Consider the following 72089-nt stretch of genomic DNA (forward strand, 5'->3'; position numbering starts at 1 on the left):
TTCAAGAGCTTAGCTTGCCAAAGTCTATACTGAGGCAAAAAAAAAAACTAGAATGTATAATATCCTAGGAACCCAGACCACGTTATTCACACAAAGAGTATGTGTCAGCAGAGGATGAGAATAAATAATTATAAATCAATCTAAAACTCTTTTGTTGTCTTCTAGGTAAACCACTCCTTATCTTGTGAAAATTGTTTCTTCATCTCTGAATCCTGACTCTAGACTTGCTTCCATGTCCTAAATGCAGGACAGTTCCCACCCTTACCTGATGCATTGTAAAATGACGAGCTTGTTCTATACAGGAGAGAAATAATAAGAACCTAATTTTTTTTTTTTAAAAAAGCACATTTTGAATAATTGTGGTCAGGTCATTTACTATCATAATAGGAAGGTAAATCAAAATGTCACATAAAATGCTTTCATTTTCAAATGTTCCCTGACTATTTTTTTTATATCACATAGTCTTTGCTATAACTCTTTTTACAAAAGTTCTACTGGTGGCGAAGGGCTGCAATGTACACCTTTGATTAATTACAGTCTACCCCCTAATAGTATTAAATTGCTTCACATGTTACGTAACAACCTTACAACTATGCTATTTTTGTCATACGTTTTACTTGTACATATGCTATAAACCCATGATACATTCCTCCTCTTTAATTTTGGTAGTCAACTAGCTTTTAAAGTCATTAAAAGTAGTCTTTCATACTTACTCTCATTTTAACCATTTCTGGAGGTTCCTGACCAATACTGGAGCAACAGCTTTGTGAGCAGATCACGCTGCATTGAAATCTGGTGACTCGAATCCATGCTATTCAAATTTCGTCTTATAAATGCTGGTTTTTCTTGAACACATTTCTATTCTGGTACGTCTCTTGCAAAGAAACTGTAATGCCTTGCTCTGTCCAGCACACTCAGTGGCTAAACCTTTACACTCAGGAGTCTCCATTTTCAGACCCATCCATGTTCCCAACTGGTGACCCCAGCACTGCACCTCCATGCTGGTCAGACTGTCTCCCCATAGTCCTCATTCCCCACCCAACACACACAGATGGACTGTGGGCAAGTCTCATTATGGTGTGTGTTTGTTTGTTTGTTTAATTAATTAATTTTTATTTATTTACTTATTTTTTGTGGGGTTAATTAGATTTACTTATTTATTTAGAGGAGATATTGGGGATTGAACCCAGGACCTTGTGATGCCAGGCATGTGCTCCACCACTTGAGTGATACCCTCCCCCTCATTATGGTTTTAATCTTTGGTCCAAAGTCTGCTCTGCTACTGAGCGTAAGTGGGTCACATTCCTGTCCTCACACCAGTACCATCTGACCCCCAGGGGAACCCTTTTGGACCATGCTGACTCCCGTTACTTTTCTTTTTTGTTTAGAAATACAATTTATTTCGACAAGATATATGTGTATATATATATATATATAATTGAAGTACAGTTGATAAACAACAAGGCCTACTACATAGCACAGGGAACCTACTGCCTGCAATGGCTGTAGCTGATACTTCCATCTCCCATCTTGATTTCCTCTTTGCTCCTCAATCCAGGTTTATATGTGATTTTTAGTGTCCACGTGTTCTTGAGGGCTTGGTCTGTGCCAATGTTCTTCAGGACTTTAAGTGAATTCACTCATTTAGTTCCAGCAGTCACCCTGAAGGTATATAGCTGTTTCCATCTTATAGGGCAACCACTGGAACCTAGAGATGCTGAGGAACTTTTCCAACAGCACACACATGGAAATGTGGGAGGCAGGTCATCAGTGACAGCAGCGGGGTTCCCGAGCCCCCGTCCTCATGAGCCATCACCGCCACTGAGATATGGTGGTGGAGGTATGCCAAGTGTTCCTGAACCAAACGTGGGTCCGCTCATCCGGGTGTAGTCAAGCCAATCAACCGACCTCTGGTCGTGGTGAAGGCAAGTGTGGTGTTTACTGCAGGCACCAAGCAAGGAGCCCAGGTAGCTAGTGCTCAAAAGACCTGAATTCTCTGAAGGCTTTCAAGGAAAGGTTTTTAAAGACAAGGGCATGTGATCAGCTTGTGGACATGCTTCTGATTGGTTGGTGGGGAGGTCATTGGGAGTCAACAGCGTCAACCCTCTGGTTCCAACCAGTCTAGGGGTCTGTGAGCTTATGCACAGCACACACTTAACTTCTTCCACCTGCTGGGTGTTTCAGTATCTGCAAAACAGCTCAAAGGACGTGGCTCAGAATATTATCTATAGCCCCCGTGGAGGAACTAAGGGTCCTTGACTTTGTTTCATGGCTAAACTATTATTATTTTGCCTTGTTTGACAGCTTTCCTTTCTTTTTTGCATTTTCACTTCTCTGATCAAATGTACTCTTTGGAGCCCAGGGAAGCCGAGGAGAGTAAAGTTTTTCTACAGACAAGAGGCAGGTAGAGGACATGGTGGGGGTGGGGGGTGGCTCTGTTCTCTGTTTGGTGACAAAAGCTGTCCTGATTATTTCACCGCCTTTCTGCCCCCGCCCCAGACATGCTCTCCCTCCCGGGCTTTGTTCTTTCCCTTAATGATCTCATTCATACCTAGTTCTCCAAACCAAAAGACACGGAGTCCCCTTAACTCCCCCATCACCTTCCCACCTCCTTTCACCTCTGTCTCATCAACATCAACTCACTGTCTCTAATAAAATTATTAAAATTTACTTTCATATGTTACTCTCTTAACTTAATACCTGTCACACAGAGCAAAGAGAAGGAATGGAGCGTTTTATAGTAGGTTTCCATTTTCTGTCTTACGAAAGTTGCTTCATATAGTGAACGAAAAAATATCGAGAATAAAAACTCAGGTCAGTAGTTATTTCTGACAGCAGTGTAAGAATTTAGCAAGTGATGGCCGTGTACTGTTTCCTGGAGTCTTAATAGTCGTAAAACGCCTCCTGGGGAGTTTGGCTACTTCAAACGGCAACATGTTCAAGCTTGCAGGATAAGGCAGCCGAAGCTCATTCCTTAGGAACTGATGATTCCTGAGTTCTGAGTGTCAAACACTGAAGATTCATTCCATTCAGTAGATCTTAACATTATACAAAATACTAAGTCGAAGACCCTGCTTCTCCTTGGAGTAATAGTTTCCCGATTTGCAATGAAGTAGCTGAAAATCATCTGTAAATAAAAATAACGTTGTGAATCCTCTTTCAAGTTTTAGATCAGCTTTGCCAGGATACATCATTCGCCATCTGTCAAGCTGTTGGCACGTGAAAGGTCTCTAGAGAATAAAGAATATTCAGCTGGAAACAGTCTCCTCCAATTTTCTCTTCAAATAATGACTTAGGTCAAAATCGTTCTGACTAGGTCACAGCTAAGTAATATTTCTGATGTGTTTGACACATGACTCTACATTCCATCGAACCAAATTTTGATCATATTTTACAAAAATTCTGATCTATCTAGTGTGATGGCTTTCTCCCAGTGAGCACCCAAGTGTAACTGGTGATGTCTGGAACCTACCTCTTGACATGTCAGTCTGCTTTAACTTTTCTTTGCTGATTTTTTTTTCCTCTAGACCTTGTCACGACTCTGTGATTTATTAGTGACTGTGATCAGTTATTCAGTTTCTTCATCTGTAAAATGGGACTACGATAGTGTCTACATTATAAGGTTTATTATGAGGATAAAATAAGTAAGTGTCAGGAGTTATCACAGTTTTTTTTTAATTAAAATATGGAGCTAAGAATGAATTTGTTCCTCTGAGTAGGACAGGAATAATTAAAGGGGACTTATTTAAGTTCTTTACACACTTTTATTTCAGTCACACATGGCAGGAAATTGCATGCCTGTGAAACTCCAGGCATAATCCATTACGTCAGTGACGCAATCCATTAATGTGCTTATTTCCATGAAGCTCGTCATGGTCCCAGAATGTACTCTTCTGATATCTTTCCTGTGTTTAGTCTGTTTTCTCTCCCTTCATATATTGCTTTGCATTTACTTGCATCAGGCTTTTGCCTACATAATGTGCATTAAACATACAAAGGTTTTTCTTCTTTCATGCAATCAAGTTCCACAAAGTTTTGCAATATGAAAAAAGTAATAGGTAACCACTCAAATACATGTGGGCAAAGATATTAATACTAGTTGTAGGCAGATCACCCACCCTCCCACCCTCTGCCCTACAACCCCGCCCCAATTCTCTGTCCCTAAACAGAAGTAGTCAGCCTTTTCTTCAATGCCCTGTTCTTTCCTTCACTCGTGGAGTGTTCTAGATCATATCAGTCTGGCTTACTGCTCTAATCTCCATCTGGAACAGAATCAATTTGTACCGGAGCCCAGAGAGATGATATCATAGGAGGAACTGTGTTAGTCTGACATAATTGTAATCCTTCCACGGGGAGGGGAGGGGAGTTCTCACTCATTTGCTAACCCAAGGCTCCCTCCCTCCGCCCCGAGGTGAAGAGCCTGCAGCTGACTCACTGCCTTCCAGGCTGGAGATCCCATGGTGTTCCCAACGGTGCAGCTCCTAAACTGCCCCTGGTTTCCCTTTCTGCAGGGGTCTTATTGAATGAAACTTCCAGGCTGCTGCAGCCACCGTGAGGTTCTAAAATTCAAACCTGACCAAGCCGCTTGCATCCTTAACATCTTTTATTGTTTCCCTGCTGCTTATAAGGTCAAATCGCCCCTACAGGGCAACGCAGCCTTCCTGGGCCTCGCCCGTCCCGCGGCCAGCCCACCCCGCCTCTGCCTGACTCTCCATCTGGGTCCTCTTCCTGGAGGCTCCTGCTTTGTGCTGTTTACCTCCGCTGTCCTCACTTCCTTTCACATCCCTAAGTGAGACGTCACTGCTCAGTCTCACTCATCTTTCAGGTCGGAGAATCTTGTCATTTTCGCAGGAGCATTTTTGTCACGATTTGTGTCACATCTTACTTCAAAAGAACAGGAGTTTTTGAAAATTTTACAAGAACGCAAGGAAAGGCACATATGGATTTTTGTCGTGTTACTAAGGACAAGGATAATAACGAACAAATCTGGGCAGATACTTAGACAAACTGAGATGGGATTGCAGGAGCTGAACTGGGCAATTAACATTCATTGGGCACTTTTTTGTGTGTCAGGCATTTTACTGGAATCTTTTTACGGGTCAACACATACGAGTAAATTGGGTTGTAAAGAACTTAGAAGATAACGTTCAAAGCTTGATCATAAAATAAATGAAAAAAAAAAGAGTTCTAGTTACTAATTCCTTAAATCAGAAAACTTGTAACCGATTCTCTCTCTGCTCACCAGATATTCAAAGACAGAGAATGTACAGAGAAACAGGTTGTTAACATATAAATCCTTGTGTTTGATTCAGCTCTCAAGACTCAGGCCTAACAGTTTAGAATGGTTTACTGATTTAGATAGAAGCTCAGTAGAAACCATCTCATTGTGTATAGCTTATGACAGCCTCGATGGTAATAAATTAAGAATTATGGCTCTTATGGGAGAAATTTATTTTAAATGACACTGACACTCTCAAGCTTTTTTATAACATCGTGTATGGATCATGTATTGAAAATCATTGATCATTTTAGGTTTTGTGTATTTTTATGCAGACGTAAGAAAGATAAAAATAGTGAATTCTTCATCCAAATTTAGTATTATAGACTAATATTAAATCTAAAACTCAGACAAATGAATTCATTCCGACTCATTACAACCTGAATATAATTGTGAACATAACTTGGTATAAAACTGATGTCTGTATATAATCAGGCTTCAGAGTATCAGGCATCTGTCTGGCACATGGTGGGTTTAGGCAAATCTTAATTCACCTAAATTCTCTTCTTAAACGTTCAATAAAAACTTGAGGGTATAGCATTAAGGTTACCTCAGTGAGGGTAATTCTGCAGTGGGTTAACGAATATCTCCCAGGTCCATATCCTTCCAGGAGTTTGGAACCAAAAATAGAAGTTCAGTACCTGGAAGAGCGGACGGAAGATGTGCACCTTAGAATATCTTCCTTGTTCTGATGGTGGCGCGATGCTAAAATCCAGACAGCAGAGTGAGAGGTTTGTAGTCAATTCTTAGGGCTGCTGTAATGAAGCAGCGCAGACTGGGTGGCTTGAACAACTGAAATTAATTTTATCTTCTCCCAATCCTGGAAACTAGAAGTCTGAGCTCAAGGGGTCAGCCTGGCGGGTTTCCTCTGAAGCCTCTCTCCTTGGATGTGGGCGCGTGTCTTCTCCCTGCATCTTTGCCCAGGTTTCCCTTCAGGCCGGTCTGTGTCTTAATCCCCTCTTAGAAGGACACTGGTCACATTGGATTACAGCACCAACTGTAAGACCACATTTCACCTTACTTACCTTTTTAAAAGCCCTGTCTCCAGTGACAGCTACATTCTAGGGTGCTGGGGTGGGGACTTCAATATACAAATTTCGAGGGGATGCAATTAAACCTAGACAAGGTTTTAGTCACTAATAATTGCAGCTAATATTTAATTACTGCCTACTTTGTGCAAAAAAAACCAAACAACCAAAACACTGTTTTAAGAACTTATATCACCTCATTTAATTCTCACAACTACATGTGGGTAAAATACTACCAGATCTGGAAAAACTGAGACCCAGACAGGCAGGTAACTTGGCTACCAAGTTTCAAAGTTGGGAATTGAACTCAAGTGATGTTGTTGCAAGTCAGTGTTCACAACCGGAACAATGAACTCCTCCCGATGAGAGCCTCTGATGTTGGAGTCTCTTAAAGGGTAGGATCGTGAGCTCATCTTGTGTTTTACTCATTTCGCTCTTGAGCAAAAACTGGCATAAAGGTAAGGGGAGGCTGGCTGTTTGAAATGTATTAAGAGGGTGTATGAATTCTGACTCTCTTCCTTTTACCAGCCTGAAGTCGTAGTCAGCCTCCCTACCTTCCAGGTGTAGCTTGTCCTTATTTACGATGTCCTGTGGACTTTTTCATTTTTTATCTCCCCCTTATTACTTCTATAATCTCTTACTAGCCACCATTTCCCCATTCCCTCCCCAAATACTCTCCTTGCTGACAGACACAGCTTCTTGTATCTGCGGTACCTAATAAGAAACCTCTGTGTCTCTTAACAAAAGGGGAAGATGCTCACATGTCTGCTCCAGTCAAAGTGTTTCAGGGCATCGGTATGTCTGATCTCTATTGTTGGACACATAAATCATATTTTTCAGAAATTTTCTTCTGGGTCATCAGAATGGAAATTTTATTCTATTAGCATTCACAAAGACAGTGATACCCTTGGTTGAACCGTGTCCCAAAAATAAAGCGGAGCCTTTCAGTAACAAAACAGTTCATGGTCTTTATTTTCTCATACAAGTTTCTAAGGAAAATCAGTTAAGTAGCTCATTAAATGAGAGAGGCAAAAGAGCTTTCATGTTTCATGGGTGTTTTATTGCTAGCTTATTGTAATTTTTTTGTTGGTCTAATAAATGTTCTTTTCTTGAAAGGATGGAATGAGATAATTACTTTGATGTTCAATTGCAAGGGAAACACAGGAGGATGGGAAATGAACTACGATACACTGGCTACGAGCTCGTCTCTTGGCAACCACGAGCGGGAGGAGGAGCTGGACCCCTCTCAGCATCACATGTGAGACAAGGGGAAGGGTCCGCGATGGGATCTAATTCTCACCAGCAGCCACTGAATTAACGCTTCTCTGCCTAGTTTCCCAAGTACCAGCTGAAGAGGAAACCCTACGTTCCTTCAAGCAAGGACTTCATTATTCAGATCTTTTGGGTCTCTTAGTACTTCTGTTGGTTACACTGAAACCAATTTGCCTCTTCTCACTTCTGAATAAACCCCTGTAATCCTGAGGAGGGCAGACCAGGAAGCACGGGGGGCAAGCTGACTGTCGTCTAGGCGAACGATTAGTGTATGTTACCAATCAGAGGGCACCCTTTTTGGACCCTGGAAATGGCTAGTGAAAGAGAATAGCTGCCAAGCCAGGAAAATGTCATCCTAGCTTCATGTACTGCATCCTTCCCTCCCACCCAAGGCCATGCCCAGCTAGCGAACAGACACATATGATGTCATCAAAGTAGACTGAGTTTGGGTTCTAACTTCCTTGAGTATCCCTTCTTTTCCATCCTCACTGATAGCATTATCAAGCCCTCATCATTTTCCGATTTTCTCATCATTTCTCATCTGAAGTATTTCAAAAACCTAATAAATGTTCTTTCTAAATCTTGTCTTCGCATGGTTCATTTTTCACACAGCCTTGTTGGTTGAACTTTCTGAAATATAAATCGGATCAGTTACTGTTCTTCTTAAAATCTTGTAATAGCTCCACAATGCTTACAGAATAAAATCCCAGTTCTAAGGGACAGGGTGTAGCTCAGTGGTAGAGTGTGTGCCTAGCATGCGCAAGGTCCTGGGTTCAATCCCCAGTACTTCCACTAAAAATAAAGAAGGAAAAACCTAATTATCCCCCCACAAAAAAAATCACTAATAAAAATCCCAATTCTATTCCATGGCCCAGACAATCGTTATGCTATTGCAAACCATGTTCTCCAAAGCTACTTTTTATTATTCCTTTTCTTCTTCTCAGTCCCGACCAGACTACTTTTAGTTCGCCAAATGCAGCAGGTGATCTCATACACTCGGAGCTTTGTTGATTCTTCTATCTGGATAACTGTCCTCGCCCTCTCCCCTGCTACTTTCTCTGGCAAGCATCTGCTCAGTGTTTCTGATAAAACTCAGATATTATATTCTTGGTGAAGCATGTGAGACCTTCAGAGTTATTTATCTATTTTCCCTTCCGCTCCACCATGGAACATTGCACATGTTATTAACTACCCCAATCATTTAAACTTGATTCCCATTTTTCAACCCAGGATTCATGAGGGAAACCCAGGCACACAGCACAGGCAAGCCTGGTGCGTAATCAGCATGCAGTAAGCTATCCCATCATCATTTCAAACTCAACATCTCTAAACCAGCACACCCCATCTTCTGTCTGATGTCCTCCGATCTGCTGTGCTGGTTAAGCTCTGTCATTCTTCTTGTCATTCAGGATTAAAATCCTGGGGTCTGCTCTAACTCAGCTTTCTTCTTAACTCAGGATGTCCGATCAGGAAATACATTCACTCTCAAAAACAGAACGCAGAACCTCCAAGGTTTATCTTCAAAGGATAGTCCCCTTCTGGAGTCTCCAGCTGTCTCTGAGTTTTACTGTCACCCGCTTGAGTTACCCCAGACAACAAAATGCTGCCTGACACAGACAGGGAAGGACTGCTTCCTTTCATTTTTTACTATTTTATTTTTTATTGAAGTATAGTCAGTTACACTGTGTCAATCTCTGGTGTCCAGCACAATGTCCCAGTCATGCATATACATACACATACCCGTTTTCATTAAAGGTTGTTATAAGATATTGAATATAGTTCCCTGTGCTATAAGGAAGAAATCTGGGTTTTTAAAATCTATTTTTATATATAGTAGCTACCATTTGCGAATCTCAAATTCCCAAATTTGCTTCCTTTTAACAATGTCGCCCAAACGTCAGCACACATCCTTCTCCTGACTCCAGGAAGAGCAGGTCAACTGGATTATCACGGCCTGAAGACTCCACTAGCTACCACCTTGAAAAAAGTAAAGACAAACCCAGTCATTAGAAAGCATGTAAATATAATATGAATTTCACAGCACGGGTTTTTGATACTTCTTCCCAGATTTGCCCCCCACACCTGCCAGTTCTGTCGTATTTTACGTTTAGTCTTGAATCAGCCATGTCAACCCCAAAGGGTTGGTGTCACTTTGTAGGCATCTTGCCTGACCTTCTGGCTTCTGAACTCCAGCCCGCTTGTGTGTGTTGGCTGCCGTCCTATCCCCCACTGCCGAGGAGTTCGCTTTAGTTATTTTGACCAAGAAGACTTCTCCACAGCCCAGGGAGGTCTGTTCCTGTTCACTTCACTCCTTACCTGCAGGACCCCCATCCTTCAGGCTGCACAGATGTGGGAACTATGAGAACTCACCACTGTCCAAACATCACTTCTGCTCACCCTTGATGGATCGAAACTAGTCACAGGATCTCACATTATGTCAAGGCAGCTGGATCTCTTGTCTTCCGGTGCTCAGGAGGGAGAGAAAAATTTCATGTGGGTGTATGATAGTAATTTCTCTAGTTGAACTGATTTCGCTTAGTGGGGCTTGAAATATAGCTTCCGAAACCAACTGTTGTAATAACTGTGTTTCCAAGGGGAAATGCAATCCATACAACTGACTTATTAGACTTTAATAACTCCAATCTTTTGGGAGAAGGACATTGAGTGCATCTTTTTTCCAATGACATTCTAAGTCTTTTTAAGGCAAGGATTTTTCTGGTACTTCCTTCATACAGTTCGAAAAGATTCCATTGAGCATGGAGATGCTAGTTTATTAATTCATAAAATAATTCAATAAAGTCTGAATGATTAACTGCCTGACTGTATCTGTACATGAAAAAGATTTCGTGCTTCTTAGCTTAAGTATAATATTTCCTGAAAGAGCAGTAATACAGCAATGCATTGACTTGTCAGCCCACTGAGTTACAATTCAATGAAATTGGATGTGTTGGTATAAGTCTGACCGATACGCAATTCCACTCCTTCAATATTTTTGTTACCTCTGCACAGCCTGCAATTAATGGCCCTCAATGAATATGGTTTCAAATTCACACATTATTAGATACTACTCATTCATGGATCATTACAGAGCCAAACGAAGCCCTTTTGCAGCCTGAGACAAAAGAAAAAATGAATAATACTATCTTATCTTTATTTATGTTTAGATATTTTTATCATGATGGATTTTTTGGTGTTAATTTTGATGTTTTAAAATATTGCATTAAAATATTATTTCTTTTTATTGCTGAGTTGATTTCGCATCTTCCTTTAACTTTTGTACCAGAAGCAAGTGCCTCATTGACCTCCCCATAGTCCCAGCCCTGTAGCAGTGCCTGACTTCTAGAGGGTGGGGAAGTCCAGTTCTGTTATATACTAAAGAAATAAAAATGGAGGGAAATGGGTGAATGGTGCTAATGACTAGCAAATCCAGGTAATGTAATAGCTTCTATTGTAGAATGGCTGATTAAGGAAAAATGACACCACAAAACTCAAGGGATCTTTTATTCCTCATCAAACAATAAAATATTCCTCATCAAATCATTCAAAAATGTAACCCTACAGTTATATGGTTTATAATTCTATCTTTACTAAACACATCATTTTTTTCCCCTAGAAGTTTCACTTAATTATTTCAAATTGAAAAATCTCTATTTGAACGTCAGTCAGATGCTTTTTTTCTCAGTCAGCTGAGATGTAATCATTGCATTGCTGTTACCTAAAAATTCCCTGTGGCTCTTTAATATTTAGCACTTCTTTCAATTGACTCCTTCAGGTACTCAAAAATGTTTACTTTAACTCAGTTTGTTTTATGCTTTTAGCATATTTTGATTTGTTGTTCCTAGCTCGCCATGAGTTTTCTCTATTCAACTAGCAAATAGCAACGGCCAAAAAAATAAATAAAATAAAAACGGCAAAAAAAAAGTGCATAGAATTTATAAAGGATCTGGTCTGGGTTTTAAGAAATATAAAAATCATCTTGATAATGCCCAATCACTGTCCTCTATGGTTGTTCATTAAAACACTTCAGAACATTTTTATTCCATAATATGCACGTAGCTTATTTGATAAGAAGAAATGCTTTGGATGTGTGCAGTAAGGCATTCATTTTAGCATTGCCGGTTATTGAAAATCGGGTTTGGTTATAAAACATTAAAAAATTTTCAGTGTTGCCTAATATAGCACTGACATATTTCATCAGCTTTATCAATACGACTGGCTGTGCTACATGAATCTTTAAGGTTTAGTAGTAGCTTTAATGACAGACAAACAAAAGAGAAATTTCATCTCAAACAAAAGCCAATTTTCATGTGCACATGCGTGTGCTCAGGCCACACACGCACAGGTATGTACCAAAATGTCAAGAGCGGATTCCCTCCTGATGGGCCTACAGCTGTTCTTTTTCTACGTTTTCCAAACTTGTCAGAATGAATGCCCAGAACTTCCTCAATTATTGAGACACTTGTGTTGTTTCCATACCTTGGCTATTGTAAATAATGCTGTAATGAACAAAGAGGTACATAGAGTTTTCTGAATTCATGTTTTTGTTTTCTTTGGATAAATACCCAGAAGGAGAACAGCTGCATTATATGGCAGTTCTATTTTTAATTTTTTAAGAACCTTCCATATCTTTTTCAATAGGAGCTGCACCAGTTCGCATTCCCACCAACAGTGTACAAAAGTTCTCTTTTCTCCACATCCTCGTCAATGTTTGCTATTTGTAGACATTTTGATGATGGCCATTCTGACAGATGTGAGGTGATACCTCATTGTGGTTTTGATTTGCATCTCCCTTATAATTAGTCATGTTGAATATCTTTTTATGTACCTGTTTGACATTTTTATGTCATTTTTGGGAAAATGTCTATTCTGATCTCCTGTTCTGATCAGATTGTTCTGGGGGGGGGTTGCCACAGAATATTTTTCCATTTCTCTGTGTCTTTTTTAGTTTCTTTCATTAATGTCTCCACTCATCAGATTAAGTATTCATCACCCCTTTTGCCTCAGGTCACAAAACCACTCTCATGCTTGGTGTACTTTTGTGAATCTTCATCTAAAGAGCTTTTCCTCTGTTTTGAAGTGGTTGGTTGAGCCATCTCTCTGGTGCTCTCGAAATGCCACTTTGTCCTTGCCATTTCTTTTCTGTTTAGAGTATTTGTTCCCAAGATGTGACTCTTGGATTTGTCATGGGCACTGATGATAGCCCTGATCTGGTAGACTGTAGACAAGACTGGTGCCATGAGGTTCTCCTCCATCCCATCCACCCTGTCATCACCACCCTTGAATGGATACAGTGCTCACCACTGCCTGCTTTACTCTGTCACTTGCTGGGGCAACACAGCACAGGGGTTCAGAGCGACAAGACCAAACATACCTGGGATTAAATTTACCCCTTCATTTGCCATCTGACCTCTGGCAAGTTATATAACTTCTCTCAAGTCTGCCGTTTGGGAAGTTAATATGTATATATCATGGGATGGATAAAAATTAACTGAGATAACATACAATAACATTACGGCTCTGTCCAGCAAATACTAAGTGTTACTTATGGTGGTTATGATTATTATTATGAATGTCAAAATCGTATACCACCTTGAGATATCAATTTCCTTTCATTCCTCTAATCACAGAGTTCTCAATCTTCTCTTCATGACACCTCCGCTCACTAGGCCCCTTGGAAAAGAAATAAATCCTGGGAGGCTGAGCCAGAAAACAATCTGAAACAACGAAACAATTGTTCCTCTATCTAACCTTAATTATTGTCTTAATACTTTGAGTCTCCCCTTATACGCTGGTAAATGTCTTCTCCATCAACAGTGCCTTAAGAGAAGCCTGTCAACCTGAGAAGTTTTACTTACTGTTTCTTCTCTGAGGCTCCTCAGCCCTTCACATAAATAGTCCCCGAGTTACCGTGACTGCCGTAGACTGCATGGCGCACCCTCAGAATTGATGTGAACCTCTAATCCCAACGTGACTGCGTTTGGGATTATAAAGAGGGAATTAGAGCTAAGTGCAGTCATGAGGGTGAGGCCCTAGTCTGATAGGATGGGTGCCCTTATAAGAAGAGGCAGGGGCAGGAGAGCCCTATCTCCTTGTGAGGACACAGCAAGAAGGAGGCCACCTGCCAGCCAAGAGGACAGCTCTCACCAGGAACTCAACAGCCAGCATCTTGGTCTTGTACTTTCCTGTCCCGAGAGCTGTGAAAAGATAATTTCCTGTTGTCTCAGACACCCAGTCTGAGGTATTCTGTTACAGCAGTCCAAGCAGACTATGACATTGACCAGACACCCTATTGGAAAGGCATTTTTTAAAAAATTTAGCTTTGCTTATATAGTGAAAGCCTTTCTATATATGCAATTGGTTAGATAGGAAGTCCAGGTCACACACACACCTTTCACTTTACCAAATTATTATTATTTTTTGTATATATATTTTTATCGAAGTCTAGTCAGTTTACAATGTTGTGTCAATTTCTGGTGTACAGCACAATGCTTCAGTCATACATATACATCTATAAATTCATTTTCATAGTCTTTTTCATTAAAAGTTACTACAAGATATTGAATATAGTTCCCTATGACATACAGTATGAACTTGTTTATCTATTTTATATATATATATATTAGTTAGTATCTGCAAATCTTGAACTCCCAATTTATCCCTCCCCACTCCCTTCCCTCCTGGTAACCGAATTATTTTTTCATCAGCCCCCAAAGCCATAGGGAAAGTCAGGCTTATTTAGTTGAAAATATTTCCTACCGCCCCTACCTTTCCTATCTCCCTCCAGTGTCTCTTTACTCCTGATCATCCTGTAAACTACTGCTAGATTAAATTTTCCTAAAATATCACTTTCGTTAATCGTTACCCCTAGTGAGTCCTTGAGCGAAGCGTGGAATGTATCCAGACTCTTCATTCTTGTGTTTTTAAAATTTCTAAAAGCCTTAACCATTAAAAAAAAAAAGTTCAATTGGAGTACATGAAAGTGAAGAATTTCTGTTTATCAAGACATCGTTAAGAGACTAGAAGAGGGAGGAAATATTTTCAACACATAAGTTGTGTCCAGAATATAGAATAACTAGACAGACCAATAAGAAAAGGACGAACCACATAATAGTAAATCAACTAAGAGATTTCAGTAGGCATTTCACAGAAGAGGAGATCAGATTAGCTGATAAATAGTTGAAAAGACAATCAACTTCATTAGTCATCATGAAAATGAATTAAAACCACAGCAAAACAGTACAACATACCTGTCAGAACTGTGAAATTTTAAAAGCTGGTAAATGAGTTGGTGACTGAGGAGAGAATTTACAAAATTATGTGAAACAACACGGATGGAATTGAAAGAAGAGAAATTAAAAAAAAAAAGCAAGCACAACTCTAGTTGGAAATTTCTCCATCCCTCTCTCAGTAAGTGATAGAAAAACTGGACAGAAACTCAGCAAGGATATAGATGAACTCAACAGCACCATCAACCAACTGGAGCTGCTCAACATATATACGTAACGTTCCACCCAAGAACGGTACGTTATTGCCAAGTGCCCACAGAGCATCACACCAAGATAAAACACACCCTGACTCATTAAACAGACCTCAGCGAAGATACAGATATTAAAATCATTCAAAGTACGTTCTCTAACCATAATGGAACCAAACTTGAAATCAATTCTAGACAGGTAACGGGAAAATCTCAGAACACTTGGAAATGAAAAAAACAGACTTTAAATAACCCATAGGTCAAGGAGATAGTCTCAAGGGAGATTTTAAAAATACAGTGAACAGAAGGAAAATGAAAATTCAGTGTATCAAGATTTGTGGGACACATTTAAGGCGGCAATGACAGGGACATTCATGTCACTACGTGCATATATTAGAAAAGTCTAAAGTCAATCTATACAGTTTGTACCTCAAAAACCTAGGAAAAACAAAGCAACCTATTCTCAAAGTGAGCAGAAGAAATAACAATCAAGCAGAAAGCAACAAAATTGTAAACAGAAGAACAATGAAGCCAAACACATGTTCTTTGAAAAGCCAGTAAAATGGACAAATACCTAGCAAGACTGACAAAGGGAAAAAAAAAAGAGGTAAGACAGAAATGACATCTTAGATATCAGTAATGGAACTGGAGGTATTACTACATGCTTTCCAAACATCGAAAAAGTAAGGGAACAAATGCTATCAACAACTCTAACAAATACATTTGAAAATTTAAATAAAATGGGATAATTCCTTGGTTAACACACATTACTGCCACTCACTCAATACGAAATAGACGATTTTTATGGGCCTCCAAATATTAAGGAAATTAAATTCATAATTGCGGGAAACAGAGCAAAACCAAACAAAAACCTCCCCCAAACAAAATCTTCAAGCACAAATGTTTTCCCTGGACAATTGTACCAAAGGTTCAAAGAAAATTAATACCAGTTCTACACAAAGTCTTCCAGAAAATGAAAGCGAAAACAACATTTCTAATTTGTACCGGGGTATTATCTTGATATTAAAACCACACAAAGAGAACAGGAAAACAGAAAACCACAGAACAATATTCTTCCTGAGTACAGACTCCAAAAGCCTTAACACAGTGTTAGCCCTGGGGGAAACGAAGAGAAGTGCACGTGGGATTTCTCTGTGTTACATCTTCACCCTGCATGTGAATCTAGAATGATCTAAAGGTATAAAAAGTTTAATTAGGAGATGTAATGGAAGAAAGATCTCATTTATATGAACAACGTAAAAGTGTGAGACTTGAAAATTTAGAAGAAATCGATCAAAATATCTGTCAGACTTTTATGCAAAACAATTGAAATATGTTGAAGATTACAGAATAAAATTGAGTAAATGAATTGGAAGTTTCAAGTGTATAGAAGTCTCCCCCAAATTAATCTACAAAAGATATACGTAAATTATGATCAGAATTTTCTGCTAGCATTTGGTGAGTATCTGCTGGTGCATTTCATTGGTCATGAAATTACATAAATACATAAGGAACTTTAAAAGGCAGCAGGAAGAAGACCTGTTAAATGTAATTATAGTTCCACACGATAAATTCAGAATTTTTAACATGTAAAATGTAGAGAGTTACTGAAGAAAATAAAACACACTTTTGCCTATTAAAAAAAAACCTATTTGGTAAGTGCATGCATGTTTATTAGATTATTCTTACATTTTTCCATGATTTGTCATTATCGTGATAAAAACTGTTAATCTGCTATGTGACAAAATAGTGAAAAAACAACTATTGTAAGTTGTCAATTTTTTAAAAATGAGTGATTCTTAAAAACATCTACTGTTTACATGCTTCTCCAAATCCATTACCAAACTTACCTATTTTCATCTTTCATGTAAATTACTTATTTCATAATTCCTATTATGTATTTCATACAATTTACCTATTTTCACATTTCACGTTTGCCATAGCGTTACCAGGAGGAATAAGTGAAGTGACTCATAAAAGCGCTGAGCAGCCCAGCAGACACCTGATAATATAAAGGTATTTTTTCTTCTCACTGAATAAACATTCTTCCCTTCCTTCTATTAACACTGATTCCAGGAGAGATGAGAAGGTTACAGCTCTCTTTCTCACTTGAAAATACCTGGGTTAATGCGGTGTTTTCAGCTCTGGTTAATGTGTGACTCTGTCAGCCACCCATTTTTATTTAATATCCCTCATAAGCCTCTTAAGGTTGTCAGTCTGGGCGACGTGGACGATGGTGAGCGTTCCCTTTGTCTGAAATAATCCATCTTCTTAATCGTCCTCACCCTTCCTTTGTCAGGCTGATTCTGCTACGCCAAGTAATGAACAAGCCTTCAGGTGTATTTTCCATATCATTTAGAATTTTATAAGATTAAAATAATACATTTGTTTGCCTTTTATTTTCTGAGACTTACGCTTTCTGTTCCTTTCAGTCTCATTCACTCATACATTTGTCCTTCTCTGCAAACGACCTTTTTTGTGTGTGTGCTTTAATGTATCTTTTCAGTGTTCTGACTAGAATTGCACGGACCTTCCCGGCATGGAAGCATTTATTTTGTATCAATTATTCTCATATGGAGGTGGAGTGGAAGTGAGGGGGTACCAGAAAGAGCAGGGGAGGGTTTTAATTTTTTTTTTCCAATAAATAGGTCTTCCTTCTCTACCCTCACTCCTATTCCTTTTCCTTGAGAAAATCTTTATTTGAAATAAAGTTTTTTTTTTAATGCTGGGTTATTTCCGTATCTTTTATCTGACAAAGATTTCTGAATCGCCTGTGAATCCAAGCAGACTATTGATTGCTTCATCATCCTTCAAGTCACTTTCCCAAGCTGGCAATGGGGAGCTCAGAGCTTTCGTCAAATACCTACATTTTCTGATTTATGTTTCTCATTGTAAAATTATCTGCCGTCTGGTTGCCCTACTCACAACCACACCATCTCTCCACTGCAGAAGCAGAGATCAGAGCCAAGCCTGTAGATACTCCTGGAACTCATCTCTCTAAGCTTTGCAAATGCTATAGTCAGGTTATCGCCACACTCTGTGGCTCTGTATCTTACTCAGATGCACGTTAGGAGGCTCATGTTCAAGACCGTCTGTAACTAATTACAGGCTCCACTGTCCTTGTGTCCTGCTCTGTGTTGCCCTGTCCCTAGGCTGTGTCCACCTCCCTGTCTGTATTTTCATGTTTTGCTGAACATCTGTATTGTTGTCTTCATCTTTCTTTATCGAGGTCTTCTCCATCCTTTGAGGCCCAACCCAAGCGCTACCACGTCTGAAGACTTCGACTTTATTTTCATCTACTTCACTATTTTGAAACTCTTTTCTGGTTTTTATGACCCCAGCTTTCTGTTTTTATACAGCTTCTCTATTCAATTTTAAGTTTCTTGAAAAAAAAAAATAGACGTACGTAGCGGTCAATATTTGTTGAATAAATAAATGAAATAAATAAATAAATGAAACAACTTAGAATTCGTTGTGTCAAAGGACGTAAAGAAGGAAAATGAAATAAGCAAGAAGTGGCTTGATAATCACGTTGGTTTAACACCAATTTGACATGCTGTTATGTGGGCATCATCCTTGGAGCTAGTGGCACATGGCAGGGGACTAGGGATGGCTGGATGTCAAACAGCCTTACCAGGAACCCCTACCTACATACATTTTACAAGAGCAAAGAAGGTATTTAAGCCAGCAATTGGCCAGCAATTTTTATCATATTTCTTCATTTCCCAGGACTGTCACTTTGCACTTCCTCTGATATTTTTATGCAGAAACACATCTCTCCATACCTTGTCACTAGTCTTTCAAGAAGTCATGTTTAATATAATCTGCTAAAATTATTTACAGACTGGGTCATATCACGAGTATTTCCCAGGGACTGCAATCCCTCTTATCAGGATAAAATCAACAGAAATATCAACATGAAATCTCTTTCATTCTGTGGGTTGCTTGTTTTGGTAGGGTAAAAGCTTTTCACAGAAATGGAAAGTTATTTTAAGAAAAGTAGGGAAATTATTCAAGGTGTTCAGGAAGGATATTAAAAGAAAATATCTCCACAGAAATACTTTCTATGATCACTAGCAAAAAATTAAACATTAAGCAAGAGGGTGGAATTTCCTAAAGACAGAGGCATTTTGGTTGGATAACTCTCCTTAAATTTATAACACATTGTAGATTCTGAAGCACTTTTGTAACTATGACTTCACTTGATTCTCAAGAAATTTGGAAGGCAAGTAGGAAAATTATTGTCCTCCCTTTGCAACTGAAGAAATTGGGATTATGAAATGCTTAATTACTTTTCAAACACCGCAGGATCACTCAGTGGGGGATCATACTTTGGTAGGAAGAGTTATTAATAGATACCATCAAACATTTAAAAGGCTGCCTACAATCTTCCAAGCTGTGCAAACCTTCTCCTCCCACTCTTCTCAGGTGTAACACTGAGGACTTCGCTCCCTCTGGCTGGCTACCCAGTAAGCCTGCTGTTACAGGGAACTTCCAGGGACCTGAAGACTCTCCCACCCGAGGAATTGACTGGGTGGTCCGTTTTCAGATGAATGCAGGCTGCCACTCTCCAGTGACATCACTCAAACAGCAATAATAGATTCTCGAAAGCCACACCCCAGTTCAACAGACCCATCTTTTATTCAGGCTTGGCCAGCCCCTCAGGAAACAACCATGGAGTTTGTGTTCTCTTTTAACACGGATGACATATAATAAATAACGTGTTCCGTGAATTATTTATTAAATGAAAAATCGAATAGCTTATATTCACCTCCAGGTGTGGGTTTGGAAACATAAATGTGTCTGTGACATCAGTTTCATTAAGACTCACAGCTAGTAGTCCCAATCCTGCCACCAACTTTTCTGGGTTTCATTTTTCTCACGTCTAAAATGAGAAGTTTGACCCTTTCAATGATCGTAGAACTTTGCTGTTTCTAAATGTTTTAGAAACATTATATCATGGGTTATCCATAATAATTCTATGAGGTAGATGAAATTCATTATAAATTACACTTGACAGAAGAGAAAAATTTAACTTAGGGAGGTTATATGACTACCCAAGGTCGTACAAATAACAAATTGAGACCCAAGGCTGCGCCAGAGATTTCTCACATACATTTCTAACTCTTAAAAAATCTCCAGTCTACTCACCTCTGCAAATTTCCATGGATGCAATTATATAAAGTCTGACATTTCTTCTATGCTCTTTAGAAACATTAACAAAAAGGACACAACCTAGAGTTTATTAACTGAGCACATTAACATATTGAACCGAGGATTTTCCATCTTTCTCACAGGGTGTCCTTGGAGCATGTTTTCAATTGCATATACAATTTCCTGGCAGCGAGTGAACAAAGCAGGTAACCATTCTCAGAACTGGGTAAAACATTCCAGAATAGAGGAAAAACTTGATGCAACTGGGGAAGGACCTGTGTTGATGAATTTGTAGTAAAACTCTAAACATGTATTTGCAGGTCTTCACTAATGATGCTCATCTCTCCCTTAAAAGAATGAGTCTACACAGAAAAAAAGAAAAAACAAAAAAACCCTCTGGGTCAAGAATCTCTTGTATAAATACCTGTTTAGACAGTTTACAAATAGGTATTATTTGTTCAGTGTTATGTAAGTGCCTCCCAAGCTTACTCTTCACATTGAGTAGTAGGCTGGATTGGAGAATGGCCTGGCGTTATGAGTTAGCCAAGCTTAAGGCTGAGGTAGGTACCACTATACCTTCTGACTTGAGTCAGTGGGAACCAGAAGTGCCCGAGTTTAGCAGATGTTCCGTCAGCAGTTGCCTGGGGAAGAAAAATCATTTTCTTTGTGTGTTTGAAGGGCATCTGTCCATAAGTGATAGAAAGACACTTTTTTTTAACATTTTTTATTGATTTATAATCGTTTTACAATGTTGTGTCAAATTCCAGTGTTCAGCACATTTTTTCAGTCATTCATGGACATATACACACTCATTGTCACATTTTTTTCTCTGTGATTTATCATAACATTTTGTGTATATTTCCCTGTGCTATACAGTGTAATCTTGTTTATCTATTCTACAATTTTGAAATCCCAGTCTATCCCTTCCCACCCTCTACCCCCCTGGTAACCACAAGTCTGTATTCTCTGTCCATGAGTCTATTTCTGTCCTGTATTTATGCTTTGTTTTTGTTTGTTTGTTTGTTTTTGTTTTTTAGATTCCACATAGGAGCGATCTCATATGGTATTTTTCTTTCTCTTTCTGGCTTACTTCACTTAGAATGACATTCTCCAGGAGCATCCATGTTGCTGCAAATGGCATTATGTTGTCGGTTTTTATGGCTGAGTAGTATTCCATTGTATAAATATACCACCTCTTCTTTATCCAGTCACCTGTTGATGGACATTTAGGCTGTTTCCATGTTTTGGCTATTGTAAGTAGTGCTGCTATGAACATTGGGGTGCAGGTGTCATCCTGAAGTAGATTTCCTTCTGGATACAAGCCCAGGAGTGGGATTTCTGGGTCACATGGTAAGTCTATTCCTAGTCTTTTGAGGAATCTCCACACTGTTTTCCATAGTGGCTGCACCAAACTGCATTCCCACCAGCAGTGTAGGAGGGGTCCCCTTTCTCCACAGCCTCTCCAGCATTTGTCATTTTTGGATTTTTGAATGACGGCCATTCTGACTGGTGTGAGGTGATACCTCATTGTAGTTTTGATTTGCATTTCTCTGATAATTAGTGATATTGAGCATTTTTTCATGTGCTTTTTGATCATTTGTATGTCTTCCTTGGAGAATTGCTTGTTTAGGCCTTCTGCCCATTTTTGGATTGGGTTGTTTATTTTTTTCTTATTGAGTCGTATGAGCTGCTTATATATTTTGGAGATCAAGCCTTTGTCGGTTTCACTTGCAAAAATTTTCTCCCATTCCGTAGGTTTTCTTCTTGTTTTATTTCTGGTTTCCTTTGCTCTGCAGAAGCTTGTAAGTTTCATTAGGTCCCATTTGTTTATTCTTGCTTTTGAGGACCCCTCCTACACTGTTGTTGGGAATTGGTGCAGCCACTATGGAGGACAGTACAGGGTTTCCTTAAAAAAATTAAAAACAGACTTACTATATGATCCAGCCATCCCACTCCAGGGCATATATCCAGGGAAAACTATAATTTGAAAAGCCACATGCACCTCAGTGTTTACAGCAGCACTATTTACAATAGCCAAGACAGGGAAGCTACCTAAGGGTCCATCAACAGACGACTGGATAAAGAAGATGTGGTGTGTGTGTATATATATATATATATATATATATATAATGGAATACTACTAAGTCATAAAAAAGAATTAAATAATGTCATTTTCAGAAACATGAGTGGACCTAGAGATTATCATATTGAGTGAAGTAAGTCAGACAGAGAAGGACAAATATCATGTGATATCACTTGTATGTGGAATCTAAAAAAATGATACAAATTCTATTTACAAACCCAAAACAGATTCACACACATAGAAAACAAACTATGGTTACCAAAGGGGAAGGGGCAGGGAGGGATAAATTAGGGGTTGAGGATTAACAGACACACATTACTGTGTATAAAATAGATAAACAACAAGGACCTACTGGATAGCACAGGGAACTCTATTCAATTTCTTATAATAATCTATAGTGGAAAGAATCTGAGAAGAAAAAAAAATATATGTATGTATATGTATAACTGAATCACTTTGCTGTATACCTGAAACTAATATTGTAAATCAACTACATTTCAATAAAAAAATTAAAATAAAAAAAAGAAAGACCTTTATGACAACCAGGGATCAAAGTCTAAAGAGTATATGAATGTGGAAACTGAGAAATTGCTGAAGGAATTCCCCCGGCATTTGGTGTGAGGCGTCTCAGTAGAGACGGGCAAGGGGAGCTTAGCCACTCCTATAAATCTTGGGTTTGTGTTGTGGAAAAAGAACTTCAGCCTTCCATTCATCGATTTAACTCCAGCCACAGTCCCCATATTTAGCCTGGGAAAAGCAGAGCTTTGATGCAAGAGATGTGAAAAAGCTTTTTAAAGACTTTGCTGAAGTTGCTGTTTTCTATCAACGTGCCAAGTTGGATTGCAAACTGAGAGCAAAGAGGAGAAAGCCAGATTGTACGGAGGACTGAAAACCTGCTATAGTTTCATTTACTCACAGAAGTAGTAACAAGACAGTTGGTCAGCCACGTACACAATGTACTCACTCCTAGGATTAGAGGCGCAGCGAATCTTGGGATGAAAATATCCCACAAATTCCAATTCAAGGCAAAGATACATAAATAATCAAGGAATTCAGCAATGGGTAGTCTTTTTTTTTCCTTGAAAAAATGTTTAGAACAGATGATGCTGATGACCTAAAAATGTTAATCCAAATCTAAATTTCCATAATACACTTCAGAGAAAATGAGTTTGGCTTCTCTGAATTTATGAAACTACTGGCATTAACGGGAAGGCATATCCTGCAAGTGACGCTCTTTTTAAAAAAGGTAGACATTTGTAACTTGCTGTTTTGCAAGATTCCTTGGGCTAACACACTCAATGATATTGGCACTTCTCCCTCATTCTTTTAGAAGCAGACAAGAAAGCCAGGTTGCCATGCTGCACGTCTCTCTACCTTGGCTCCAAATTCCTGAAACAATCATCAAAATCACACCCAGATCACCTGTTCAGTCATGTAGGGAAGGACTTGAAAAGAGGAAAGAAAATGTTGGCTACCAAATTGTGCCCAGATGACCCAGAGTGTGAATTTCCAAATTCCTACTTAAGTATATCATGTTTAGATGAATTTTAGTGTCCCAATCAATCTTCCCCAAGACTGGTTATGAAGTTCTGACCCTCCCTTCACGACAACAAACAGATAAAGTTTTTTTTTTTCCTATTAATGCTAAAAAAGCCCAGGTAGGGTAGGTGTGGCCATTTAGATTATAATTAGAAATTCATTCAGCTGCAGAGATCCTTTCCAATTTAAATTTCTTGTTCTCTACACCTTTATGCTTAAGCCACGCAGTACTGATTTATGAGAATAACGGTAAATTTCTAACCAGCCACTGAGTTTTGTTCAACCATTCTTATTCTAATAAAAATGCATGTTCTGATATTCTGAATTTACCCCTGAGGGAGCTGGGGAAAGAGAAGACACTCTCCCCTTTCACAGCTTATCTCAACTTAAGAGACAGGAGTGATGGCAAATATGCCTCTGCTGGTGTCTTGGACCATGTAGATGTTTGGAAAAGGAGTGATTCACAGCAGAAGGCGTCATGCCAGTGCAACTTATAACTAGCTTTGTGGATTTCAGTTACTAAACTCTAAAGCCTTTATTTCTTCATTTGAAAGATGGAAGTAATACAATTGCCTTGCTGTGTTATTGTGAGAATTAGATATTATATATGTGAAGTGCCAGACGCAGAAAAGACACTCAGTAAATTGTAATTTCTACTTTATTCTCATATTACTCCCCCAAATATACAAAGGTTATTTATAACAGTCGTAGCTAATCTTTTCCGAGCTCTTCATAGAAGAAGAACAATGTGAAAAACACATTTGGTCTCATTTAATTTCTACCATATTGCCTGAATAGTTGATGTTATTGTACCAAGTTTACATGTGCAAAAATTAAGATCTGTCTGGGTCTAGTAATTTGTTCGAGGTCAAATAGCTGAAAATGGATGAGTGGGAATTCAAATTCAAGTTTCATTTTAAATCCCACGCTATCAATCAGTAATCCTATCACGGCTTTGTGGTCAAATGCAACCCAAGGTGTTGGCCAAATTTTAACTACCAAGTCCCACCAAGCAACAGAGTAAACAAAGTGTTTGGTGTGTATTTCTTGACAGTGAGTGTTGATAGAGTTGAAATAAGGATTTATAAACCCAAAACATATACAGGTAAGAAATGACAGGATAAGTAAGAGTCCTTCAGGGCAGTTATGCTACCTTGGAGAACCTTGTTCTGTGTAATGACCTTCTCCTTCTGGACCCAGAGAAGCCTAACTTTGCCTAGTTCCACCTTTGATATGATCTAGAGGTTTCCCTAAACTCCATCCTATGCCCCAGGAAGTCTCACTGGAGGTTTGCGGAATCAACTTACAAGTTTCTTTCAACACCTAACACATAGAATAAACAAGAAAATATCAGACTTTTATTTCATATAGTAAAAGTAAGTATATGTCACGAGAATATTTTCGTGACATGTGCATTTGTGTGACTATTTGGCCATGATGGAAAGTGTTTTAAGTTTTAGTTGTGACCTATGGGTATTTAAAAAAAAAGAAAGGAAGCCATTTCTCTAAATTTCAGAGGAACGGAACAGTCTTTTGCATGCTGTGAGGTCGGAGTGTCTGTTCATGCGAAAGCCGTCTCTCCAGAGAGTCAAGCTTCTCTATTTTCTTTCCCAAATAAAACATGTGTTCGCTTCGGTTCACACAAATCAATCAGAGCGTAAGCTCTCCATCTTGATGGTGCTTCATTTAATTTAACAGAAAAATAAGATGTTGAGACCCATACTGTATTTAATCCACTCCTCGCTTACCTCAGTGTCAATTCTCTCCATTGTAAACACAGAGATATAAAGACGGGCTTTTTGTCAAGATCAAATGAGATAACTTGCAGGAAATACTGAGAATCCATGTTTAGCACATAGGAAAATATCAAGAAATGTCAGCTGCCATTATTATGATCACATTCAATTACATAAATCATTATTAGGATGATCACATTCAATGACATAAACCAGATATAATTTTTAGCTCAGATCAATGCAAATAAGAGAAGGAAGGAAGGAAAGAAAAGAATAGAAAAGAAGGAAGGAAAGAAAAAAAGAAAGAAAGAAAGAAAGAAAGAAAAAAATAAAGAAAGAAAGAAAGAAAGAAAGAAAGAAAGAAAGAAAGAAAGAAAGAAAGAAAGAAAGAAAAAGGAAGGAAGGAAGGAAGGAAGGAAGGAAAGAAGAAAGAAAGAGAAAGGAAGAAAGAAAGAGAAAGAAAGAAAGAAAGAAAAAAAGAAAGAAAGAAAGAAAGAAAGAAAGAAAGAAAGAAAGAAAGAAAGAAAGAAAGAAAGAAAGAAAGAAAGAAAGAAAGAAAGGGAAGAAAAGGAAGAAAGAAAGAAAAGGAAGAAAGAGAGAAAAGGAAGAAAGAAATTAATTCAGCACCAAAATCTTGGGAGCCTAAAACTGCTATAAACTTGTTCAGAGGTTTTTGGAAAGGCTTCTTACAAAGTCTCAGAGGGAAATTTAGGGCAAGAAGTTCTCTGTTCATGCTCTTATCAAATTGTTGCAGGCTAATTAGCTATTGAGTGTCAGTTAAAACAAATCTGGACATCCCCCAGGGACCTAATAATACAATACTCTATAAATTTGAATATTTGAGGTTATACTTCTGGCAACCATGGAATAGAGGGGCAGAAAAAGAGAGTCTGATAACCCTTTAAAACTGACTTTACTTCATTAATCCATCGTTGTTCATCTCTGAGCATCTGTCTTCTCCATCCAACCTGCGTAGAAGGAATAGCCAGTCTTCGTGTGAAGGGACAAGCTGATACGTGTCTCCAGCTACCACTGTCCACGTGTGTGTGCTGCATCTTGCCCTTGTATGCAAGGTGCTGTGAGTCACCGTCAGTGCAATTAAGTATGTAGCAGTGGGTGTGGACTTAAAAACCATCTCCTCCTGCTGCTTTGTGTTCACTGCTGCCTGTTCTTTGGATGTGCTCACACTGGGAAAGTCTGATATGACTCCCAAAGCCTGGCCTCTTGGAGACAGTATTATTCAAAACAGGTCATTCATATTGGTTAATGTTGAGGGCATTTAAGAGAAGTCGATTTCAAGATTGTCTATAAAAGCCAAGTTGACTGACAGCTTTTGACTGCCCAGTGGTAAGGCTTGTTAAACGGTTATTCCATTGTGTTCTCAGTAAGGTCATTCAACTGCCTGGGCTTGTCCTCGTAGGTTGGGAATCTCGCTCAGAGGCTTCTGATCATTGGAACCTTCAAGGATAGAAGAGGAAAGTCATGGTTGTTTTATTATTAGTGTGACTCAGTTTAATTAAATGTTGGACTTGGAATTAAGGTAAGGGGAGAAGGCAGAGTTTTCAGAAAGAAAGAGCTGAGAAAAATACACTTACCTAGAGAAGTGGCAGAAAATAGCTCAATCCGATCGCACACCTACCTTGGAGATATCGTGGTTCTGTTCCAAACCACCACAAAAGAGCAAATATGGCAAGAAAGTGAACTACATGAATGCTTTGGTTTCCCAGGGCAGATCAAAAGTTATATTTACACTATGGTATAGTCCTAATAAAGTATACAATAACACTATATCTAAAAAATATTTATATGTCAATTAAAATATACTGCTAAAAATGCTAACCATTATCTGAGCCTTCAGTGAGTAATAAACTTTTTGCTGGTGGAGTCTTTTGCCTCAGTGTTGACAGCTGTTGGTTGCTAAAGGTTGGGGTGATTGTGGAAAATTTCTTAAAATAAGACAACAATGCTCGTTGCCACATCAATGGACTTTTCTTCTCACGAGTGATTTCTCCGTCGCATGGAACGCTGTTTGATAACATTGTACCCACAGTAGAACGTCTTTCAAAATGGTGGCACCTCCTCCCAAAACCTGCCGCTGCTTTATCAACTAAGTTTACATAATATTCTAAATACTTTATGGTCATTTCAACAGTCTTCACAGCATCTTCTCCAGGAGTAGATTCCATCTCAGAAAACTATTTTCTTTGCTCCTCCATAAGAAGCAACAATTCATCAGTTCAAGATGTCTCCTGAGATGGCAGCTATCCAGCCCCATCTTCAGGCTCCATGTCTAAGTTTTGCTATTTCCGTCACATCTGCGGTGACTTCCTCCACAGAAGTTTGAACCTCTCAACGTCATCCCTGAGAGTTGGAAGGTTGGAATCAATGTCTTCCCAAACTCCGGTTAATGATATTTTCACCTCTTCTCATGAATCAGGAATGTTGATGGCATCTAGAATGGTGAGCCCTTTCCAGAAGATTGACTTTGCCCAGATCCATCAGAGGAATCACTGTGGCAGCTGTAGCCTTTAAAAGATGTTTTTCTTAAATAGTAAGACTTGAAATTCAAAATTTCTCCTTGATCCATGGGCTGCAGAATGAATGTTGCATTAGAGGCAAGAAAACATCAGTCTCATTGTTCATCCCCATCGAGCTCTGGAGAGACTGATGCATTGTCAATGAGCAGTCATAATACGAAAGGAATCTTTTTATTGTGAGCCACAACGGGGGGGTTAAAAAAAAAAAGTAAACCATGTTGTAAACAGATGTGCTGTCATCCAGGCTTGGTCGTTCCGTTTACAGAGCACAGACAGAGAATATTTAGTATCATTCTTAAGGGCACCCAGGATTTTTGGAATGGTAAGTGAGCACTGAAGTCAACTTAAAGTCACCAGTTGCATTAGCCCCTAACAAGAGAGTCAGCCTGTCCTTTGACACTTTGAAGCCAGGCATTGACTTCTCCTCTCCAGCCATGAAAGTCCTAGATAACATCTTCTTCCAACAGAAGGCTGTTTCATCTGTATTGACAATCTGTTGTTCAATGTGGCCACCTTCATGCATTACCTTAGCTAGATCTTCTGGGTAATTCGTTACAGCTTCTACCTCAGCACTTGTCACTTTACTTTGTACTTTTATGTCTTTCCTTAAACCTCATGAACCAACCTCTGCTAGTTTTGAACGTATCTTCTGTAGTTTCCTCATCCCTTTTAGCCTTTACAGACCCAGATGAGGCTTTGGCTTCAGGGAATGTTGTGGTGGTTTGATCTTCTATCCAGACACTAACATTTTCTCCGTATCAGCAATAAGATGGTTTCACTTTCTTATCATCCGTGTGTTCACTGAAGCAGCACTTTGAATTTCTTTCAAGAGTTTCTCCTTTGGTGATGTTTGGCACAAGAGGTTTAGCTTTCTGCCTGTCTTGGCTTTTGACATGCCTTCCTCACCAAACTTAATCATTTCCAGCTTTTGATTTAAAGTGAGACACTTGAGACTCTTCACTTGAACACTTAGCGGGCAATGCAGGATTATTAACTGATCTGATTTCAATGTTGTTGTGTCTCAATGTATAGGGAAGCCAGAGGGGAGGGAGAGAGATGGGCGAACAGTCATTGGAGGAGTCAGAACACACACAGCATTTATTGATTAAGTTCACTGTGTTATGTGGGTGCCATCCATGGCACCCCAAAACAATATTGACAGTATTATCCAAATCACTGATCCCAGGTCACCATCACAAATGTGATACTGAAAGAGTTTGAAATATTGCAAGAATTACCACAACATGACCCAGAGACATCAAGGGAGCAAATGTTGTTGGAAAAGGACATTGATAAACTCACTCAGTCCAGGGTTGCCACAAACCTTCAAATTGTGAGGGAAAAAAAATGCTGTGTCTATGAAGAACAATTGAAACACAAAAACTGAAACCAGTTCTGGCAGCGATGTGAATATGTGCATATGGAAGAGTGCTGGGAGGCACAGCAAAGACACAGAGAAACGCAAATGTCTGAACATTTGGGGAAAGATGGAGACGGAGGAAGATACTGTACGTCATGAAAAATGCGTAAGAACAGCATCATTGGTTATGACAGTAAAATTAGGAGAAACGAAGAAATACGGTCGTTCTAGAACGTGGTGTTCTAAATGAATTTGATGGATACTTAGTGGTACTGGAAACAAATGATAAATTTATACCTTTTTAATTTTTAGAAAGCCCAGTAGGGTCACAGGATGCTAATATCTGAAACCTACCTGCACGACCCGACTGCCCAGCTGTAGTGTGTTACCAATAGTGCCACCTGGTGTTGAGGTGCTCACACTGCAGCTAAGTATGGCCCCGTTCACGCCTGAGGGGAGCCCACACTGAAGGCAGGGGTCCCCCACGCGGAAGACTGCGGTGATGTTCTAAGTATGAAGTCACATACAACAGAATGACTTTACGGGGAGTGGCTGAGTTTCAGTGCTGCTGCCTAAGTTTAAGAACACAGCCATTTCTTTTCCTCTTTCCCGGGCACTATGATGAAATTACGAATAACTCTGGGTTAAGGAAATAAAACTGTAAAAATTAAACTAGAACCTACACACAAACATGTTCTATTTCGTGAATTTGAGGTTCACAGACATTAGCCAATGTGTATTCTTTACCTAGTCTCAGAATTATAAACACAATCTGAAATTCCCTTGAAACTAATGTAGTTTTGTGCTCTATTATAGCAAAAAAAAAAAAAGAAAGAAAGAAAAAAAAGTGGAGGATATAATTGTGTAGCATGAGGCAATTTAATCTCAATGCAAAAGAAGGGAAGAAAGAAAAGGAAACTGTCAAAGGCTGAAAAATATCTCAGCTAATTAAATGATTATGATCTTGAGTAAGCATCTCTAAAAATTTAGGACTATTTACCTGTTACAAAATTGCGGCACTAAAGTACCAAAGAAACAGGAAATACAGAGTGTTTATGTACAAGAATCAAGAGGAGTTTTGTCCTTCTCTTAGTCACTTCGCTTTTCCCTGTTAAGTAGTAGCTAAGTTTATTAGATCCACAGAACTGGAAAATTTCCAATTTTCTCCCAGTAGAGAGGGTTGGACTGTAATATACGAGGCTTGCTCCTCGCAGATAGGGACCAGATGTTGCTAAGTTGCTCCATTACTCACATGCGTAGCATTTCCTCACCTACCCTGCTCAGCTGTCTGAACAACTTGCTTCTAAGACTGAAAACACCAGCTTGTTTTACGTTTCTGGGAGGATGAAAGCAAAGGGAATGGAGGAAATGATGGATATCCAGCTGGAGAGACAGAGATGTGGCCTCCTCAATGTGGAGACTGGGGATGAGAAAGCCAGGACAGATCCATGTAGCTGGCGGGCAGTGGCAGAGAGCAACCTCAGGACTCGACAGGGACAGGCAGGCAGAGATGTCCGTGTGACCACTGAATAGTGGGGCCAGGCTGAGACTCGGAAGCCACGGAAAGTGCGGAGTGACACTCTCAAGAGAAAAGAACTCAGGGAGGTCTCAACTGAAGGAAGTTAAGGTCATTGGCAGAAGGGATAGCAAAACCTTAATAGAAATACTAATTCTCTGACACTGAGTGGCAAGGAAGAGTCTGATGCCCCTGTAGCATCCTTAAAAAGGATGATTGACAAGGAGCTACAGGGAATGATGGAAACCAAATAGAAATACCTCATCATTCACATATAGAGACATGCTTGCTCAGGGATGTCTGGTCGGAAGTCTAGTTCACACAAATTTGGTAGGTTTTATATATATTACAATTTTTCTTGTTTAATATGTTCTGATGATTATAAACACATATATATAGGATCTTTTCAATTCTTAGGATTTTTAACATGATCGTTTACAATGTGTAATGGATTGTTATTTTTAAGCTTTTTTTTTTTTTGGATAAATCACTGTGTAAGACTTCAATGATTTAAAATTCTAGGAGAGTGGGTATAGCTCAGTGGTAGAGCACAGGCTTAGCATGAACAAGGTTGTGGGTTCAACCTCCAGTATCTCTGTAAAAAAAAATAATCAAAATAATTTTTTTTAAAGATACAGTGAAATTCTAAGACATCAGAGGCTAGGTAGGATGTCCAAGCATGTGAAGTGGCTGGGGGTAAACAATGCTGGGGATGGAGAAAAAAAAAATGTAACTGAGCAGTTTTTTTCCTACGAAAAGTACTCACATTGATTGAAAGCAGTAGAATTCTACAACCAAAACACCAGCAGCAACAAAGCCCCACCTTGCTGACCAAACCCAACACAGCAGCAGCCCGCTTGGCTGCTGAACTGTCCGATTGTGACCCTGCTCTGATCTTCCTACTGGCTGTGAAAGCCTCAAGTGATCTGTTCACTTGCTGTACAACTAGCAACAGGGACTTGGTTTATCAGTTACCCTAATGACCTGCCGGCCTGATGGAGATGGGGTGAGAGCAACTGGCAAGCTGAGCAGGAAGAAAGGTCATTAAAGCATCTTCTGCATCTGTAGGTGGGCTCATTGAGACAAAAGCTGAGACCACAGGCACGTGGAGGAACGCTTACAAGAACTTATTTTGCTTCAGTGCCCACGTTCAAATGCAGAGTTGAGACTTCCCTTCCAAGCCTTTTCTTAGTAGTTTATTTTTATTTTTTTAATTAAAGAAGGAGAGACAAACATGGTGCCTCCGATTCCACTAAGCATTTCCTGGCCCTGACTCTTGCATTCTCATTTCACCAGCTACTGCTTCACAGTTCATTAGCAGCAGAAATAGCCACAAAATCTAAATGACTTCACATTATAATAGGGCTACCTGCTCTATGTAGCCCAATTCTTTTTCATTTCATATACGAATTGGGGAAAGGAAAGAGATAAATAAAAACTAACTTACAAAAGATGCCTTAAAAATTAACCTCTGATGTAGGGAGGGCAGAGCTCAGTGGTAGAGCACGTGCTTAACATGCCCATGGTCTTGGCTTCAGTTCCCAGTACCTGCATTAAAAAAAAAAAGGAAAGAAATAAACCTAATCATTTCCCCCTCCCACCCCAAAATCAACCTCTGATCAAGTGAACTGGCCATTATGCAAGGAAGAGTCACAGAAGGTCAAGTTTAAAGAAGGAAGTTCCGCAACACACAGCACTAGAAGCAGCAGCAGAGATGATGTATTTTAATTTGATTTGATGCCCTTTGGTTTCCTAAATGAGAAACAGTGGCCGTTAATGTGTCATGGCTGTGTTTAGCCCTTTTATGGCTGTTGAAGATTAGCTGAGAGCAATGGCCTTAATTTAGAATACTTTGAGATGAACCATCTTTCGACGACCTTCTTCGAAGAAGACTGCGCTCCCCACCTGCCCCCACACTGCAACACACAGCAGACGTTGCTCTTGTTTCAACATCACTTTAAAAGGAGAATTTGTATTGCAATCCCAGTGGCCCACACCGAATTCTAGTGTGCCGGCCTCTTCTTTTGAGTGGAGTGCATTCGGCAATGTTGTTCTGTACTACCATATTGGCTTTGAAGGCTTCATCGATATGCTAAAATTTCAACGTAGCAAAGACTGAATTATCTCTTGCCAACCGTGTCCAATCAGAAAACGTTGCCTCACTTGGCATAGTTTTCACTCAGATGGTTAATTACACAGAGTTCCAACTAACCAGTGCCCGTAGAATTTTCTATTATGATGGAAATGCTTTGTATCTGCCTTCTGCAGTATGATAGAGCAGCCCTTTGTCATGTCGCTACTCAACACTTAGGTGGCCAGTCTGACTGAGAAATGTAGTTTTTAATTTTATTTAATTCTAATTAATTTCAACAAATTTAAACAGCCACAGGTGACTTGTAAATATTGTATTGGACAGCATGGCGTTAGAATAAAATCTTTGTGGCGAGGAAGGCATAGCTCAAGTGGTAGAGCGCATGCTTAGCATGCACAAGGTCCTGGGTTCAACCCTCAGTACCTCCTCCAAAAAAAAATTAATGAACCTAATTACCTCCCCCGAAAATAATAATAATAATAGCATAAAAGCTTCTTGAGGCATAAGTTCTTGTTCATTCTTGAATATCCCACTTACTTGTTGTCCAGTGAGTGCGTGAGGACCTACTGATTACACTGTAACAATGAATTGTGGAAAAACTGTCACTCACTCTCCCTATTCCCTAGATGACTGATCTTTCAAATATATCACTCAAACGCATCTGGAATGGTTACTACAACAATTGTTACGTACACAGAATTTATAGCAAACGGAGTTGGCTTCAGAGAGCTTGGTCACTTATTAAATGTTTCTCCTTGGGAGAGTTACTAAAACTTAATTGTGCTTTGCTTGTCTGCAAAAGTGGAAAGAAGATGAGTTTGGCTATGGTAGCGTTGTTATGATGGTCAAACAAGATTGGCTGTAAAGAGTTTGCGTCGGCCTTGTGGTCACAAAACTCAGCCGCTGTTACTCCTGACGGAACGCCCTGCCACACAAGCAGAACCTACATCAGAAAGGCGTCCATTGTGAATTGTCAGCTAAGGAAAAGGAAATCACAGTTAAAGTTCCGTACAGACTTACAAAACTTGGAAAAATTATACGGATACTTCTGAAATGTGGGGATTTACTTAGGGCCAATGTAGTCATTTAAACGCGTAAAGGTTTAGTTAGCAAGGTTTGTTCCTCCCAGATGCATTGATGTGTTATGGGTTAACCAATGGAATATTGAATCAAGTGCTGAAAAGTGGAGTAAGTGTAGATCAGCTCGAACAGGACAAGCTGAGGCACAGCTTCTCCTAATGAAGCTCGGTGGTGATCAGCTGAATAAACAGCTGGCGAGACAGTCAGCCAGCACTGACTGAGCTCCAGAATGTTCCACCCACCTTTCAATAAAGAGGCATAACCTGTCCTGCCACAAAGGTCACCAAACCTTGTCCATCCCCACGCAGGGCAAGCAGTTGTGGCCACTGCCTCGTCTTCAGACACGAGGAACAACAGTGTCTGTTGTGTACAAATGGACAGGACAAAGAAATCCTGTCTGATCACAAGTTTGCAAAAGGCAGTTTGAGAACACCTGTTGAACTGAATTAGAACACATGACGTGAGCCCCATAAATCCACTGGGCAGGGCAGACAAGTGGAGGCAGCAGAATGACATGTCAGTTGCCTCCCACGGGCAAGATTTTATGATGTTCTGAGCCTGACTGTGAATAATGCAATAGCTCACCAGTATTTCAGACATAATGGCGAATCATCCCGATAAATTATAAAGTCTTATTTTTCTTTTATTTACATGCAAGGAAATTCTAATTTTATTCATGCTCCCTCTTAGATACTATAATAACAACAAGATATAATAATTATCTTAAGAATAATAGAAACGTGTTTACCTCACTTGTTTCAGACGAGGACACCTATGTAATCAAAATTTTATTCCCAGTCAGAGCAAAGGCCAGTCTGTACCTGTGATATTAAGCAATGGCTGGACTCAACCAGTAGGAATTTTGTCAGCCTTGTATCTCTGTCTAACGTTTTCTCTTTTTTCTCCCAAAATATCAGATATTATGTTTGGTTGCTTAAAGCTTGGCTGGCAGAATGAAACAGAAAAGCCTTCTTTTTTCTTTTTTAATTGAAGTACAGTCAGTTACAAAGTGTCAATTTCTGGTGTGCAGCACAGTGTCCCAGTCATGCATGGATATACATATATTTGTTTTCATGTTTTCCCACTAAAGGTTATTACAAGATATATTACAAGACATTGAACATAGCTCCCTGTGCTATATGGAAGAAACTTTTAAATCTATTTTTATATATAGTGGCTAACATTTAATACTGATCTTTGGTTAGACTTTTGAATCTGTCCCAAAAGGACATCCTTCTCTATAAAATTGGATATTTCAGTAGATACTAATCATGACTATGCTTCAGAATCGCCTGGGGAATATTTTCATTTTAAATATCAGTTCTGTGTTCCCTTCTCGGATCTCCCGAATTAATATCCACGGCAGGAACAAGCCTTGGGAATCTGGAGTTTCTTTAAAGACCCAGCAGGGTAATTCTCCAGCTTGGATCACCCCTTGTGACCAATTCCTTCTCCCATATAACAAAGTTGGCCCCAGTGATGCCAAGATTTATTTATTAACCATTTACTATATCTGTAAAATTGGGCCAGACCTGTAAAACTCGGTTGTGGCATGTAAGATGTTCTTGTTTTGATCTTTTCTTTCCAACCTTATATTAAAAAATGACTAGACAAAAATTCAATGACGACTTGTTCTTATTTTAGTTATAGACGGTAGAGACTTCAGACCTTCATTCTGGGAGCAATCACTGAACTGCGCCGTAAAGGGTGGACTGGTTTTTATAAAAACAAGATTGAGAAGAAGGAGACTGTAGGAAAAGCTCAAGAAGAAGCGATTGGAGACGGGAGAACAAGGAAATCTTACATCGTGAAAGCCAAGCGAAGAAAGCCTCCAGGAGAGGGGGTCATAAAAACTGTTAGAATGCTCTTAAAAAGCCTCCAGAATGAGGTCAAGCAGCACAAACCCGAGAGAAGCCCTTTAAATTTGGCAAAAGAATGAGAGGGAAAAATAGTGATCAACCAACCAGCATAACTTCCTAGAAGATTTTTCTCGTCAAATTATTGTCCAAATTATCAGAAGAGGGTCGGGGGTTTTGGATGCAGGGTTGTTCTGACTCTCAGTGACCAGAGAGAGCGATCCGTGCCTCTGCGTTGCTGTGTTTATTACGGCACAAAACACATGGCATCCTGACCAAATGTTCCAGCAGTTGTCAGAGTCCAGCGAACAGAACCGAGAATGGATTCATTCGCTTGATGAATGTTTATCGAGCACCTTGCTACGTGCCAGGCGCCAGAGACAGCGCAATGAGAAAGCATTGGGATCCCAGCTGTGCCGGCGTGGGAAGGACATACAGAACCAGGCAGAGCTTCTCAGTCCTGCCTGTGCGAACGAACAAACCTGGCCCCCTTGTTAAAACGCGCATCCTGATTCAGGACTTGCGGGGCAAGGCCAAGTCCTCTGCGTTTCTGGCAAGCTCCTGCCGGAAGGAAGCCAGACCATGCTTTGAGTACAGGAACCAGGAAATCCAGAGGAACAGTCTCCACATTTGCATCCCCCGTGTCACCTTTGCATCAGGCAGATGTGAGGACCACACTGCTGTAGGTGCCAACTCTAAACACTGCCCTCTCAACTCCGTGGGTAGTTCTAAGTCTTACCCAGCTTTGGGAACCACTGATGTCATCTAGCCAGCTCACTTTATGGGGTGGGGGGAGATTGAGGAAATTCAAGAGGTTTAATCATTAGTGAACCGCAGAACCAAGCTTCAGGGCTGTGGGTGACCGTCGGGATGACAGAGCCCTCTCTGAAATAGCACCACTTTCTCCACACCCCATCTCTGGACAAAATGTAAAAGGAGACAAAGAATGACCGCCTCTGTTACTGATGATGGCTAAACTGGAGAACATAGCTTACCCAGGGCGGACGCGTCTCGTAATCTAAGCTGAAACTAGGCAGCCTAAAGCAGCCAGTCAAAGGTACAGACGATGCTGGACCAGGCAGACCTTCTCCGGGAAGGAAGGGGGTGCCCCAGGAGGACAGCAAAGAACTAACGATCTCCGCTGGCAGCCGATTGCCAACGAAAGAAGGCAGAAACGGAACGAGGCACTCCCACTGTTTCCTTCAAAATTAACCAAGGACATTATGCCACTCCTGGGAAGGAGGAAGTGGGGGGCAGAGAGAAGCCGGAAGAATCACATTTTCAGGGCCCTTAAGCCAAGCCTGCTGAGAACTCGAGGTGAGATTGGTGAGTGATGCCTCCTCGCTGAGACCTAGGGCGCTGCTTCTCCAACATCACCCAGTGCTCAGATCACCTGGGGACCCTGCCAGAATGCAGGTTCTGATTCTGGAAATCTGGGGAGGGCCCTGGGATTCCAGTGCTCAGAAGCTTCCAAGGGGATGCTGAGGGCCATCCTTTGAGTAGCATGGGTGGGAATTCCTTATTTAAATACTCAATTCTGTCTCTGCCTCAGATTTGAAAAGAAAGACTATTTTTGGTAGATTGTTCGTATTTTCTGTTTACTATGGTCCCGCTATTTAAACTTTAAACATCCTGTGCATTGTTACCAGTAGCTAATATTTAGAGGTAAAGGACCTTGTTAGTGACAAGAAAAATGAAGATTAGTCAAGCCAGCTCCTTTAAAAAAATAATTTATTGAAGTGCAGTTGACTTACAATGTTAGTTTCAAATGTACAGCAGTGATTCAGTTATAAATACATATATATGTGTATATATATATTCATTTTCATGTTCTTTTTCATTATAGGTTATTAAAAGATATTGAATATTGTTCCCTGTGCTGCACAGTAGGTCCTTGTTGTTTATCTATTTTATATATTGTAGTGTGCATCTATTAATCCCCAATCTCTAGTTTATTCCTCCCCATCCTTTCCCCTTTAGTAACTATAGTTTGTTTCCTATGTCTGTGAGTCTGGTTTTGGTTTGTAAATATAACTTGTATCATTTTTTTTGTAAATTCCATGTATAAGTGATATCATACAGTGTTTGTCTTTCTCTGTCTGACTTACTTTGCTTAGTATGATCATCTCTGGGTCCATCCATATTGCTGCAAATAGCATTATTTCATTCCTTTTTTATGGCTGAGTAGTATCCCATTGTGTGTGTGTGTGTGTGTGTGTGTGTATGTGTGTGTGTGTGTGTGTGTGTGTAGCATATCTTCTCTATCCAATCATCTGTTGATGGACATTTAGGTTGCTTCCATGTCTTGGCTATTGTAAATAGTGCTGCTGTGAACATTGGGATGCATGTGTCTTTTTGAATTGTAGTTTTCTCAGGATATATATCCAGGAATGAGATTCCTGGATCATACTAACTCTATTTTCAGTTTTCTAAAGAATCTTCATACTGTTTCCCGTAGTGGCTGTACCAATTTACATCCCCACCAACATTGTAAGAGGGCTCCCTTTTCTCCACACCCTCTCTAGTATTCATTACTTGTAGTTTTTTTAATGATAGCCATTCTGACTGATGGGAAGTGACACCTTATTGTAGTTTTGATTTGAATGTCTCTAATAATGAGCGATATTGAGAATCTTTTCATGTGCCTGTTGGCCAGCTGGATGTCTTCCTTGGAGAAATGTCTATTTAAATCTTCTGTCCATTTTTTGATCTGGTTGTTTGTTTTCAGTCAAATCTGCTCCTTTTTTTGCATTGACAACAAAGAAGTTGAGAGTCAGGGGGGGAAATTTTCTAGCCCAGGGTATAGTAAGTAGCTGATGTGACAGCCTGGAAGGACGTTCCTTTCCTCTGAATCCAAGCCTGGTGTCTTTTTCTCAGTTGTGTCGTTTGCTGTCGGCAGACTGATTGGTGGTGACGTTCGTTTCAGGTGCGACATGTATCCGCGATGCTGTACTGATTCGGTTCTCCCTCTGTTGCTCTTGGATGTCTGGAGAGCAATATGTGGTTGATCTGAAGATCTCACACATATTGCTGCAACTAAACTTAACATGGTACCTCCTGTTTTCAAGTCAAGATTATAATTCCTTTCTTTTTTTTTTTCTTTTCTTATGAATTTTTGTTGTGTAGGGACAGCTGGAGGCCAAGATATACTGAAGTTTACCATGGGCCTGTCACATCCTCTCTCTCCATCTATCTCTCTGAGTCTAAACTGCAAAGGAACTGATCTCTGATAAATTACCAGTGGTGGTCAATGCCCACCAGCCAAGGACCACTAGGAACTCCCACACCCTTGAGGTCCACCAGGTTGAGTTCATCACTGTGTGTGGCACTGTTGGAGAGCACACCCTGGGGTGGTCTTTGGCTGGTGGGCTTCAGCCCCACCAGGTAACAACATGCATTTGGCTCGATGCTTCTCAGTCCACAGTCACGCCGGCCAATAGGCATACAAAGGTTATCCTTGACTGAGCATTGGAACATTGTGTCCAAGGGCTTCAAAACCAACTAAGTAAGCACTTATCTATTTATATAAAGACAATCATAACTTTAAATATTTCTCTGAAGAAAAAGATGGGGAAACTGAAAAGGAGGGAACACAAAGTATTTCCTAATTCCTGTTTTAACCCGTTTTCAAACTCCCTATGCATAGAACAAAAACAGCTCAGTTAAAGGTAAATGTGTGGGGCTATTGATTAAACTGAAGTATAGAAACTCTCTGTCTCTTATTGCTGAAATTGTTTACTCTACATTAAATACTAATAGTCTAATTTACTGTATTCTTTTTAGAACTTAGTATTGACTGGGAAACCCAGTTGGAGTATTAAGAAATTCAGTGAAAAGTCAGCCAATTAAAGAGATAGTGTATTTATATAACATTAATATAGCAAGGATAATTTGCTTCAATGACTTGAAGCTAGGTTCATAGAATTTTAACTAAAGGTTAAGCTTTTAGAGTAACAGGCTTCAAAACAGTTATCACAGAGTTCATGTCTCAACATTTGGGTTACATTTCCAATTTATGATTTATAACATGTAAGGTGTTGGTCAAAGATAAGTAATAATAGTGAATGTATCTCATCCAAGAAAAGGGCACTTGTCTATTATAATTTCATCCTTCTTTATTCAGTTATTGTAAAAAGCGAATCATTTTCAGAACTTGCTGTCAAAATCAAATGACTGTAGATCTATTTCTGGCCCTAACTTTCAGCTGGATCTTAGCTTGTTAAAGGTCACATATTTCAAATATTCAACATTCTAAACTGAAATGAGTAACTGCCATCTTTTCTGCGGACTTAGTACAATGAGTTTGTTTTTAGACTCCAACTTCCTTTTATAATGCTATTATTTTCATAAACATTTTTGGATTTCTAAACCTCCCTGGTACCCATTTTTAAAAATCACAAATAATCATGCTAGATATTAGAGAGAGGCAGGTGGAAAAAAAACTTTGGAGGGAAATGTTCAATGCATCAGCTATCAACCGAAGCACGGAGTCTGTGTCCTTGGGGCCGCCTACAGCACAGCCCCATCTTAGGGCTTTGACCTTGAACTTCTCCCCCAGAGGACCCTGTTCTGTGAAACCTGACTCCAGCTTGGTCATGCCGGCGTTGCTGCTACTTCGCATATTTTCTCAGGCCTTTTTCTTTCCATGGATGAATTTACCTCTTCTCCTACCTCACATTTTCATTGTCGGAGTATCTTTCATCTCAGCAAAGGCTTTTGTGTAAGGAAGGTCATCACATTATTAAGGGAGGTCATCACATCATTTCCTATGAGGACGGTCATCCCATTATTATGTGACGATTACACATCACACTGCATTATTATTTTGCTGTTACATGCAAGCAAAAAGAAAAGGCCAAAGAAATGTCAATAATGAGAACTAATTGAATTGCGGTATATCCATATAATGAAATATTACACCCCTATAAAATTATATTTTTCTCTTTTGCTTGGCATGCTTGATTCATTTTTGTCTCTTTTTTTTTTTCTTTTTCTTACTTTTGCAATTTAGCTTTGAAATAATTTTGGACTTACCAAAAAAGTTGTGAGAGTGTCACGTGGAGCTTCTGTAAATTCCTCACTCGGCTCCCCTAACGTTAACATCTTCTGCAGCGCTGGTTATGTTATCTAAGGGGGGAGATTAGCATTTATGTGATACTGTTGTCAGATCTACAGACCACAGCCGAATTTCTCCACCTGCCCTGCTGATATGTGTCTTCTGGTGTGGGATTGAGTCTAGAACCCACGTTGTCGTGAGTTGGCATGATGTCTTAGTCCCTGTTCCCATCGGGGCCAGTGCCTCAGTCTTTGACTTCCATGAACCTGATGTTTGTAAAACCTATTGGCCAGTTATATGGTCGAATGTCCCTCAGTGAGGGTCTATCTGATGTTTTCTCACAATTAGATTGGGGACCCGCATTTGGAGGGACAGGATGCAGCGATGTCATTACTAGTGATCAAACGTAATATTTCCTAGAAGTATAATGGCAAAGGAAAATGCTCAGACTATAATTTTAAGTACATTAAGAAGATGTAAAACCGTGTGTTCTGTGTCCTGAAGAAAACGTATGAATATAGGAAGACACAAGTTGTAAAAAGTCAACAATACTTACCTCTGAGGGGTACCATAGCAGTTATTTTGAATTACTTTAGAAAATATTTGTATGCATTTCCCGATTTTCCATCTAAGGAACCTACATCGTCTTCAGAATCAGGAAAACATACACTTCATGAGCTGCTCGTTTTCCTTACCTGTAGATGGGACTGATAAGCCAAACTTTGCAGGGATTCCATAAGAATTAAATATGATTCTGTGTTGAAGCCATTAAGGCATCATAGGTCCTCAGTGGACAACCACCTACCCCGCATTTTCATTACGCCAAGGTCCAGGGACCCATGAGCTCAAATTTTGCTCAATGGGTTTATCAAAGAAAGTGATGTGGAAAGACAAGGTTTCAAAGTAACTGAATGGCATTTTTTTTTTCTATAAATTTTAAAATCGGGGCTTAAAATCTTCTCATAGGTGAAATTTCAGGTAACTTGAGTTGTCACTACTCTGGTATGCAAAGGACTTAATTTCCTGATAGAATTATTTGTTTTACCTCTGGTCCAGGTCTAAGCTCTGCTGTCTAGACCATGCTGAGGCGGGATCCTCCATCAATGGATCTTGTCATCTCTCCTTATCATCTCTGTGTTTTCTGCCTTCCTCTACAAACCAAAAAACAAATTGAATGTCATGCAGAGTCCTTTAACTCTTCTTTTGGCTTGACTGTCCTCTCAGGCTCTGTCTTTTAAACTTATCAAGGGATATTCCTAAAAAAAAAAGAGTCGTCTCCCTTAGAAGAATTCTGGTGCCAAGGACAAAATTACCTCCCTCCCTCCATCTCTTAATGTTTAAGAAATAATGCTTCATCGGCGTCTTTTTATAATTTTGTTTTTAAATTTCTTTACATCTTGTTTGCTTATATCTAACCCACTGAAAAGTAAAAACCATGATTCCCAGGATGATTAAATAGAAACAAATACTTCTTTCCTTGTATTTGATTAATTTTTTAAAAATAGAATAATGTTAATTAGAAAATTTGCAAAGATATTGAAGTTCATGTACACCCTTCGACTACCTTCCCCTAACATGAACATGTTCCCAGATCATGGTATAGTTTTCAAAACTAAGAAAGTTGGTTTCTCACAACACTTTAACCTAAATTACGATTTTAATTTGGATTTTACCTTTTTTTTTTCTCACTAATGTCTTTTATATGTTCCAGGATCCAGTTTAAGAGAACACATCGCTTCTAGGGAGTTACTTTTATGACAGCAGCTGATTCATGAAGTCTGCATCAGCATCCTTCAAAGAAAGTTCACGATTATTCCTGTTTTATGCTGAACTGACTGCATCAATGTTCATGAGTAGCATTTACAATAACAGGGTGTGTGGCTGCCTTGAAATAAGGACCCCTCCCTTCTCCCAGGCGCAGTGGCTCTGGGCAGGTAACAGTATCGTCCTCCCTCTGAGCAGAGCGTTTATCTGAGCCACACGCTACCTGTCAGGATGTTATGGGCTTACTGTAAAGGATTTTGAATTATGTATCACAGCTTCGAAGATAAATATTATATGGGCACTTCGTTCTCGAAGGAAGTCGTGACAACTTGGTATTTAAAAACATACACACACATTTTAAGAGCTGGTGTGTGCTGACCACTGGAATTTAGCATATTCCTTAGAAAATACATATCATCAGGGCAGCATATGATCCTGAAACCTTTATATTATGTGTCTGGTGTCCTTAAGAAGTTAAGCAGAATTTCACAGAGAACAACACAAAACCTTTCTCCAAAAAGCTTTGAAAACAAGCTAAAATCAAAAGCCAGTGCTGTGGTTGGAAATATTTGGAAAGCATTTGGTTAAAACATAGGCCTTTTCAAAAATTAATACACTAATGTGCACTATATGTCTGAAAAAAGGACTATGGCTTTGTGTTCCCTAAAGATAAATTAACCGGAGAACCGATTTTTTATTGTAAAAAGCTTATTCACTTCTCACAGAGAATCAAGCTTGAGAAATGATAGACAAGATATTTAGTCTCTGACACCAAATGGATAGAAGTTTAGTAGTCTTTAATTCAAACCTCCACTCCTCAGGTGTGCCCTCCCACCACCAGACAGCTCGTTGTAATGAGAAAAAAAAAAAGTGCTTTTCATTCTGTGCCTGAATTGCCCTGCGTTTGACATCCTTTAATGATTCAGTCACTCCGATAAGGTAACATAGACCCTTCCACGTGACGGCCAAGATTTCTTTGAGGTCAGATTTCTTTCTTTTCTTTTTTCTTTTTTTAATTGAATTACAGTTAGTTTACACTGTTGTGTCAATTTCTGGTGCACAGCACAGTGCTTCAGTCACACATGAACATGCATATATCGAGGTCAGTATTTCTGAATTGCCAGCTCGCTGGTCGTTGATGTCAAGGACTTTGAGTGTTTATCATAATTTCTTTCTGAGCCTCCGGCAGAATCTCTAGCGGGGCTGAATATGGTTGTAGTCAGACTCTCGCTTTCGCCAATGATTTTTTTTTTTTTAAAGCGGATGGAAAGATGAGGTTAAGGTCCCCGCCCTGAGCATGAGATTGCAGGCAGGTAGAACTGGTTTGACAGCCAAGCTCGCTAATTCTGAGCTGAGGAAAGAAAATTCCTGCCCTGCCCACGTCTGATGGAATCACAGATTCAGGAAACCCATTCAGAAGAACTGCTTTGTCTTAAAAAAAAAAAAAAAAAAAAAAAAAAAAAAAGTCCCGTGTTACTCACTAAGGGAAAAGCCAGGGCAAAATGCTGACGCTCTTCGTTGCCGGAATAATCACCCGCCCCAGGGAACCCTAGCAGGGGAGTCAAGAGATGTTGCTAATCAAGTATTTCGAGAACACATTTAAGCAGAAGAAAAGAGAATTCCTTTGCTTGCCAGGGACTCCACCTGCCATTCTGAGGCTGAAATATATTTTTAAATTTTAGGCTTTTAAAATGCTTCAAAAATAGAGTCCTTTTATTTTCATCTAACTAAATGTGCAAACAATTTCCTTTGAAAATTAAAATACCCATATTCAATGTCAATCTCACTTCAGATTTCTTTCAACAATGAGATAAAAATTCTAAATTGGAAAATGATGCAACACATGTATAGATATGTGTGTCATATATATTATAGGCAGTTGTGTTTGAAGTACAATTTATTTAGAATCTGTAATTTTAAAAATTAATTTAATTAATTAATTTAGCTCTAGTTGATTTACCATAATGTGTTAGTTTCAAGTGTACAGCTACAGATTCTTTGCCATTAATAGGTTATTGCAAAATATTGAATATAGTTCCCTGTGCTGGACAGTAAATTCTTGCCATGTATCACTTTTATATATAGTGCTCATTCATTCCATACTCTTAATTTTTTCTTCCCCTCTTCCTTTCTGCTTTGGTAACCATAAGTTTGGTTTCTTTGTCTGTGAGTCTACTTCTGTTTTATAAACAAGTTGTTTTGTATCTTTTTTTTTAGATTCTATATATAACTGGTATCATATGATATTTGTCTATTTCTCCACCTGACTTATTTCACTGAGTATAATAATCTCTAGGTCCATCTATGTTGGTGCAAATGGCATTATTGTATTCCTTTTTATGGCTGTGTAGTATTCCATTATATATATATACCACAGCTTCTTTATCCAGTCATCTGTCAGTAGACACTTGGGTTGCTTCCTTGTCTTGGCTATTGTGCTAAGAACATTGGGGTGCATGTATCTTTTCAAATTTGAGTTTTCTCTGGATATATGCCCAGGAAAGGGATTGCTGGATCATAGGGCAAGTCTGTTTTTAGGTTTTTAAGGATCCTCCATACTGTTTTCCATAGTGGCTGCACCAAACTACATTTTCACCAACAGTGTAGGAGTGTTCCCTTTTCTCCACACCCTCTCCAGCATTTATCATTTGTAGACTTTTCAATGATGGCCATTCTGATTGGTGTGAGGTGATATCACTGGAGTTTTGATTTGCATTTCTTTAATAATTAGTAATATTGAGCATCTTTTCACGTGCCTGTTGGCCACCTGGATGTCCTCCTTGGAAAGATATCTATTTAGATCCTCTGCCCACTTTTAATTGGGTTGTTTGGGGGTTTTTCGATATCGAATTGTATGAGCTGTCTATACATGTTGGAAATTAAGCCCTTGTTGGCTGCATTATTCGCAAACATTTTCTCCCAGTCCATTGGTTGTCTTTTCATTTTGTTTATGGTTTTCTTTGCTGTGCAAAAGCTTATATTATTCTTCAAACATTGACAAATGTCAAAGACAGAGAAAATGTGGAGCTGCACCGTGGGATGTGTTTCTGGGGAATCTAGTGCAGTGATTGCTGGATTGTGTGACTGGGGGTGGGAGGCACGTGAAAATAGCCCAAGATGCTATTCTTCTTTCCCAGTCAATTCCCTTGAGAGCGAAGCGGACAGGAATGTCTCCCTCTGCCCTGCTCCCACTCCCACCTTCCCCCCAACCACAAGACTCTCTGTGTCCTTCTGTAACTCCTTCACCACCTTCCAAAGGCCCTTCAATACTTATTGTCACTGTTAAATTGTATACAAATGTGAGTCCCGTGCAGAGAAAGAGAAGCCACATCAGCGATCTACCCCAAGCCCACACCTGTGCACAAACCAGCAGCTGTTGGGTCTGGAGTCGAGGTGCTTATTGAAGGACCAATGGCTCACAGCCTTCACTGGAGCTCAGTCCACCTTCACAACATTTTACTAAGCCCTCAAGGAGTCCTTGTCCAATCTCACCCCTTAATTGGTTGTTCCAAACCCTTACCAACTCCTGAAATCCTGTCCCTGACATCTAGCCACTTGCCCTAGGCAGCTGACTAAATCTTTTAACAAAGGAAATGAAGAATATTAACAGTGCTGTCTCTCCGTATCCCCCCTTCCCATGTCCATGTCCATCCTTTCCTCTTGTAAGGACGGGGATGTTGCCTGTTTTGGTGAGTTGCCCTCTGGTCCCTCCACGTGGCCCCTGGGCATCATTTCCCTTCCACTCCCTCCACGACCTCGTGTCTTTACTGCTCTTCTCTCTCCGGGGACTAGCTCTTCCCAAGTTGCCCCCATCCTAACGCTAAAGAAAAAGTCCTCAACATTGCTTCTTTCTCAAGACCACGACCTTATCTCTCTCTGCCCTTTTAAAACAATGCACCTTTATTCCTCTATCCTCACTGCTCTCACACCTTCTCCCATGTGCTCCCCTGTCCACACCAGTCTAATCTGCATCTTCAACCCTTCACCAGATCCACCCTCTTCAAGACAGCAATGCCCCCTAACAGTCAACACCAATAGCCTCTTTTCACTTTAACCCGAATTTCACAGCATTGACATCCAAATGTTTATTCTATGACAGATCATCTCTTCCTTTGTGGTCTACAAAACCATTCTCACCATCTCCTCCTTTCAGTTGGCTTGTGGAATGCGAGATGCTGCTGTCTGCTGCAGTCTTGCAGCCTTTAATTTGGGGGTTCCCTATGGAGGTTTTTCTCTCTTTTTTTCTTTTCCTACACGCACAATGACTCCTTTAGACGTGATCTCACCTCATCCTATGGCTTAGTGAGAAGTGTTCAGCTGCGAGAGGAAAGAAAATAAAAAAGACCCTCCAGGTTTGATTAAATAGGAGTTTCCTTCTTTCCGTGCAACAAGATTGAGTCAGATTGGTAATAACTGGTATTGTTCAGAGATTCCAGGTGTCAAGGAAAGTTTCTCTGTCTTTTCTAATGTCAGACTATGTGGCTGGGACATCTGGGCCATGCTTTTTCCACAGTCCAGGTCAGAGACGAATAAAGAAGCAACAGTGGGAAAGAGGGCAGAACTTTGAGCATGAGAGCAAAGACTTTCCCGTAAATCCCCATCAGACTTCCCCTTACGTCTCACTGGTTGTAACTGTGTTACTGGTCACACCTGTTGTCAAGGGGTTCTGGCAGAGCGGCACTGGAAAGGGGTGTAGAAATGAGAGTATTGAGTGAATCAACCTGCAGTATATTTAATAACTTCATCATCCTTAAGAGTCCAATGGAAGCGACACCTGCTGTGTGAAATGTTACCCGGTTCTTTCTGTATACACGCTCAGCTCTGTGGATGCAGGTCTTTTAGAGCATGTGTCGCGTTGCACTGTAATTCTGTAATTTTTAGGTGTCCATCATCATGGTCTCTACCCTCAGCTCCCGCAACTGGATCATGATCTTCTTAATTGCAACCAGTATTAATTAGATCCGTCAGTGGATTTGTAATGCATCAGCACAATGAAAGTATGTATAATATTATAAGTATATATATAGATAGACATGCAATGGAAGTAAAATTGATACGATACTGAAAGTAAAATTAAATTCTGGATGATAACGATCTGAATTCTAATCACAGCTATGGATCAGTACTGTCTTGATTGTTCAGCTCTAGACAATATTTTCACTTAGATTGAAGCAACACAAATTATTTGACACTGGACTCTACTATTGGCCCTTCTTACTTCTCAGTTTAGTGCTGGTGGAACATTTCAGCAGGTTCGAGCATAGATTATGTACATATTCTCTTCATTGTGTGTTTGGCTTCTCCTTCCCTGTTCCCATCACAGCTGCTTTTGTCTTTCTGATCCACTCACTCCTTCCAGCCTACAGCCATCGTACGGCAGGCCTGGCGTCACTGTCTGTGATGGAAGAACTGTGATGTCCATTGCTTCTCCACAGCTGTTGTTTGGTGCAAATATGTGTTTCTGAATGTTCTTGCTACGGGCAGATGTTTGGATTCTCTTTAAGGAGAGAAGTAGAAATGAGTGAGCATTTCTAGAAAGGAAAAGACCAGCTAGGGAAAAGAATATTTTTTAACCAGAAATGTGCAAAGCTGACACTCTTTCAATCCTATTTTCCATTTCGTGTACCTACCAAATACAGCTCTTTGCAGCATTGTTGTGATGATGATGGAAAACTGGCATCTAACAATGTTAACGTGTAACTGTCATCTGATGACGTAACAGGTATATCTGTGTTTCATCTTTTTTAATAGCGACATGAATTGAAAGCAAAGTGTCAGTTACTTCACTCCGTAGTTTAGTTTTATGTTGATTTATTGTCTTATTAAGCTATTTTCACTGCACTTGCCTTTTTTCTTAGCCGGAGTGTTGTTGAAATGAATGATTATTTAGATCATTCATGTTTCAATATTGATAATGCTTAAAATGTTCTTGTTTTTAGAGAAATAGGAGAAACAGTAAAGTGTATTGTCAACAAGCTATGTGAAGGGAGCGTTAAAAGAAAGTATTTTATAATCATATTTGTCTACCCTACTTGTTTGGTTTCTTGAGAAAACCATGACTGATACAGAGGCTAAGCCTGAATTCGTAAGGGATTCCCTTTGTGAACCAGAAGTTCTGAACTTTCTGTTGGCCTCACATCTTCCCTTGGGGCCCCTTCCCCCACTCTACATGTTTGTCTCCTTCCCATCATTGAAGTCTTTTTTCAAATACCATCTCCTTCTAAATGACTTTTCAGATGATTTTCAAATACCCTCCTCTATTTCATTATTCCGTTTTCTTTTCTTTGCAGGACCTATCTGAATGCAAACAAAAGAGAAAGAAACACAAACTCAGGCTATTATGCAACCTCCTTCTCTCTTGCCGGCCCCACGACAGGGTCCAGAAGGTGAACACTTGCTTTCCCTGAACCCCCTTTGCAGCTGAACGTGTCCCTGTGACCCAGTTCTGTTCAGTGAGGGCAGGGTGCTGAGGGTTCCCGCGAAAGACATTCAGCTTCCTGTTAAAAGGAAAAGTTACAAGAAAAGAGCTCGCTTGACCTCAGATGAGATGCCGGATCTGTAGCATCCACCTTGCACACTGGAAGGTAAAAATCGTAGAAACTGAAAGTGGTCACGCCGACCACTGCGATGTGGACGGAGGAAAAAGCTGGCCCGTGGGGTCCCTGGTTGGCTGTCTGACAGTGCTCGGTGCTGGTTTTATCTGGACTTTTTGTTCTGTAAACACTGATCATCCTTACAGGCTAAGTCACCATTGCTGGGTATTACGCGTGGCCAAAGCAGCCTCAAAGGAACATGAAACGATCTTATTTATTCACATACGTGCTTGATTCTTGCTTCTCTTCTACTGTTTAAGCTGTGAGCTGTGTGAGAACAGAGATGCTGTTTGTTTATTTCAGCGTGGCATCCTCTATGTTTGTGGTGGCGCCTGGAGGCTGAGAAACAGTCAATGAATACGTGCTGACAAGTGAATGCGAAAGATTAGCTTAACTCTTCTTTGCATGTTCTCAGGGACAGAGCGGGTGATCAGTGCGGACGCTGGAGCTGGCATATTGTTAAGAACCACACACTGAGTCTGCCTGGAGCTCATCTCCTAAAAGGAAAAGGTTAAGCCTGGTGACTACGTTCAATGGTTTCTGTATAGTTATACCAGGAAGCCAGTTGTTTTTCTAGACCAATCATTGTAAAAATCTGATGAAAGCCTTTGTTTTGACCAAGGAGCCATTGTTTATAGACTTTAGCGATATCAGAAAACATCATAGACTTTTCCAGAACTTCAGCATATCAATTTTAGTGATTTTATATTTGGACGTCTTCTTGGAAATTCGTTCATTTAGACTCAGGCTGTTCCAGAGAAATATTAGGTGAGCCACATATATAATTTTTATTTAATTTTTTAAGTGAAAAAAGAGAATTTTGATACTAGATTTTATTTAATCCAATATATAGAAAATGTCACTTTATCATGTTGTGTTGGTAAACATGTGATCAATATAAAATCATTAATGGGATAGTTAATAACATTTGGGCTCAGTAATTTAGTGTGGATCTTACACACATCTCAAGTTGGACTAGGCACATTTCAAGTCACAGGTAGCCAGGAGCTCACGTGTTAAACATCGCGGATGAAGACTAAATGGTTCTGCAAAAGAAGTCCCTGTCTCTTAAGCTCTCTTGACACTTACATGTTTTAATTAAACAAACATTTTAATGTGACTGGCCCTGTGTTAAGTGCTGAAAAGGCACAGATAGATAAGCCATCGTTGCTCTCCGCACCCTCACCCCCGAAGGAGCATACAGTATAAACGATTCACAAAAAAGGTCAGGCTAACACTCCTGTGAAAGATTGTAAAGGAAACATGCTCAGGGCATTGAGGGAGACCCTGGGGCGCACTAGTTAAGAGGCAGGTGGTTAGGATGAGCATCCTGGAGGAGGAGATGCCAAAACAGCCTTAAGGGCTGGGAAGAGCTTACCCTGGAAGGAAGGGGGACATTGGGATTCTGGGCAAGAGGTCCTCGCTGAGATTAAAATAAACAGACTCTAAATGTATAGTTACCTTAGGGGTCGAATGTTGAGAGGAAAAGAGTGGCTGGAGAGACGGACACGCGGTCATGTCACAGGGGACTTCGGACAGTTGATCACTCATTCCATAAAGCGTTTCCCCGCCTTCCCGGCCTCCATGTCACTGTGCGCGTGGTTCGACCACAGCTTCCCTGGACCAGCTCCCCATTCCCACTGCTCACTCCTCCCCTTCTTCCAACCCTGCCACTCTGATGCTTTGCAAGATGCAGACCCTGGCCCCGAACTATTCTCGTGTTCCCTTTCTTAGTTAACTGTTCCTATCCTCCTCATCTTCAATTGTTGTCTCTCTGATGGCAAATTTCAATGTCCTTATTCAACCCTGACCCTTTGTCTACAATATCAGGCACTAGAAAAAAAATGTAATTAAAAATAAAATCTTCTCCTAATCCAGCAGACCACTTCACAAAGGTAGAAGAGAAAGAAACCCTTTTCTTACTGAATAAGCATTCAACTAGAATGTGATACGCATTACAGGTGATCGGCTAAGAGACGGCAGCGACAAAAATTAATCTCACTTTTATTTAGCTAAGCCAGTAAGCCCATTACATGCACGTTTTCAAGATACACAGTAACTAGTCCTCAGTAAGAGGGCTTGAAATACCATTTGTCACATATAACTCATCCTGACTTAACCTGGATATCGGGGTGACCATCTGCACAAGCCAATTAACTTTTTCCATCTCTCTTTATGACAAGATGTAGTTTTGCAACTCAGGGAGAGGCAGGGCTCCCACCCTCCTGATAGAAATCGGGAGATGGGGTGCTAACTTCCTTAATGTTTACCTCTTAAAGTCTTACACCTTCAAGAGAGGGATACTTTGGGGTCATAAAGCTGACAAAACACCTTATCTAATCTCAGAAGAATTTATATGCATTTGAACAGATGAGGAAGTACTTACAAGTTTTCTAAGGTAAATGTCCTGAGAAAAAGAAGGGAGGAAAATCTCTCTTCTTTTCAACAAAGAGAATGAAGTTTCATGCTTTTAATTTTTATTTGTCCTCACACATGCCTTCTCTATGGCATCACCACTTGGTTATTTCACCATCACCTCAAATGATGCAATACATTTAAAAATCAGATTTAATATCTTATCTCCAATCCAAACTCATTTCTTCACTTCTGCCAATAATTCTTCTGCTTTCCCAATACCCAAGCTTGAAATCTCAGAGCTGTTTTTGTAATAGCTTTTTTTTTTTTTCTCCCAATCTGCCACTGACTGGTCAATTGTCCTCTCCGATTTTTTTTTTTTCCCAGTGTTTTTGCTACCACAGCCACAGCCCACCTCACAGCTGGACTGTGTAAAGGGCACAGATGCGGGGTTTTACTTCCATTTCCCTGTCATTTCATTTTACTGTCTCCACTTCTGCTCCCCTAACTGACCTTCACAATCATCTAGCCTTCCTTCTTCAAAATCTGCCACTGGTTTTTAAGAACTCTTAAGAAAAAGATCACCCATATTTTGATGTTGCCCAGTCAAGCTAACTTGGTCTTTCTGTATATTTCACACCAAATTAATTCCTCATCTCAAGCCCAGGTCTTCCCTGCTGATGATTAAACACACCACGCTCACTTGTGGACATTAGGTTTTTCATCCAAACACCTCCTGGGTCCTCATTTTCTTTCCTCTTCACCTCTCTGAATACACCTTTTATCCACCACTGCTGTTACAGCATTTTTCCTGATTTATTCTAATTAATCTGCTCACATTTTCCTCTTCTAATCGTGTTCCATACAGCGTGATGCCTGAGACATCATTTCCATTGTCTCTGATCCACCTGGGTTCTACAAAGCTTTCTGCAAAGCTTATCTTAACTCATCTTATAACCTCTACAATAAGACTAGAAAGGTAAGTATGCTGCATTTCAGTGTGCTATGTTTACGTGTCAAACCCATGTGCCCTTTCCCAAGCTCTGTATTTATAAATAGCATACCTTGTGGGCAGCTGAAGCTCACAAACTTAAACGGCTGGTTTTTATGGAATTGCCTCCATTAACTTTCCAATAAATCACTTAATAATCCTGATATGCTTATTGAAAAATGATATTCTCAGTTTTAGTATTTACATCAGGCAAAATACTCTTCCTTAACCCTGCAAATGGTTCCTTAGCCTTGGGCAATGGTAAAGACAAATTCCCATCCTAGGCACATGCAATTTAATCTAAAATATTCCACTTAAACAATTCTTGGAAAACCATATCAAGAAAGCATTTCTTCTTTCTATAATGCATTGACACTGTAAAATGCAGTTCAGTTGATATAGGAGAACACTAATGTCTTGAATATTCATGCAGCTTAAATAAAATAATGAATAAACAAATATTGTAGCTTAGAACACATTAAAACACCATGTTTATAGAAGGCAAGGAGCACGCATTATTCATGTGTAATTGTCGCTTGGCCAGTAAATTATATGGTATAAAATAAGTGTTTGATTATTTTCCTTTTTGAATAAGTAAAAATTGATTGATTTTTAAGATTCAGCTCCTCAGTGAGTCCTTCCCTTTGTCAACCATCCAAACTGACAGCAGTCTCTTCTTTGTCTTAATAACATAATATTTATATTTGGCATTTGCTATCATTCTGTATTAGAGATGTGCTAAATGAATGAACAGTAAGATGAGTGGAGAAATCCCACATGTAAAAAACTCAACCCAATCCGTGTCTATTTTAATTCCGATTATGGCCGTTCAAGGCTTGAAAGTCAAGCCAGCCTCCCGTGCCAAAAGCAATAAGATGACTTGTCATCTTCTAAACTGCCTACGAGTCCAGCTGCTGCTAGCAGCTGTTAAAAGAAACTTCAAAAGGCTCACTAGTGACAGATTTGTGTGACTTTATTCCTTGGGAACTGAAAATGTACCAATCAAGACCCAGATTTAAAAAGGCAATTGGATGAATGTCAAAGATCAGCCTCAGAGATACAAGAAAGCTAGAGAATTCAGAGCTGATCTTGTCAGTTTACACTGCATTTCATTTGATCATTACTCGTGGCTGCATGGTGGAGACACTTATCTTACCCTTTATGTGGAGATATACTCCGCAAGCAATAAATCATTAGGAAAGCAGGGTGAATCTAGACAGCACTTAAAATTCTCTGCCATCAGTCGCCAGAGAGAGGGATGTTTCATAAGAACGTGTCCAATTTGTTTCTTGTTGGGCCTGTGAGGATATTCTTTTGTATCAGGGATTTAAAATTAATTAAGTATCAGAAACATTTTCCAGTGTAAGCAAGCAGCTTCTAAAAAGATACAAAATTAGCCATATATAGCATACACTAGTATTTCTGGAACTTGTAATAAACGTTACTGACAGGAGGATAACTCACTAGGATAGAAAACTGAAGACTAAATTTTTCAATAGCTTTGAGTGGATTTAGTGTTGGCAATAAGCCAAAGCGAAGCCTTCCCCATGAGCACATGAAAGCATCCATTTCACCTGAGCCACTCAAGGCCACCTGTCAGGGAGGCTGTAAAGAGACTCATTTGAATGATAATGCACAGAGAAGCCGGGATAGGTAATCAACAAGTATATTTTGGAAAATGAGAGTGAATTTACAATCTCTTCCCAGTTCTAAAAGAAACAGCGCTGGCTTGAAGTGGTTGGGCAAAATGGCATTCCCCGTAAACGTACTTTGAAAGCTTTTTAAAACTCACACTCTGTGCCAGAGTTCAGGTGGCGTTTGATCCAGTTAAGCCTTATAGAGTGACTAAGATTTTGAGAGGTAAGAAGGTAAGTATTCCAGGGAGAGAGAAAATAGGAGCAAAAGCACAGAGCATTGAAATGGGTGCATCAGGAATATAACTCAGTGTGGACCTGGTGAACGGCAGAAGAGGGAGAAGAGGCAAGGTTGGAAGGCAGTGTGGGCACGTTGATCACTGAAATTTAACTAATAGTTATCAGGTGAGGCTTGAGGTGTGGAGGATAAATGTGAGCTAAATGGTGTTAAGTCCCTCCAACTTGAAGGTACAAATGATACTGTTTTAGCATCAAAACCCAAACCACTTTAATCAGCCAGTATGGACATTAAAAAACAAAACAAAAAAATTATAAAAGCAACTATAACTGCAATAAACAGTTAAGGGATAAACATGAAGATGTAAAATATGACATCAAAACACAAAACATAGGAGAGGGCAGCAAAAAATGTCGATCTTTTAAAATATGTTTGAACTTAACTGACTACCAGTTTAAAATAAGTAGATGCAGTTGTAGGTCAATATATATGAACCCCATGGTAACCACAAATAAAAAACCTACAACAGATACACAAAAACTGAAAAGAAAGGAATACAAGCATATTACTAACAAAAATCATCAAACCACAAGGGAAGAAAGAAAAAGAAATAAACAGAGAAGAGCTACAAAAACAACCAAAAGGTCAACAAAACTACAAAAACAGTAATAAAATATCAACAAGTACATACTTGTCAATAACCACTTTAATTGTCCATGGGATGAATGCTCTGATCAAAAGACACAGGTGGCTGACTGGGTTCAGAAAAAACACAAGACACTTCAGTATTCTTTCTTCCTACAAGATACATACTTCAGAGCTAAACTTGAAAAGGATTGGAAGAATTAATATTGTTAAAATAGCCATGCACCCAAAGCAATCTACAGATTTAATGGTTCCTATCAAATTACCAATGACATTTTTACAGAACTAGAACAAAAAAATCCTAAAATTTATGCGGAGCCACAAAAGACCTCGAATTGCCACAGTTACCTTGAGGAAAAAAACGAAGCTGGAAGCATAACACTTTCAGGTTTCAGACTATACTACAAAGCTACAGTAATCAAAACAGCATGGCACTGGGAAAAAACCCACCAGATACATGGATCAGTGGAACAGAATAAAGAGCTCAGAAATAAACCCACACACTTACGGTTAATTAATCTATGACAAAGGAGGCAAGAATATATATGGAAAAAAGACAGTTTTTTAAATAAGTGGTACTGGGAAAACTAGACAGTTACATGTAAAACAATGAGGTTAGAACATTTCCTCACACCATATACAAAAATAAACTCAAAATGGATTAAAGATCTAATGGTATGATCTAATCATAAAACTAGAAGAGAACATAGGTAGATCACTCTTTGATATAAACTGTAGCATATATTGGTTCTGTCTTCTAAGGCAAAAATAATAATAATAATAAAAGCAAAAATAAATAGGTCCTAATTAAAAGTAAAAAGCTTTTGCACAGCAAAGGAAACCACTGACAAAATGAAAAGACAACCTACTGAAAGGGAGAAAATATTTGCAAATGATACAATCAATGAGGGGTTAATATCCAAACTATGTAAACAGCTCCTACAACTCAGTATCAAAAAAAACAAACAACCCAATCATAAAGTGTGCAGAAGACTTGAATAGACATTTTCCCAAAGAAGACATACACATGGTTAACATCACTAACAGAGAAATGTAAATCAAAATAATAATATCATTTCACATCTGTCTGAATGGCTATTATCAAAATGTCTACAAATAACAAATGTTGGAGAGGATGTGGAGAAGAGGGAAGACTTGTACACTATTGACGAGAATGTAGATTGGTGCAGTCTCTATGGAAGACAGTATGGAGCTTCCTCAAAAAACTACAAATAGAACTGCCACATGATCCAGCAGTCCCACTCCTAGGTATATATCCGAAAAAAATGAAAACACTAATTGGAAAAGATACACGCAGCTCACTGTACATAGCAGCACTATTTACATATGTGGTTGTGTTTCAGTGAAACCTATCTACAAACCAGAAATACACTCACAGACATAGCAAGCAAACTTATGGTTACCAAAATGGAAGAGAGGGAGGGATAAATTAGGAGTTTGGGATTAACAGATACACACTACTGCATAGAAAATAGATAAGCAACAAGGACCTACTGTATAGCACAGGGCACTATATTCAATTTCTTGTAATAACCTATAATGGCCAAAGAATCTGAAAAAATATATATACTTAATCACTTTCCCTGAAACTAACACAATGCTGTAAATCAACTATACTTCAACTTAAAAAAAAATGTGACAGGCTGTATCTGATTATAGTTTGCCAAACCCATCAGTTTGTGATGAAAAGCATTCATGTAACATTAATTAGATATACAAGGTTTAATTTATGTATAGATTATTTTGTCTTTAAAACTTTAGTCTTTAAAATTGACTGTTAAAAAATTCTTTTAAGTAATCTAACACCTTTCTTTTCCTTTCTGTATTCTCATAATTCACAGTTACATCTTTCACTGCCTCACTGAAGCTCTCAGACATTAGCCTGGATCATGACAGAAAAAAGAATCTTCTAACTGAAACCACAAATGTGCCAAGAATTAGAGAGTGACTGAACTTCCAGGAATCCATCAGCTTGTTATTTTTAAGGCCACCTTGGGTCTGACACCAATATCTTTCTAAAGTCCATTAATGCTCACAGGAAAATCAGAGTCACTACAGATGAATGAAAAGGCCACCGAGACCTAGGAACACAGAGGTGAGAGAGTTAGCACCTGCCTCCCAAGGTTAGTCACCTCTTTGCGACAGTTGCATAGAATTTTCTGACATCAAAGAATAAGATCTGTAAATAAAGGCTTAGAAATGAACTAATACTCTCTGGGAAATGTTAAGCTCACAGGCAAAATAGGATGAAGACAAAACACACGTAGGTACAGTCTGAGGCCTCTTGATAAGAGAAATTTCTTGTATATTTTCAGTCCTCTCTGAAAATGCAAATTGCATCTCAAAGCAAATGTAGAGGTGAGACACACTCCAGATAATCAAATCCAATCAGCCCATTATACAGGCAAGGAAACTGAGTCTTGGGCCTGTATAATGGACTCCAATTTCCTAGACAATCTCATAATTAAGTGAAAGAATCCTCACTAATACTCTTAGTTAAATGATTGCCATTCTCATTGAGTTTACATGCACTTTGATGTCTGTGAATGAAACAATAGAAGGAAAGCCGAACAGCTATACACAGAACTTAGATTGTTTTTTAAAAATCATGCAATTCTATCATGTGAAGTTTATGTGTAGGTTTTATACACATTTATACAGCATTCAATGAGCAAATTTTAACAAGTTAAAGGACAAATAGAACAATGTTTGGTGAAACACTAGAATTTCTACAACAACAAGAATTCAGCAGTCAGTGAAATATTTTTGAATGGGTTGAAGCACTGCATGAATTCTAAATGCAATAATAAATGGATTTCTGTCAACATAGTAATTTAAGATAATTAGAGGTTTTAGCAGTAGACTCCTCTTCCTACTCCAAATTCAACTTTCAGACTGATAATCAGATCAGACTATTATGCCAAAGACTTGTTTGAAGTCAATATTATTATTATTATTATTCATTGACTTATAGTTGATTTATAATGTGTTAGTTTCAGATGTACAGCAAAGTGATTTAAATATGCATATATATTCTTTTTCAGATTCGTTTCCATTGTAGGTTATTACAAGACATGTAATACAGCTCCCTGTGCTATACCATAGGTCCTTTTTGTTTGTATTATTGAACAATCATTATTTTTGGGAGGTGAAAGAATTTAGAGCAAATCCAAACAAAGGCTCCCCCAGTTCTGGGAATGAGCCTCTTCAGTCTGCTCAGGAAACAACAGAACTGTGACCAGTAAAACGAACCCTTTCTGTAGCCTTTCTTATTGCTAATTTTTGTAAATTGTTAAGAATCTATTGGCAAATTTTCCATTGAGAGATTGTTGTTGGACTTTTCACAATGGCTGTTATAATTTGCCAGTGCAAGAGCTACTTACTGTTACTATGCCTTGTAGAACTTATTATTTTGGTTGTCACTATTACAGACCTGTTGGTAGCAATTTATACAAATGCTCCTACTATGTGGATGAGTTTAAAAAATCCATGTCTGACTCTAACTTGTTTCCTATCTTTTATCTAAATTTTCATCAGTCTCCTGGATATTTATTTTCTTCTTTGGAAAAAAAAAATTGTGTTCTTGGCCATCTGAGTTTCTTTTTTGTTGGTTGCCTGTTCATGTTCTTTGCCCATCTTCCTATTTTCTAAATACGTATAGTTACCTGCTGGAGGTTTTCTAACGTATGGTCAATTCAATCTCACTAGGTCTAAATAAGAATTTGTCTTCCCACCAACCTGTTGATCCAACTTGTTTTCAATTTCTGTGATAGGTACCATCATTTTAATCCTTCCTTCAGCTCCGAGCACTATTAGCCAATACTGGGTCATAAATTCTCTTTGAATCATGGCATTTCTTTACTAGTGTCAAACATTTACCACTGGTAACTACTGTCTGCAATGGTCAAACAAAACAATTATATTCACAAAAGTGCTTTGAGTAGGGGTAAGATATAGCTTAAGTGGTAGAGCACACGCTTAGCATGCATGAGGTCCTGGGTTCAATCTCCAGTACCGCTTCTAACAGTAAATTAATAAGTAAGCCTACTTACCTTTCCCCACCAAAAAAAAAAAGTGCGTTGAGAATGATGAAACATTGTGCAAAGTTATTATATTGTTATAAATATGCTTAATTTTTATAGATATTTTCCATACATGAGATGCCTCTTCAGCTAGATTATTATTAACCTAAAGGTAGAAATGTGTCCCCAAGAATTTCTGATTTAATATCACACACAGGCACTTATAAATATTTGCCGGCTGCACGAATAAGTAATCCAATGTGAAGAGTTAGAAGTAAAGGGAAGTTTTATTTTTGAGAAAATTTCCCATTCAAATGGTAACAGGACCATTTGTTTTTTAAATTGCAACTTCCTTTTGGCTGCTAGATGGTCTCTAAACAATTAATGTCAAACAATCCCGTGATTGACTAATATAAATACATAAGAATTTTCTGTGCTACCTATTCCCTTCAGAACTGCCTCTTGAATCATTTTATGAGTAGGATTTCATCATTTTTTAGTAATTTAATTGACGAAACTACCTTTGGTAGAATTCAATGTAGAAACACATGACATGGAATACTTTTCAATAGTAATTTGCATGAATGAACTACTATCATAATTTCCAAAGTAGTAAAAAAGAGCCACATGATGGAATACATTCCATATGCTAGAATATCAGGGAAAGTCTCCCTGCAGAACGCACTTGTAATTTACCATAAAAATAAGTAAATCATTATTCTTTGTTAAAAAAAAAATTTACGTAAGCTGAAAGTAGAATTTAGAGCACTTCCGGGTTGATATAGCCAATTCAAAATTCATGTTTAGAAGAAAACAAACCACAAAAACATACGCTTCTTCAAGCCCATTTATCATTTATTTGCTCTGGGGAGCTACAAGTGTTCATCTCAAACCCTAAGACTTAGCGGTAAGGCATAAACAAAGAACACTCCAAAAACAATCAGCTATTTCACTCACTGAACAACACATAATAATTGCATACATTCAACTAACTGACCTAGAGACCATATCTCTATCTTGTGGGGAAATAAAAAGCCACTTAATTTTTCTATTGTACTAGCACAGAAATCCGATAATGATCGAATTGTAAAAGTATGATTTATGCTTCTGAGTCCTTCCTGGGTCCAAAGAAGGCAGACGAGTTGACGTGTATTCTGCATAGTGGTTGAAAAGAGCTGGATTACAGTCTTGGTTGCCTGACTATGCCCTTAACAAACACTTTCCCTGGTTAGAGCAAAGGTAATGACTGAGAGAATCAGATAAAACAGTTGCAAAGAAATCGTAACAAACCAGCATGTGAGTATCGTCTCACAGATTACAAACTGCTTTGACGTATGTGATCGCATGGGAACCACCCCACGAAGAGCTGGTATCACTCTGTCCTTATAAAACTGAGAAAGCAGTGCCTTGTGGAGGTGAGATCATTTTTCCAAGGTTGCTGCTTCCCAAGGTAAGTGCATACACACTCAGCAGGGCTCATTCATAAGGTCTTAATCCTGCCATCCATAATTCATGGCTTGCTGTGGCTTCCCTGTGACTTGCATGTTTTAGCTGATCAGATTTCAGATAGGCTATGCATTGATTTGTACTCATAGTTCTTAACAATTTATCTTCACTTCAGCACCCCAGTCATTCTGTCTTTTGACTGCCTTGCTTTGATCTTGTTTACTTCTAATTAGGTTGATATTAACAATGGAAGCAATTGTCTTGAATACAGTGTCAACCTTTATTTTTTTCCCTGTAGCCAGCAGCACTGACTGATGATACAAGTGTATTTGGCATCCAAAGCTGTGATCCTAATTTGGCATTCCCACCCAATTTCAATTACACAGGTTTTGACGCTACTTATTCATTTATGATCTTAGAATAACAATGGGGTAGTTATGGACAATTGGGGGCAATATGAGATACAGAGGCATTTTTTTGGATGATTGTCTATTTCTAATTCAGGGTTTTTATTCTGTAGCTTCTGAGGAGTTCCTACATCCTGTATTTAATCAACTGCAATGCCATCTTATTCTATTGATTTTGTTCTTGTGTTGTGTTTAATATCAGAGCTTTTTCTATTTAGTGGTGTTACGTTTTTCAATTAAACTTATTCAGTGGGCATTAGTTTTCATCTCAAATGAACTTGTTTGTTTTCTGTTAATGCTTTTTGATCTCCTGTGGTCAGATACTCTGAAAACTAACACCATTCTATTGGAAAAGCTTTATGCGGGTGTTTAAAAGATGCATTCTAATTCCTATTTAAAAAATTGCGTGGTAAAAACTTCAGACTTGACTCACTAAATGGTTAAATGCGTACATCCATAAAAGTTGAATTTTTAAAAATATTTTAATAAGAAATATCTTGGAGATCTTTCAAACTGTGAATTCTTTTTTCTCACTTCACATCTGATTACTGCATTATGGGTTGGCTTAAATGTATTTCCAATAGACCGCCTCTCAGAGTCGTCAGCCCTCCCGTATGACACTGATACGGTATCGACACAGCACCTGGGAAGACTGAGCTGTGGCACCACTGGGTGAGTTGGCCAGATGCTGCCATCAGTGTAAGAATCAGATCCAGCCTCTAGGTCTCCTTCCTCTCCTCACATACTGGTCTTTCTGCTTTTTGGATACTCCTTCTTCTGCCAGACCTTAAGGATCCATATAATCTACTTCTGACTGTTACAGGGCATCCTGTGTGTTGGAAAAGAAGTAGATATGAAGCACTAATATTGTCTTATTCATGGAGGGATTGTGGTTGTAAAAAGAGAATTGTTCTATAAGGATGAATTCAACAGGCTTCTTGCTTTACTGGGATTTCTTACTGTCCTATCTCCAGCTAAGACCTTTCTCTCAGATGATAGAACCACATGGATGGATTTGTAGGGGCCCATGTGGTCACTGGAATTTCATATGCCAATGGGCTTAGCTGTGAGACCGAGAGTCTTGACTCAGTACTCCTCAGTAAGAGGATAGAATTAACATTGACTCGCTTAGATCAATGCATCAAAGCATCTAGTAAAAGCAGAAGGCTGAGGAGGCACTTTAGCAAAAAACAACTGTTCTAATGATTAGAGATGGTTAAAGGTACTAGTGGGTGAAGGTAGGGGGAGCTGAAAGACACTAGAAATCGTACACTGGATAGTTCCATGCAAAAAAGGATTTCTTAGTGTTCCACGAGACATTCAAATGTCCTACTAGACACTCAGGTAGAAAGCCGTGTGCAGTTGAAATTGGTACTGGTCCATTATCACTAATCTTAACAGTAGTTTTGCTTTAATTTCCATTCAAAATTCTGCTTTTCATTGTTCCTGTACTTCTTACATGGAATGGCTTCTGATATTCCAACTTTTTTCATTTGAAATTATTCATTACAAAGAAATTTGAGAATTCAGTTACTTGAGTATGGCTTTTGTGTAGTTGTGACTGAGTATTTATGTATTGAAACTCTCCATGATCAATAAATGCTAGAAGAGAGTGTGGAGTAAAGGGAACCCTCCTACACTGCTGGTGGGAATGTAGTTTGGTGCAGTCACTATGGAAAACAATATGGTGATTCCTCAAAAAACTAAAAATAAACTTACCCTATGATCCAGCAATCCCACTCCTGGACATATAGCCAGAGGGAACTCTAATTTGAAAAGATACATGCACCCCAATGTTCACAGCAGCACTATTTACAGTAGCCAAGACATGGAAACAACCTAAATGTCCATCAACAGATGACTGGATAAAGAAGTTGTGATATCTTTATACAATGGAATACTATTCAGCCATAAAAAGAATAAAATCATGCCACTTGCAGCAACATGGATGGACCTGGAGATCATCATTCCAAGTGAAGTCAGCCAGGAAGAGAAAGAAAAATACTATATGATATCACTCATATGTGGAATCTAAAAAAAGAAAAAAGAAAAAAAAAAGGACACTATGAACTCACCTACAAAACGGAAACAGACTCTCAGACATAGTAAACAATCTTATGGTTACCAGGGTGAAAGGGGGTGGGAAGGGATAAATTCGGGAGTTTGAGATTTGCAAATGTTAGCCACTATATATAAAAGCAGATTAAAAAAACAAATTTCTTCTGTATAGTACAAGGAACCATGGTCAATATCTTGTAATAATCATTAATGAAAAAGAATATGATATGAACATACATGCAAATATATGCATGACTGGGACATGGTGCTGTACACCAGAAATTGTCACATTGTATACCTCAATAACTGTACTTCAATTAAAAAGACTCACCTTACAGTATTAACATCACATTATCTTAGTTTATACTTTGCATTCCAATTAAAGTATTATATTACGTTTTTCTCAACAAATGAGTAGGTGATTCTCATGTTAGGATAACAAAGAAGCACTTAAAAAAGCACTCATTTTCTATAACAATATTTTAAAGCTACGTACAATAGTTAAGAAATTGAAGAGTATGCGATTTTACTTTCTAAAGGCTAATCCAATGCAGTACATTTCAAATTACTCCTCAGTGTATATTATAGCGTATTAAAGGTCAATGCACATTTATGATCCCTTTAGGGATTCAAATCCTGTTCTAAAAAACTCCATGCTCATGGAATGAGTTTATATATAGCTGTCTATATGCCTATGTATCTATCTGGTTATATGTAGCTACTGAAAGTCACTAGAAAACACATACATGAGTATTTTATTTTTTTTTTACATTTTTTATTGATTCATAATCATTTTACAGTGTTGTGTCAAATTCCAGTGTTCAGCACAATTTTTCAGTCATTCATAGACATATACACACTCATTGTCACATTTTTTTCTCTGTGATTTATCATAACATTTTGTGTATATTTCCCTGTGCTATACAGTGTAATCTTGTTTATCTATTCTACAATTTTGAAATCCCAGTCTATCCCTTCCCACCCTCTACCCCCGCCCCGTTAACCACAAGTCTGTATTCTCTGTCCATGAGTCTATTTCTGTCCTGTATTTATGCTTTGTTTTTGTTTGTTTTTGTTTTTTAGATTCCACATATGAGCAATCTCATATGGTATTTTTCTTTCTCTTTCTGGCTTACTTCACTTAGAATGACATTCTCCAGGAGCATCCATGTTGCTGCAAATGGCGTTATGTTGTCGGTTTTTATGGCTGAGTAGTATTCCATTGTATAAATATACCACCTCTTCTTTATCCAGTCACCTGTTGATGGACATTTAGGCTGTTCCCATGTTTTGGCTATTGTAAATAGTGCTGCTATGAACATTGGAGTGCAGGTGTCATCCTGAAGTAGATTTCCTTCTGGATACAAGCCCAGGAGTGGGATTCCTGGATCATATGGTAAGTCTATTCCTAGACTTTTGAGGAATCTCCACACTGTTTTCCATAGTGGCTGCACCAAACTGCATTCCCACCAGCAGTGTAGGAGGGTTCCCCTTTCTCCACAGCCTCTCCAGCATTTGTCATTTGTGGATTTTTGAATGATGGCCATTCTGACTGGTGTGAGGTGATACCTCATTGGAGTTTTGATTTGCATTTCTCTGATAATTATTGATATTGAACATTTTTTCATGTGCTTTTTGATCATTTGTATGTCTTCCTTGGAGAATTGCTTGTTTAGGCCTTCTGCCCATTTTTGGATTGGGTTGTTTATTTTTTTCTTATTGAGTCGTATGAGCTGCTTGTATATTCTGGAGATCAAGCCTTTGTCGGTTTCACTTGCAAAAATTTTCTCCCATTCCGTGGGTTTTCTTCTTGCTTTATTTCTGGTTTCCTTTGCTCTGCAGAAGCTTGTAAGTTTCATTAGGTCCCATTTGTTTATTCTTGCTTTTATTTCTTCTAGGAGAACATTTTTGAAATGTATGTCAGATAATGTTTTGCCTATGTTTTCCTCTAGGAGGTTTATTGTATCTTGTCTTATGTTTAAGTCTTTAATCCATTTTGAGTTGATTTTTGTATATGGTGTAAGGGTGTGTTCTAGCTTCATTGTTTTACATGCTGCTGTCCAGTTTTCCCAACACCATTTGCTGAAGAGACTGTCTTTATTCCATTGTATATTCTTGCCTCCTTTGTCGAAGATGAGTTGACCAAAAGTTTGTGGGTTCATTTCTGGGCTCTCTATTCTGTTCCATTGGTCTATATGTCTGTTTTGGTACCAATACCATGCTGTCTTGATGACTGTAGCTCTATAGTATTGTCTGAAGTCTGGGAGAGTTATTCCTCCAGCCTCTTTCTTTCTCTTCAGTAATGCTTTAGCAATTCTAGGTCTTTGATGGTTCCATATAAATTTTATTATGATTTGTTCTAGTTCTCTGAAATATGTCCTGGGTAATTGGATAGGGATTGCATTAAATCTGTAGATTGCCTTGGGCAGTGTGACCATTTTAACAATATTGATTCTTCCAATCCAAGAGCATGGAATATCTTTCCATTTTTTAAAGTCTTCTTTAATTTCCTTCATCAATGGTTTATAGTTTTCTGTGTATAATTCTTTCGCCTCCTTGGTTAGATTTATTCCCAGATATTTTATTACTTTGGGTGCTATTTTAAAGGGAATTGTTTCTTTACTTTCTTTTTCTGTTGATTTATCGTTAGTGTAAAGAAAGGCAACTGATTTTTGAACATTAATTTTGTAACCTGCTACCTTGCTGAATTCTTCGATCAGCTCTAGTAGCTTTTTTGTGGACCTTTTAGGGTTTTCTATATATAGTAACATGTCGTCAGCATATAATGACACTTTTACCTCTTCTTTTCCAATTTGGATCCCTTTTATTTCTTTCTCTTGCCTGATTGCTGTGGCTAGGACTTCCAGGACCATATTGAATAGGAGTGGTGATAGTGGGCATCCTTGTCTTGTCCCAGATTTTAGTGGGAAGCTTTTGAGTTTTTCACCATTGAGAACTATTCTGGCTATAGGTTTGTCATATATAGCTTTTATTATGTTGAGATATGTTCCCTCTATACCCACTTTGGCGAGAGTTTTTATCATAAATGGGTGTTGAACATGAGTATTTTCTAAAGTAAACAGAAGACAACCAACTCTGAGGCCTATACAATGTAAGGAAAGCGTAAACAAACCTGAGGCAGAATACTCTAAAAAAGTGACGATTTGAAGGTTACATGATTGCTGTTTTTAAGTATTCTCACCAAGAGTGGCTTCTCCTTTCTCCCAGAAAGAAAGGAAACATGTTATAGGGAACAACGTTTCAGTTCAATATAAAGAAGAACTTTCTGGCACCCCACGCTGCCTTCCTCCAAAGCGTGTCCACTTTTTGTCGCTTACATTGATGGATTTCTGCATCACGATCTGGTAGGAGTGCCATGGGAGTGAATCCCACGTGCGTCAAATGGCCAAGTGAGAGTTCTTTCCAATCTTCCTCTTCTAACTAGCAATTCTGGAAGATTTATCTACAGTTTGTGTCAATCATTTGGTGCAAGTTTCTCTCAGTGGAATCATATTAATCCCAACCAGGCTTACCTTTGATAATTATTGGATATAAAATGTCACTGGTCTTTCTGATGGCAAACGGCGACTACACACCTGGGGAGAGTCCGACACAGTCTCCTCACCTCCTGTGTCCCCTGACAGCTCGAATTGGGAAAAAAAGGCAACGCTCTTATTATTTCTCTGGGAAATTTTTAAGAATCCACATTAAATTCCTTTTTTCAAAAAAAATCTACATTAAATTTCTATAATTAGTGTTGTTTCTGGGAATGCTGGATCGTATTTTACTTCTGTTTCTTTAAGACTCATTACTATTTAGACAACAACAAAATACAAGGAAGGAAAGAGAAATACCGCGGCTCCACTCAAAATGTGACCGCATATTGAATGCAATATTCCACTAGGGAAAAAAATGTGAGTTTTCTTAATACTAGAGGATTTTCATGGGTTTGACATCTCCCCATCTCCACGGGGAGCAGCGATATGATTTCCTAAGACAGCAATCTGGAATGAATATTTTAATCCTCCTCAGGAGGGCAGAATTTATAGCATCGCTGATAAAATAATCAACATCTTAATGGCATCCTTTTTTTCTTTCTTTTATTTTTAACTTATAAAGCATGTCTCTGAAGACTTTTATGAATGTGTTGAAGGTTCTACTTCTTGAAGAATTAGTTAGAAAGAAAAATTCTACTCATTTGCTTACTTGAGGGAAACTACCAATTGTTCCTGCATAAGAATCTCCATAACCAATTTTAATACTGAAGTTTTTCACAACAAGGATAATAGCTATATTGAGTTTTTAACTTAAAAGTGTTTCTAGCAAACGGCAGATAGCACCTTCCTTATGGCTTCTGGGAAATGCATTTACCATCCATAATCTATTGCTATAAAAGGAGACTAATAACTGTTACTCACTGCCACAATATTTCTCATCCCCTCTAAATATCTCTAGTCTGAAACTGAAATCTACAGATGACGAATCAGGAAGACAATAAATGCCCCGTGATGGTCCAACACATAGTACATGTACGCATGCACACACACACACACACAATGAATATCACTGAATCATCAATTTTTCTTCCTTTCTTTTTCTGGAGCCATAAAAGACTCTGAAGATCTCAACTGCCTATGAAATTTTGCCTCTCTCTGGACTGAACCTCCAATCTGATCCTGCTCTGTCCATGACAAAACCAATCACATACTTAGTGTTATCCTGATGGTGCACATTGTTTTTTTCTAATCTCAGGAGTTGCATGAATCCCGGGACTGCTTCCATGTGGCCAAGGCAAAAAGAGGAAAAGATTTTTCTAGGGACAATTCTCCCCCACAACCTGCTACCACAGTTCCCTTATTTCAGGCACCTGCTGTACCCAGTCTCCTTTATCAGAGGCTATTTATCATTGGAGCATCATACTCGCCTTTCCAAGCTACCTTCAGAGTGCCCCTCCACTGGCTGGAACTCTGGTCCAGTCCCCCAGCATACTGATAGCAATAAGAAACTCTCTTCACGGCCACATTTCCTTCAGAGCTTGGATTTTATTTGTTCTCGCTTCTTCCTTTAAATATAATTTATGAAAGAAATGAAAGTGTAAGTATTAAGTGACACAGAAATGTCTAGTTATGTTTTATAAGACTTCTACCTGCTGTGGTAGTCACCTTGTGTCTCTGGGAGATCTTGGTAGCTAATAATTACTTTTGTGTATGCCATCTAGTGTCACCTTTTCCTCACTGACTGCACTGAATTTTATTATTTTCTGAGAAAAATCTAATGGTGATGGAGGGGAAAAAAAAATCTAAGTTCAAACTTCAGTTTGGATAAATCAAATAGTGAAAAGTTTGAATTATTACACCCTTCTTTCAAATCATGACCTTAATTAACTCCTTAAGCCAACCAGAGTTAACTACAGATGACACTACAGATGAGTTCTTTGTGAGTCTAATGTCTAGCAGAAGGTATGATGGACAGTAAGTCCTGAATTTGTGCTTAAAGCTTGGGAAAAATTCATTGGAATGAATCCCTTTGACTCTCAATTTCCTGATCTGTAAAATGAGGATTGAAGAAAAATAACACATATGTCTAGTTTGGTGCCTAGCAGGATGCAGCCAATGTGTGGGGCGCACCCATTGCCTTTGAAGGGCCCATAAGCTGGTGCCCCTCCACATCTGCTCCTATTGCGACCAGTGATGAAGAGATTTGTCTCCATTCACCCGACCAGAACTGCCCCATCTGGAATAGCTTTGCTCAAGTTTCACTCCCTCTTGTGGCATGCCCTCTCCTATTTCCCCCTGCTCCTCGAGGTCCCTTTCCTCCCCTCTCCACACTCCCTTCATACTTTATTCATGTTGCTGTCATCATGTGGACCACTCGTTAGCACAATTACACGCATTTGTACAACAGCATTCTGACATCACTGAGAACAAGGACGATGTCCTATTAGTTTTCATGTCCCCTAAACGCCTTGTACAGACACAGCTATTTTTTGAGTCAATGGATGAATCAGTGAACTAGTTGTCCAGCAAGCTAACAACAAAATCGGCTTGAAATAAACTAACATTCTAGAAATACCAAAGCCTTTAGTTCCTGTGTGCTCTGATGACCAGAAACAGTGTATATTTTTCATTTGTTAAATAAGGATAAAGACATTTACTTTTAATTTGAAGTAAGTGGAAGACTAAGATTTCTTTTTCCTCTAAATAAAATTAAGAGTGTGTGTGTGTGTGTGTGTGTAGACAGAGAGAGGACAATTTAGTCATTGGATGCTAAAATGATTCTTCTGTCTCATATATGAATGAGTCTCAAAACAGTAGGTGTGAATGACTCCATCGATAAGGCAAAATGCTAACCATCTATGCAAGACTTGCTGAGAATTATGTTGAAACCATTCACAACGCTTGGTGACTTATCCATCTTGGGGGTATGAAAGGCCTGGAGCTGTTGGAAAATGGAGGAATCTTCTGGAGAGATTTGTCTGGGTCTTAGGCACGTTAACACCTTCTCCCTTGGGGACGTAACTGCAGGACCCTTTCTCCCAAACTCAGACACAATGCGAGAGGGAGGAAACTCGAGCATTTAGAGGGTTTGGCATATGGATTTGCGGGGCACAGTGTACCAATAGAAGGCCCACGCCTGCAGAAAAACAATGATGAGAAAGCTAGAACTTTCCATCACACTGGGGCCACTGTTCACCATCAGAGTTTGTCCAGGTAAAAGATACCTGAAAGAGGCCTGTGGGCTATTCTAAGCCAGTCTGGGGCCATCTTAAAAGGGGATTTACTCAAGATGGGTGATGGACTCCCACTGCCAAGAGAGGGTCTTCCTGGGGGAAACTGCCCCAGTTAAGGGGAAATTAATGCCACTAAATTCTTTGGGAGTTAAATCCTCCTATAGTTTATTTTTTTGTTGAGGACCTTTTCTGCCTGTGTGTACTGTACAAAGTCCTTTACTTAAAATGTTAGTGCTAAGTCTATTTCAAAATGCCACATTTTTCAGATTTCAGAAAGTTAAAAACACGATCTCTGTTCCATATTATAAACACACCTACAAAACATACCTACAGTCAAACACATTATTATAAATATACATATTTTTGATGTGAAATGTGCATATTTTACTAATAGGCTGCCTCAGTTCAGAACAGGTTTTGATCTCAAAGAATGATGAAAACTGAATTTTCAGAATTGTTTAAAAGTAACGTGGACTCGAAGCTGAACACAGAGAAAGTTCACTGCTGGGCAACCTCTCATTTTGTCTCAATTTGGGTAATCTTGAAAAACAGTCATTCTCTCTGGGCCTTGGTTACTACAATTAAAAAATGGAGGGTTGGGGGAAGAAGAAAAAAAAAAAAACAGAGGGTTGAACTAGACCTGGAATCACAAACTCAAAGGTCTTCAGAGGACAGGGTACAGAAATGAGTGAAGGAGCCACATGTATATGGCGGCACTATTGTGAGAGCCAGTGAGGCTGGGGAGAATTGGAACACAATCGTCCTGTCCAGAGGCATCACCTTCAGGAAAACTTCAGTGTCCTCTGAGGATCAAACAGCACATCTGTGGACAGCTGCTGGTAGCCCTGACCTGACCCTCCTCACATCCCCCCAGTGCCAAGGTTCTATTGTTAGGTAGGTAGATAAGTGGGGGCACTGGGCAGATAAGGGGGAGGAGAGGGAGGGTGGTCCAGAAGATGGTGGTGTGCCCGCCTTCAGCATAAAGGGGCTTTATTTCCTCTAACCAAGTGCCAGGAAGAAACCTGTTAGAATCCAACAGCCACAACTGTGTGGTAGCGAGAAGGACCTAACAGGACATGACCAAGTGCTCCTTGTAATATAATCAGCATTGCAGTTTAGCCCCATCCCCACCCCACCCCCTGACCATGGGTTTCTCTGTGGGCATCCTGGGTAAGGAAGGATGTGCGCAAAAGGGAACGAGCATGACTCAGCACTCCAGGGGCAAGAGCTGTCAATCAATCAAGAGACCACCTCTAAGCGAGGGTACAGAGGAGGGACAAAGCCCACTGCTCTCTGCTCTTGGATCAGCCCACCTCCCATTCTTGGAGGTGTGCCTTCCTTTTGCTAAATAAAACCTTTAAAATCTTTTGCTATAGGACACTTCATCTCCTGTCTGTATTCTTATCTTTTAGGTATGACAAGAACTGGGGTCTCGTCCTTTTCCCTTTTAGGGGTGACACTATGACCTCCAGCTGCCTGTTGTAGGTCACGTGACCCATGTCCCTCCTCACGACGGATCCTTCACCACTGCTCTCAGACTCCGCCCAGGATGTCTGTACATCACAGGAAGTTATCATTCTTTGAAGCAGTCTCCTACCTTCTCCTTCCTCCTCCACTGTTTCCCTCTTGAAATCATTACTGTCTTTCCTTCCTCACTTATTTATTTATTTTTTCTATTCAGTGGGATGAAATACTTAGTCCTCCCTTTTATGACAACATAAGATAGCCAGGAGTTTGATGCAAATACCCAAAGAATTCCAAAATGGGTCAAAACAAATTCAAAGGAAAAAAAAATAATTGATTCTAGGATTATTAAATCGCTTTCCTCCACTTTCATGCAACGGATTTGCTGGACCATAACAAGCAAGCTTTGATAAGAAGCCCTCTATTCTAAAATATCAGAAAAAATAATAAAGCATTCCATCCCACATGCTGCAAATTCATCCCGCATTTAAAGCATTCCTGTCTGCTATTTCCCCCTTCAATATGCATAGTGTTCTACTGGGGGAAAAGGTGCTATTTCAGCGCTCAGCGGGATTTCTCTTCTTTTCATAAGATTTTTGGCACTTTGGAAGACAAGTTTCAGTTATGATGGCCTTAAACCCCCCCCCCCCAGTATTCAAG

General features: G+C 39.2%; 2 long non-coding RNA genes across 2 annotated transcripts in view; one reads left to right on the top strand and one right to left on the bottom strand.

The window, feature by feature from the left end:
* Positions 1–26458: 26458 nt before the first annotated feature.
* Positions 26459–29920, bottom strand: LOC140687572 (uncharacterized). Its single transcript, XR_012061957.1, has 2 exons — positions 29816–29920; positions 26459–27022 (listed from the first exon to the last, which is right to left on the bottom strand). It is a non-coding gene; the product is annotated as an uncharacterized lncRNA (long non-coding RNA).
* Positions 29921–60699: 30779 nt separating this feature from the next.
* The window catches only part of LOC140687573 (uncharacterized), a 15407-nt gene continuing 4017 nt past the window's right edge, over positions 60700–72089 (top strand). The window contains exons 1-2 of the long non-coding RNA XR_012061958.1: positions 60700–60774; positions 61762–61849. This is a non-coding gene — a long non-coding RNA (uncharacterized lncRNA). The remainder of the gene's footprint in view (positions 60775–61761; positions 61850–72089) is intronic.

Source organism: Vicugna pacos, chromosome 20 (genome assembly GCF_048564905.1).
Source record: "Vicugna pacos chromosome 20, VicPac4, whole genome shotgun sequence".
Lineage (NCBI taxonomy): Eukaryota > Metazoa > Chordata > Mammalia > Artiodactyla > Camelidae > Vicugna > Vicugna pacos.